Below are 72,089 nucleotides of genomic sequence, written 5' to 3'. Positions count from 1 at the left end.
TTTGTGATATCTGACAACGCCACCAATATTGTGCGGGCATTACATCTGGGCAAATTCCAGCACGTCCCATGTTTTGCTCACACAATAAACTTGGTGGTGCAGAATTTTCTGAAAAGCGACAGGGGCGTGCAGGAGACGCTTTGGGTGGCCCGAAAAATTTCTGGCCACTTTCGCCATTCAGCGACTAAGTGGGCGAAGACTGGCGCACCAGCAAACACTCTTGAACCTGCCCCGCCATCACCTGAAGCAAGAGGTTGTGACGCGATGGAGCTCAACCCTCTATATGCTTCAGAGGATGGAGGAGCAGCAAAAGGCCATTCAAGCCTATACATCCACCTATGACATAGGCAAAGGAGGGGGTATGCACCTGACTCAAGCGCAGTGGAGAATGATTTCCGTGTTGTGCAAGGTTCTCCAGCCCTTCGAACTTGCCACACGTGAAGTCAGTTCAGACACTGCCAGCTGGAGTCAGGTCATTTCCCTCATCAGGCTTTTGCAGAAGCAGCTGGAGAAAGTGAAGGAGGAGCTAAGATGGAGCGATTCCGCTCGGCATGTGGGACTTGTGGATGAAGCCCTTCATTCGCTTTGCCAGGATTCCAGGGTGGTCAATCTGTTGAAATCAGACCACTATATTTTGGCCACCATGCTCGATTCTAGGTTTAAAGCCAATGTGGTGTCTCTCTTTCTGGCCGACACAAGCCTGCAGAGGTGCAAAGACCTGCTGGTGAAAACACTGTCAGCTGAAGTGGAACGTGACACGTCAACAGCTCCTTCTTCATTTTCTCCCGCAACTGGGGCTGCCAGGTAAAAACTTAGGTATCCTAAGCAACCCGCTGGCGGTGATGCATGGCAGGCAGGACCAAGTTTGGACATCTGGTCCGGACTGAAGGACCTGGCATCAATTTCTGACATGTCTACTGTCACTGCATATGATACTGTCACCATTGACAGAATGGTGGAGGATTACATCGGTGACAGCATCCAAGTAGGCATGTCAGACAGTCTGTACCTGTACTGGCAGGAAAAAGAAGCAATTTGGAGGCCCCTGTACAAACTGGCTCTATTTTACCTGAGTTGCCCCCCTCCAGTGTGTACTCCGAAAGAGTGTTTAGTGCAGCCGGGAACCTTGTCAGCGAAAGGCGTAGGAGGTTGCTTCCACAAAATGTGGAGAAGATGATGTTCATAAAAATGAATTATCAACTCTTCCAGGGAGACCAGCCTCCAGAACGTACAGAGGGACCTGTGGTTGCGGATTCCAGCGGGGACGAATTAATGCTCTGTGAGGATGAGGATGTACACAACACTGAAGAGGGTGAGGAATCGGTGGATGAGGAGGATGAGGACAACATCTTGCCTCTGTAGAGCCAGTTTGTGCAGGGACAGATTAATTGCCAGCTTCTTTTGTGGGGGCCCAAACGAACCAATCATTTCAGCCACAGTCGTGTGGCAGACCCTGGCGCTGAAATGATTGGTTTGTTAAAGTGTGCATGTCCTGTTTATACAACATAAGGGTGGGTGGGAGGCCCAAGGACAATTCCATCTTGTACCTCTTTTTTTTCTTTGCAGTATGTACTGTTTTGGTGCCTAGTTTTTCAAACTGCCATCCTGTCTGCCACTGCAGTGTCACTCCTAGATGGGCCACGTGTTTGTGCTGCCCACTCGTGTCGCTTAGCATAGTCATCCAGCTACCTCGGTGCAACCTTTTGGACATACAAACACTATTGTGAGGTGTGAGGTGCTCAGAATAGACTGGAAATGAGTGGAAATTAAGGTTATTGAGGTTAATAATAGCATAGGAGCAGAAAAACCCACAAATTCTGTGATTTTAGCTGTTTTTATGCTTTTTTTTTCAAACAAATACAGATCCAAAACACAAAACCCAGAACCCAAAACACGGAAGGGTGGTTTTGGCAAAACCAATCCAGATCCAAAACACGAAGAAAGATCCAGATCCAAAAACAAAACACAAAACACGAAAAGTGGCCGGTGCACACCCCTACTTTAAACCATGTTTGCACCCATTTTCAAGTACCCCAAATTTGACAGGACTACTTATTTTATTAAAAAAAAATACTGCTTAATGCTATTCTTCTTCACTTGTGCAAAGACGCTAATTAGAAGAAACTGACACACCTTAAGTACCCCAAATAGCTTTATTAGGGCTATTCGGTGGCATGTACATTGATCCCCATTGCATCTTTTAGGGGGTGTCAGGCTGATTTCCCCAGTTCTGACAGTACTTTTCGCCTGGTTTGCATTCGCTGGGTTGCCTTTTTGGATGTTTTGGAATTGAATACGGCGAATAGCGTGGGCGTGCACGATAAGTATCCATAGCTAAAATAGGCGAAAAGTTCGGCATGCGAAAAAGTATCGCGGGTGCGAAACTAATTGAATATGGCCCAATGTGGGACTCAATGTTTCAGGCGCTCTATAATGAAAAATAGATTTTATTTTTCATTAACGTTTACATTACACCCTTTCACTTAGCTATTCTGTCTATCATTTGGCATTCACTGTGGTTTCTGTCCTCAGCCGATCGGCTTACCTGGTTGCCAAGAGAGCCGTCGGTGTGATGTAAGGGACTGGCTGACTGCATCCACTTCCGGCTTCATGCACACACTCCTGGGCTTCTCCACCTACTTAAGGTAAGACTCTACTCTTTGTTTTTTGTATCTCACCTTGACAAGGGGGCATTTGAGTCCCGAAACGTCGGCTGCTTTATGCATTGAATACAGTCTGCTTGTTTTTGACAAACCTCAGAGTGCAGCTGGTTATTTATTGCTATATATATATATATATATATATATATATATATAATCAAAAAGATCTGAGGGCGCTAGAAAGGTACAGATATATAAATGTAGACCCAGTTTCTTAACTGTATTAGTTAAGAAATTAGTCAATTAGTTCCTTGTTGTGGTGACCACGTCTTTAATTGATCCTGGTTCCTGGAGCCAATGAGAGTGGAGTCTTCTTGTGTTAGTTCCAGGAATACTCCATCAATGGATTAAATGAAACTTCCTGGAATTAGACCCTCTCACCAAAGAAATCACCCGAAAAATGGCCGAAAAATATATATTATACAATATTGTGCAAAACTTTTAATCAGGTGTGGAAAAAATGCTGCAAAGTAAGAATGCTTTAAAAAATAGAATAGTTTATTTTCATCAAATAACAAAATGCAAGTGAATGAACAGAAGATAAATCATCAATATTTGGTGTGACTACCTTTTGCCTTCAAAACAGCATCAAGTCTTCTAGCCAGTCTAAATCCCAACACTACCTTCCCGATACGGGACTTAAGATAGGCATAGAAATACCGACGACCATTCTAATTCAGATGCCGGAACACCGACCCCCGCCATCCCAATCGTTGTGTGCCGGGTGAGTATAGCACTTAGCCTGGGTATGGGGGGGTTAGGTTTAGGGACCTCCTGGGAGACTTAGGTTAGGGTTAAGCTAGGGGAAGGGGGGGTTAGGGTCAGGCACCACCGGGGGGAGGTTAGGGTTAGGCACCCCCCCGGGAGGGTTAGGTTTAGGGTGCGGGGAGGGGGTTAGGTTTAGCCACCCCTGGGGGGAGGTTAGGGTTAGGCACTAGGGGGAATTGTTAGGAAATGCACCCCTAAGGGAGGATTAGGGTTAGGGAGGGGAAAGGGGAAGGTTAGGATACTTACCACTGGCCGTCTGGATCTCCTACTGTCAGCCTTCCACTGTCAGGATTTGAACCAGCGGTTGTTGAGCCATCGGTATTTCAATCCCATTTCCTTCTAGGTACACTTGCACAAAGTCAGGGATTTCGTAGGGTTATAGCCATGTGTATGATTAACCAATCATACCAAACAGGTCATAATGATTGATCATTTTCATATGTAGGTTGAAACACAGAAACAGAAACAGCTGTGTAGGAGGCTCAAAACTGGATGAGGAACAGGCAAACTCTGCTACAAAGGTGAGGTTGTTGAAGACAGTTTCATGTCACAGGTCATACACTATGGCAAGACTGAGCACAGCAACAAGACAAGGTAGTTATACTGCATCAGCAAGGTCTCTCACATGCAAAGATTTCAAAGCAGACTGGGGTTTCAAGATGTGGTTTTCAAGCTCTTTTGAAGAAGCATAAAGAAACGGACAACGTTGAGGACTGTACACACAGTGGTCGGCCAAGGAAACTTAGTGCATCAGGTGAAAGGGCCAAATGTAATGTTTAGCAGAAAACTCTCACATTGGTCAAGTTTTATCTTCAAAATGGGAAAACATCTGGATGAGAGTTTAAATCATGAGGGTTTTTGGAGTCTAAAAACATGCAAGTTTGCATGTTCTTGGACTCTGTTACATTGGCGGTTTAAAAAGTGTGAGAGTTTACTGCTAAACTCACATTTTTTTAAACTCTCACCCTATTACATTTGGCCCATCATGCTTCCATTTGAAATCAGAAGATGTCCAGCAGTGCCATCAGCTCAGAGCTGGCAGAAACCAGTAAGACCCAGTTACACCCATGTACTGTTCTGAGTAGTCTGGCCAGGAGTAGTCTTCATGGAAGAATTGTGGTAAAAAAAAATGGAATTGGGGTGCAGAAAAATGGCAGCAGGTCCTCTGGACCAATGAGTCAAAATTTTAAATATTTGGCTGTAACAGAAGGCAGTTTGTTCACCAAAGTGCTGGAGATCGGTACAATAATGAGTGTCTGCAGGCAACAGTGAAGCATGGTGGAGGTTCCTTGCAAGTTTGGTGTGGCATTTCAGCAAATGGCGTTGGGAATTTGGTCAGGATTAATCAATGTTAAGGAATACAGGCAGGTACTTATCCATCATGCAATACCATCGGGGAGGCATCTGATTGGCTCCAAATGTATTCTGCAGCAGGACAACAACCCTAAACATACAGCCAATGTCATTAAAAACTATCTTTGGCATAGAGAAGAACTAGGAGTTCTAGAAGTGATGATATGACCCCCACAGACTCTTGATCTCAACATCATTGGGCAGAATTCAATTGTTTACGTGGTCCGGATCTCCCGTCTAAAGTGACAGGAGATCGCGGGCCACTATTCAATTGGTGCCGTATTTCGTGCTGATCGTTCCCAAAGTGGTCGGGTTTAGCCACGTAAAGCAGCTACCCCCGACTTAAGTGCTGGGCACGATCGCGAAAAGTGATGTTTGGGTGCTCAAACGGGTCACTTTTCGCACATTTCAGGTCGCAACCGGCTGGGGCTGCAAGCTGAAATGGAGCGCTGGCAACTGATTGAGCCCGACAGGAGCAACAAATGAATAACTCTGTCGGGCGTGAAGGGGGATAGAAACAATTGAATTCCGCCCATTGAGTCTGTCTGGGATTACATGAAGAGACAGAAGGATTTGAGCAAGCCTACATCCGCAGATCTGTGGTTAGTTCTCCAAGATGTTTGGAAAAACCTCCCTGCCGAGATCCTTCAAAAACTGTGTGCAAGTGTACCTAGAAGAATTGATGCTGTTTTGAAGTCAAAGGGTGGTCACACCAAATATTGATTTGATTTAGGATCATGGGTGCCCAGGGCTTATTAATGCACATGAGGAGTGAAGGCTAGCCCGTCTGATCTAATCCCACAGAAGAGCTAAGATGGTTTCCACACTGGAACGATGTCGACCTGATTTGCCGTTTGGTAATGGCAAATTGACTACATCACTCAGTATGTACAGGTGATCACGCTCTCCCACGGTCGCTAGGTTAGATGTGTTGCACATCAAACCTAGCGATATCGTTAGCTACCTGATCGTTCCATCTTTCATCAATTCGCTCCAGTGTGTACGGTCAATCCCCGCTCAAGGGCATTCCTTCCGATGTTGGAACAAATACCCGTCGCTCTAGTGTGTACCCAGCTCTACTGTAGCACAAATTGCTAAAATAAATATTTAATGCTGGCTATGGTAAAAGAACACATGGTGCATCGCAGCTTACTGCCATATGGGGCGGAGTAGTTGCAGACTGGTCAGAGTGCCCATGCTGACCCCTGTCCACCGCCGTAAGTGCCTACAATGGGCACAACAGCGATGTTCTTCCATTGCACCTTGTGTGGTTAGCAAAACAGGTAAATCCTGCACTATGTAAGGCTTTTCATGCTTTTGAAATTCTATCTTTTAATCTCTCAAATGTTTTCCCTGTACAAAATGCTAGATGTAAAGGAATAATAACATGTATACATAAGCTTTTCATCCCCCTCATCACAGCATATTTAACTTTTACATTATTTGCTTCATTTTAAATGGTTCAGTGGCGTCTCTGTCAGTATCCTATAATAGAACTAGCACTAGAATAGTCTGTGCATGTCAACACGCTGCAGTTTAAAATTGCAATAATAATAGAAAATAACAAAGTATAGTGACTGCTTCATTCCTTTATGTTATATGAAAGTGCCTTAAATGTATGCTTAATACTTTTTATTTTTGTTTTATTTTATTTTTTTCAGTTGCATTGTACAAGTTTATATACACATTTAAAAGTTATAATGCAAAATAATACTAAGTAATAAAAACACCTTACATTCAAAATAAGACTATACAAGACTAAAGCTCAATGACACTTTTACTGGAAATTAGGGGTGTGCACCGGCCACTTTTCGTGTTTTGTGTTTTGGTTTTGGATCTGGATCTTTCTTCGTGTTTTGGATCTGGATTGGTTTTGCCAAAACCACCCTTCCGTGTTTTGGGTTCTGGGTTTTGTGTTTTGGATCTGTATTTTTTTTAAAAAAAGCATAAAAACAGCTAAAATCACAGAATTTGTAGGTTTTTCTGCTCCTATGCTATTATTAACCTCATAACCTTAATTTCCACTCATTTCCAGTCTATTCTGAATACCTCACACCTCACAATAGTGTTTTTATGTCCAAAAGGTTGCACCGAGGTAGCTGGATGACTATGCTAAGCGACACGAGTGGGCGGCACAAACACGTGACCCATCTAGGCGTGAAACTGCAGTGGCAGACAGGATGGCATTGAAAAACTAGGCCCCAAACTGTACATAATGCAAAGAAAAAAAAGAGGTGCAAGATGGAATTGTCCTTGGGCCCTCCCACCCACCCTTATGTTGTATAAACAGGACATGCACACTTTAACAAACCAATCATTTCAGCGCCAGGGTCTGCCACACAACTGTGGCTGAAATGATTGGTTCGTTTGGGCCCCCACAAAACAAGCTGGCAATTAATCTGTCCCTGCACAAACTGGCTCTACGGAGGCAAGAAGTCGTCCTCATCCTCCTCATCCACAGATTCCTCACCCTCTTCAGTGTTATGTACATCCTCATCCTCACAGAGTATTAATTCGTCCCTGCTGGAACCACAGGTCCCTCTGTACGTTCTGGAGGCTGGTCTCCCTGGAAGAGTTGATCATTCATTTTATGAACATCATCTTCTCCACATTTTGTGGAAGCAACCTCCTACGCCTTTCGCTAACAAGGTTCCCGGCTGCACTAAACACTCTTTCGGAGTACACACTGGAGGGGGGGCAACTCAGGTAAAATAGAGCCAGTTTGTACAGGGACCTCCAAATTGCTTCTTTTTCCTGCCAGTACAGGTACGGACTGTCTGACATGCCTACTTGGATGCTGTCACCGATGTAATCCTTTAACAGACAGACGCACGCTTGTCGCTGCTGCTTTGAGGATTCAAGTGCGGCTACAGCCCACACAATTCACAAAGACAGAAAAAAAAAAAGAATATTTTTATTGTTTGTGGAGCACACTTTGAGGGTTACACCACCCTCTAACAGACAGACGCACGCTTGTCGCTGCTGCTTTGAGGATGCAAGTGCGGCTACAGCCCACACAATTCACAAAGACAGAAAAAAGAAGAAGAATATTTTTATTCTTTGTGTAGCACACTTTGAGGGTGTCACCACCCTTTAACAGACAGACGCACGCTTGTCGCTGCTGCTTTAAGGATGCAGGTGCGGCTACAGCCCACACATTTCACAAAGACCGAAAAAAAAAGAACAATATTTTAATTGTTTGTGTAGCACACTTTGAGGGTGTCACCACCCTTTAACAGACAGACGCACGCTTGTCGCTGCTGCTTTGAGGATGCAGGTGGAATCTAGACGGGATTTGGAACCGAGGACACACTACCTCCATCAATTGTCTAAATCCCACTGCACTAATGTCGGATACCGGACGCACGTCTAACACCAACATAGCAGTCAAGCCCTCAGTTATACGTTTTGCTTCAGGATGACTGCTGTCGTACTTCATCCTCATCGCTAGGGACTGTTGGAGGGTCAATTGTTTAGTAAAAGTAGTGATGTTCCTACTTCCTCTCTGGGATGATGAACAACTCCCAGCAGCAGCAACAGCACTAGTAGGAAGTGGTTCTTGATCTTTCCCTATTTTATTTTTATCAGAGAAAGTTTGGTCCTCCATTTATGTTATATTGATATATATACGTGCGGCTAAAGCGCACACAAACACAGAAAATATTTTTTTATTTTTGCTGGAGAGTAGTGCACTTTGTGGGTTACACCACCCTTTAAGAAATGAGCCAGCCGGCTCTTTACTTATGGGACACAGGCGCACGCTTGGCGCTGCTCCTTTGTTGATGCACGTGCAGCCACAGTGCACACAAGTCACAAACACAGAAAATATATATTTTTTTTGGTTTGGAGTGTACTTTGGGGGTTACAGAACCCTTTAACGGTCAAGCCAGCCGGCCCTTTACTTATGACACAGGCGCACGCTTGGCACTACTTTGTTGATGCACGTGCGGCTACTGCGCACACAATTCACAAACACAGAAAATAATTTTTTTTTTGGTTTGGACTGGAGTGTACTTTCGGGGGTTACAGCACCCTTTAACGGTCAAGCCAGCCGGCCCTTTACTTATGACACAGGCGCACACTTGGCACTACTTTGTTGATGCACGTGCGGCTACTGCGCACACAATTCACAAACACAGAAAATAATTTTTTTTCGGTTTGGACTGGAGTGTACTTTGGGGGTTACAGCACCCTTTAACAGTCAAGCCAGCCGGCCCTTTACTTATGACACAGGCGCACGCTTGGCACTACTTTGTTGATGCACGTGCGGCTACTGCGCACACAATTCACAAACACAGAAAATAATTTTTTTTTTGGTTTGGACTGGAGTGTACTTTCGGGGGTTACAGCACCCTTAACGGTCAAGCCAGCCGGCCCTTTACTTATGACACAGGCGCACGCTTGGCACTACTTTGTTGATGCACGTGCGGCTACTGCGCACACAATTCACAAACACAGAAAATAATTTTTTTTTTGGTTTGGACTGGAGTGTACTTTCGGGGGTTACAGCACCCTTAACGGTCAAGCCAGCCGGCCCTTTACTTATGACACAGGCGCACGCTTGGCACTACTTTGTTGATGCACGTGCGGCTACTGCGCACACAATTCACAAACACAGAAAATAAATTTTTTTTTGGTTTGGACTGGAGTGTACTTTCGGGGGTTACAGCACCCTTAACGGTCAAGCCAGCTGGCCCTTTACTTATGACACAGGCGCACGCTTGGCACTACTTTGTTGATGCACGTGCGGCTACTGCGCACACAATTCACAAACACAGAAAATAATTTTTTTTTTGGTTTGGACTGGAGTGTACTTTCGGGGGTTACAGCACCCTTTAACGGTCAAGCCAGCCGGCCCTTTACTTATGACACAGGCGCACGCTTGGCACTACTTTGTTGATGCACGTGCGGCTACTGCGCACACAATTCACAAACACAGAAAATAATTTTTTTTTTGGTTTGGACTGGAGTGTACTTTCGGGGGTTACAGCACCCTTTAACGGTCAAGCCAGCCGGCCCTTTACTTATGACACAGGCGCACGCTTGGCACTACTTTGTTGATGCACGTGCGGCTACTGCGCACACAATTCACAAACACAGAAAATAAATTTTTTTTTGGTTTGGACTGGAGTGTACTTTGGGGGTTACAGCACCCTTTAACGGTCAAGCCAGCTGGCCCTTTACTTATGACACAGGCGCACGCTTGGCACTACTTTGTTGATGCACATGCGGCTACTGCGCACACAATTCACAAACACAGAAAATAATTTTTTTTTTGGTTTGGACTGGAGTGTACTTTGGGGGTTACAGCACCCTTAATGGTCAAGCCAGCCGGCCCTTTACTTATGACACAGGCGCACGCTTGGCACTACTTTGTTGATGCACGTGCGGCTACTGCGCACACAATTCACAAACACAGAAAATAATTTTTTTTTTGGTTTGGACTGGAGTGTACTTTCGGGGGTTACAGCACCCTTAACGGTCAAGCCAGCCGGCCCTTTACTTATGACACAGGCGCACGCTTGGCACTACTTTGTTGATGCACGTGCGGCTACTGCGCACACAATTCACAAACACAGAAAATAATTTTTTTTTTGGTTTGGACTGGAGTGTACTTTCGGGGGTTACAGCACCCTTAACGGTCAAAGCCAGCCGGCCCTTTACTTATGACACAGGCGCACGCTTGGCACTACTTTGTTGATGCACGTGCGGCTACTGCGCACACAATTCACAAACACAGAAAATAATTTTTTTTTTGGTTTGGACTGGAGTGTACTTTCGGGGGTTACAGCACCCTTAACGGTCAAGCCAGCCGGCCCTTTACTTATGACACAGGCGCACGCTTGGCACTACTTTGTTGATGCACGTGCGGCTACTGCGCACACAATTCACAAACACAGAAAATAATTTTTTTTTGGTTTGGACTGGAGTGTACTTTCGGGGGTTACAGCACCCTTTAACGGTCAAGCCAGCCGGCCCTTTACTTATGACACAGGCGCACGCTTGGCACTACTTTGTTGATGCACGTGCGGCTACTGCGCACACAATTCACAAACACAGAAAATATATTATTTTTTTAGCACTTGGGGGGAGCACCCCTGATGGACAGAGCACCCCCTGGACAACACTACAGCACCTCTTTAGGACTGGGACACTGCACAGGACTTTGGAGTGGACACAGCCCCTATGGAGAACTGACTGCACAACACAGTCCAGCCAGCCCCTATGGACTTTGAAGTAGTGGACACAGCCCCTATTAACAACAGCAGCACAGCACAACACAGCCAGCCCCTATGGACTTTGAAGTAGTGGACAACAGCAGCACTACACTACACTACACTACACAGCCCTAACTCCCACCCTCCCTCTTCACTGTCCACAGCCGAGTGAGAAAATGGCGCCGACGTGGGTACCTTATATAGGATCCAAAACCCGCGAGACTCGGAAGGCGGGAAGATGACGTTTTGCATCGATTTCAGAATCCGAGTCAGGCGGGAAAAGTCGAGCCTGACTCGGATCGGACTCGGATCGGGGGGGCTCGGGGGGGTTCGGATTTCAGAAATCCGAACCCGCTCTCCCCTACTGGAAATATTAATAAAGTCAGCTATGAAAACAAAGTATATATATATATATATATATATACTATATATATATATATATATATATATGAATATAAATATATATATATAGAAGAAATAACGTATTTTTTTAATCAATGTCATTACTTAATGTTTCTTACTGTTAAACAAAAGCACAAACTGGTTTACGCATAAAGATATATTGAAGCAATCATCAGAATATATTCAAAACATGCAGTACAAAACACAACCATGTCTTTGGGGCTGTTGCATGATCTTAGGTACAGGACCAGCTATTATGAAAGGGTTGTTGTCTTGCCTTAGGCAGTTATCGGGAGGTTGGTAGGATGATGAGTGGGTGGTCTTCTCCTCAGCAGAATCAGTTTTGCTGGATAGTTGATGACTAGAGCAAATGTGTTGACATTTTCGTCATTAATAATTTTTCTTTTTTGATGTTACCAGGCAGAAGATGATATCTATAAAAAATGTGTAACTAATTTTGTGGACATAAGTCATGTTGTGAGTCTCCATTATTTTCTTGTCTTAATTTTATCTGAGTTTGCCGGCAGCAATTGCCATTTAACTGCAGACTGATCTTTTTTTCAGTGTCTGAGAATGCTTGGTTACTGCTAAACACGTCATTGGATCACTTGCTGAATTCATTTATCAATTTTCTAAGAAAGGGGGTGAGTGACAATTGTAAATTAGTTGTTTTGAAGGGGCTTTTGAATGTTCCTAGTCTGCCATTTGGTCATCTGTCAGGGAATAAAAAAATAAACCAAATTTCCCTTGCTACAAAAAAACCCCAGTGATTTTTAGAGAACCAGTCTACTGACACTGCCTATTTCCTAGTTTTTAGGTTACAAAAAGAAAATACACTTATTACACCCTCCTCATTGGTCTGTCTATCCCAAGAGAAAACCTTGTATATTTCCTGCACGACTCAAACATGTTCTATAGTCAACTTTATCCTGCCCCAAAGCAAATTTATATTAGTACTAGCTGATGTGCCTGGTTTCAACCGGGTAGACTTTAGATATTTACTATTTCAATATCCTTCATCCCATTTTAACTTGACTAATATGCTTAGTTAATTTTAAAGGAGAGTGGTAGCATCCATTTAAATACATTGAGTTTTTTAAACTTTTTTTTAATATGAATTAATTGAAGGTGGGTTATTATAAGATGTATGTAAAGTAACCCTTTTTTTCTCTACTTAAGGATTTCTTTGTAAACCACATTGGTGGTTCTCTCTTCAGGTGCTAGGATCACCAGGCTGCTGATGAGCTTACTTTGGAGCAGGCCGCCTAGACCTGCCCATGTGAGAAGCAGACCTCCCTCAAGTCAGTCCCTGCCACGTTCAGCGACTGCCCCTGGGACATGTTGATGGTCATTGTAAAGCAGACCTTGAGGGGGAACTGGTGACTCTTGAACTCAAAGTGTTAATCTGATGGTATGGGTAGTATGCATTATATGAACATCCACTTCCCCCAGGCACAGCCGGTGAACACTGTGGCTTAGATGATGTTCCTGTGAAGGGCTTTTACTTGCAGCCTAGTGCCATTGCAGAGTTTGGGTTTGGATTGAGGTTCAGCAGCAACATCACCGGAACCTCCACTTTGAGGAGAAGCTTGTGGGTTGGGAGGACAGAAGGGTTGAGAGTTTTGAGGGACTTCATGGGGTTGTGGACCCTGTCATACATTTCACTACCGTGTCCACAGACCTGTACTCCATTTCTGCTTCTTCGAACAACTGATGTAAAGTGTCATTAATGACAGTAACCGTGTCATTCTTGGGGGTCAGAATGGCATGCTCACACAGCCAGTTCATGTGGACTTTTTTTGGGGATATTGGCAATATCGGTATATCCTGGCTGTGAGGTTTGCTAGGGTCTTCAGTACTGTGCCTAGGCCTGCGAGGATGGTCCCCTTCCCCTCTTACTCAGGATATTCTCCATACCCTATGGACATTGCTCCTCAAGTGGACCCTCATGTTCTTCCTGAGAGAGAGTTTCCAGATGAGGGAGCACAGATACAACTTTTTGATGCACACCTTAATTTAGTAAGCTCAAGTTCCTCTTGGTACTACTGGCAGAGTCTGCCGAAAGTCTCCAGCTAGCAGTGTGGTGACACACCCATATTACTCCATCATTGACCCTGAGGTCTTTGAGGGCTCTGCTCAGTGCCTCCAAACCTTTTTGTGCACCATGGTACTCTTGTGCCAGACAATTAGTTTACAGTCCCGCAGCACTTGGATAATGTTGCTTTGTCATCCAATCACCTCGGTCGAGAGGAAAGATTTTATCCTTTTTCAGGTCCTTAGGAATCGAATTTCAAAAAAATCCCTGCTTAGTGGGTGCTAAGGCAATAGAAGGAATATACTCCCAAAATTTTATGTTTTTAGTTCCAGGGGTTTGGGGTGGGTGTTGATGAGTCAGTCAGTCAGGACATTACACAGAGGGAGGAAACATTTTACCTCTTTTCACCCCATAAGGATTTGAATTTCAGAAATTCTCTGCTTAGTGGGTGCCAACGTCATGGAAGGCATATACTCTCCGAATTTCATGTTTCTAGGTCCAGGGCTTTGGGCTGGGAATGATGATTAAGTGAGTCAGGGCCTTTATTTTTATATATTAATATTATACTTTTCTAAAAGTGATTTTAGCCAGAACTAGCTTGCAGATTTTAGCCTTGGAGACAAGTACACTGCACTAGCCCATGAATCCTTAAGGAAATTTTAGGTATCTACATAATAATTGGCTTTGGCATGTCATAACATAATAATTGGCTTTGGCATGTCCTATGACTATCATGTGCAGTGGGAGCAGGGATGCTGTAGGCGCACCCCTGCTAATGGCACCTCCTGCTAATGGTCACCGCCCCTGTACAGGGAGAATGGCCGCCATGGGCATTTTCCTGGTGACGCTATAGACTCTGGCACATTCTAGTGCCCATAATCTATCAGTGCAGCGCTGGCCACGCTGCACTCAGTGCCCTACATTGGACTGAGAGGAGGGGGCCCGTGACAGAGACTGCACACGGGCCTCCTCCTCTCTAGAAACGCCCCTGAAAGGCACCCACTGCGGGGGACAGAGAGAATGGAATCAGGATTGCTGGAAGTGTTGCTGGGATAAGTGTAGGAGCGGGGGAGGGGAGTCGAGCATTCTCTGTATTTACTATACTGGCAGAATACATAATTATATTTATCTAAGCATAAAATGGATGTTATTCTTGGTTGAAAGTGCCTATGTATCCAGTATTGTCTTAGTGGGCTCTATTTATGAGAGATAGAGAAGGTATACTATTTGTGGGAAGTATTTTCTAAGTGCAGCTGTTAAAGGAGATACTGTAGTCACTCTCCTAATAATATAGTACAAAAAGATAAAACAGCAGCGCTTGATAACAATTACAAATAGATGCTCTCTACACAGTAACTTAAATTAAGGTGCATTTAATATGCTAAAATTAATGAACACAAATAAAAATAGAAACATCCTATAAAAAATCAAATACAAATAAGCATAGATATAGCATATATCATAAAGGGTCTCTTTGTGGATCACGGTTGAAAAGTTCCTTAGCAATGTTATTTAATTCCACAGTCTTGTGACATGAATAATATTTGAAGGGTTAATAAGAGAGCGGGAGAGCTCAGTCCTGAATAATGCATTTTTACTGTACAGGAATAATCCGGGGTTGATTCGGCAGTGACTTGCCGCTTGCACGAATAATCCCCTCCGTTTCACGGACCGATGCTGGTCTATTTGAAGCATACTTGCCAACTCTCCCTCATTGTCAGGGAGGCTCCCTGAAATAGCAGCAATCTCCCTGTCTCCCTGAAGAGTCTACCAATCTCCCTCATTTCACCTTACCCCCATTATGACACTGTTATATAAAAGAAAAAACAGAGATATATACATTCAAATGGGATCATTAGTATAATTTCCCTTCATTGGTTATAAGGCACAATGATCTCTACGGTTACATGTATTTTCTGAGAAGTATCAGTATATTTTCATCAACAAGAAGATCTTACTAACTGCTTTGGGGCTCATATACATGTGGTTGTAAATCAATTTTATGACACGCCTCTCAGATGTAGCAGTACACGCCCACTTTACCGCCGCGCTCATAGGTGCTGCTTTCACAATCTCCCTGAAATGCTTTTACAAAAGTAGGCAAGTATGACTTGAAGTATAAGCTTGTTTCTGGTATAAGGACTGCGTATGAACTCCACTGATAAAAGTCACGGCTCTTTGAGACTTTATTTACAAAGCAGCGTCTTTTGTTAGCCGCTGCTTCTCGGCGGGTTGCAGGTGGAAATTTAAAACGGCACCTGCAGTCAGTGGAAAGCCTGGCGTGCTATACACCGAATGCAGGTGCTTTTTTAAAATTTTCACCTGTAACCATCCAGGAAGCACTTTGGAAATAATGCCCAGTAAGCCATGATCTGGTAATCCTTAGATTGCAATACCAGAACAGTTACATTAAGAAAAAAAGGATTTATTCTTAGGAAAAAAAACTTTTAATGTACTACTAATTTAATTATTTGTCTTTATTTTATTTTGAAATGTACTTGTTTATTATATAGGCATCACCAGCACCAGGCCACATCTTCCACTTGAACTCCGAGGGGTAAATTTACTAAGATGGGAGTTCTATTAAGTAGTGATGTTGCCCATAGCAACCAATCAGATTCCAGGTATTATCTACTAGAAGGTGCTAGATAAATGAGAAGTAGAATCTGATTGGTTGCTATGGGCAACATCACTTCTTAAATAGAAATCCCATCTTAGTAAATTTACCCCCTAGTTTTCATATATTCCTCTGCTGGGTTAAAATAATGTGAAGTCTTCATGTCAACAAGAAACAGAAGCTTGATTACAGCATTGCAAGTGTAAGTAACTGCACAACATTGGCAAGCTATAGTGGCATCTGTATAATTAACAAGTACAGTACATAATAAATCATTTTAAAGTATTTTAATTTGAACCCAAAAAAAAATCACATAAAATATAAGTAACACCCCATCAGAAAGAAACTTGTGGCCTCCTGATCAGGTGACATAGCCAGTCAAGGATCACTAAAGGACATGGTCAAGCAGTGAGACTAAGGGAAAGGAGGAGCTGAGGACTGAGGACCTGATTCAGACCCAGTCGCTAGGCTGTGTTCACACGCAGCCTGCCAATGTTTGCGATCTGCGCATACATACAAGACGCAGTGTGCGAATACATACCAGTCAATGCAATTGGGAAGCATTCTCAACCAGTACACAGATCCTCCGCAATCATGAGTGACAGGATGACTGTTTGTGGGTGGTCAGGGGGTGGTCGATGGTAACGGGGGTGTGATGGTGCTAAAGCAGACGTGTCTGTGCGTTGAAACGCCATTTCAGGGGCTTGCATAATTAAGACTAGCGTCAGCATACACGTCACATGGCTGAATTACACACAGCAGCACTCGCAGTGCTTGCGGTAGGGTATGGACAGCCACAAGTGCTGCATATGGGTCCGATGTTACTCAATGTTACTGATTGTTTAATACACTTCCTGGAGATGACGAATGTTACTAAGGGAAAGTGGTCATCTTGTGTCAGGCTGGTGGGCATCTAATTTCATACCGCGATCGCACGGCAAAACATAGTAGGCATGCTAATGTCTTGCTAGCGATCGTGGAATTTGCATACTTTGGCTGCGGACGGCTGCATGCAAACGTAGCCTTGCGACTGGGTCTGAATCAAGCCCTGAGACTGAAGTGGAGGAAGCCTCAGACTCTTAGGAGGATGGACCACAGAAAACCGTAAAGTGAGAGAAGAGGGATAAGACCCATAGACAGCATGTTTGCCTGCATACTGAGAGGGGCTGTGGAACTACAAAGTCCAGCCAGAAGTGCTGTGAAGCATTTGGGACACAGGGAGATTAATCAAAGCTTGATGAGAGATAAAATGGAGGCAGGGTCGGGCTGGCCCACAGGGATACAGGGGAAATCCCCGGTGGGTCCCATTGTCTGAGTGCCCTACTCCCTTCTCTAGGGGTCAGTAACTTGGTGGAGCAGGATCATTGATTAATTTGGGTGCTTGTTTTGTTTGTATGGAAACTACACCAGAACCTCCTGCAAATCAATGTGGCTCTGGTGGCTGGCCACATCCCTTAAGCACGAGCCCCTACCACTGCATTCCCTGGTGGGCTCTTCTTGCCCCAGTCCGACACTGAGTAGAGGGAGATAAAGTACCAACAAATCAGCTCTTAACTGTCATTTTTCATACACAGCCTGTAACATGACAGTTAAAAGCTGATTGGTTTGTACTTTGGGGTCTATTCACTAAGCCTTGGAGAGAGAAAAAGTGGACAGATAAAGTACCAACCAATTAGCTCCTAACTGTCACTCTACAGGCTATGTTTAAAAAATGACAGTCAGGAGCTGATTGGTTGGTACTTTATCTCTGTCCACTTTATCTCTCTCCAAGCTTTGATAAATCTCCCCAAGTGAGTTAAACCTTTCACTGAGAACTAATCTCCACTCCCAGCTACTGACTTATAAGAATTGTGCAGGAGGATGATATAGGGCATTTACATAATGCGATGGAGTGGAAATGTAAGGGGTGTAAATAAAATTACATTATTCGTGAATGAGAGATAGTCTGGCGCCCATTTTACTGAGACACCTGTTTGCACTGCAACTCCACATATGGGATATTTGAGGCTCACTTATATTATTTTATATTTATTGTAATTTTACATTAATTATATGAAAGCATTAAGAAGGCTTGACATGTCAGAGACTTAAAACAGATGTGTTTTTAGTGGCTAAGAAGGCAGCTTAAGTTATTATGTAGATGTACTGTAGTACTGGCTGTCAAGATGGCTTATAAATTCACATGCCATCCTCATAGGCCCAGAATCCATTTGTACCTTAAGGGGCAAAGAGATTAAAGCCTATTTGCAAGCGAAAGCTTGTCTTAAAAATAAATACTATCTGTTGGGTTTTTTCACGTTATTTTTCTTTTTAAACAATTTTTTTATTGAAGCGTCAAGTGTCACATTTACAGACATCGCAATGAACAATAATACAAACGTTCACAAAAAAAGGAAAGCAATGATCATAATAGTTGTAGAATAGTGCAAATGGTGTATAACATTATCCAAACAGCAAAGAGAGGAACCAATAGGTTCTATCCACATATGGAACAATTGCTCGTGTTATGTTTTTTTTCTTTAATTTTAGTGAAATTGGGATTTTAAGTTTTTTTAATTTCCGAAGACGCTGGATGCCTACATGGGGAAAAGGACTGGTCCAGGGATTGTAGGTGAGTATGTGTTATACTTTCACGGTGTGTGTGTCTTGTCTTTATTTTAACATTTCTTTACAGGTGAGCTAGAGGTACCAGCGGGCCCTTAATGCCCCGTATGCTGGTACTTGTGGTTCTCAAAGTACCAGAATGCGGGGGAGACTTGCTGGGACCTGTAGTTCTACTGTTAGACAATGTTGTATCTTCATAAATAAAAGATGGTTAAGAGCGCTCTGGTTAAGGTGCAGATGCAATATGTCCAATTTGTCCCATATAAGTGCAAAAAGATGATTCAATAGTCTTATGTTTCAATAGTCACTTTTTTGCAGTTCAATTGTTGCATATGTTCCAATCACGATTCTTCTGCAAAGTTTTAAAAAACCTGGTCTCTCCACTTGGTTCTCACACCATTACCCCTCAGTGTCAATAGGCCATAAAAGACAAAAGTGGGGAAAACATATAGTATAAAACCATTAACATTTATTTCAAACAAAGTATAATTAAAAAATGGTCGCGTACCATCAGGGACCTTTTCATGAAAAGCACAATTTTAAGCATATGGGGTGTTTTATGCTCCCCCTATTAAGCAAAACCTCTCCAGAGATTAAGGATCTGAATGGCAGCAACCCAGGATACAACACCAATGCGTTTCATCCAGTATATGGTCTTTTTCAAGGTGTGCTGGCTGGTGAAACTAACCAGGTTTTTATAGTGAAAGTGACTCCTCCCCTCAATAAGGGACTTAATTGGTTAAATGATTTCTGACTTATTTTCTACCATGATCTATGTAATTCTGTGTCCCGGTATTTATACCTCTCAAAACAATGTCTCCCTGTCTGTGTATTTTAATAGGAACGGGGATTGTCGTTCCGTGATGCATTCCACCTTGTGCGTGTCACTCTTTGCGTTCCATTCTCCGTGACTTGGACTGTCGTCACGTGACATGCACGAGCAATGCATTACTATTATGCGGAGTTAATTGTTAAGTGTATGTTGACCATAATAGACCATGTAGATGTCTACATTCATGGTGTGTATTTTAACTTTACGTCAAGGAAAGTACCCATTCCTGTATCATTGTATGACATATTTATGACATCACAATGATATACCCCTTGGGAGCACTGATCTATACTAATGTGGCGTCTGTATCCATACAAATCATGGGATAACAAAATATAATACATTTCCCTGAGATGATGCTATACAGCAATTTGATGTTACTTATATACATAAATAAAAATATATAAATGTATAAAAATATATACATAAACTGAAAACTCATAAATTACATCATAAATGACATCTATCATCTACCTGCTTATTAAAAATGTCTTCATTGGTGCAGTTCCTGCGGATTCTTTCGGATTGTCCCTTCGGGATATTTTTGAGCCACCTGTAAGAATTGCTATCCATTGGTTTTTCATAGTTCCTGGAACTTAATTTATCTTCTGTTTTGTAAATAATAAGATCTAAAAAAAATTGACTTCATTGAGATTAATGTTAAAAGATAAATAAATGTTAAAATTGTTGTCATTAAGATATTCACAAAATAGTTTAAGATCATTCTCATTCCCTCCCCAGATAAAAAAATATCATCTATAAATCTTAACCAAACAAGTATTTTCTCTCTGTAGGGGTTGTTATTCCATATTCTAAGGTCCTCCCACCATCCCATAAACAAATTGGCGTATGCTGGTGCCACTCAACTCCCCATCGCTGTACCTTTTTTTTTTTGGAGGTAATACTGTCCAGTGAACCAAAAATAATTGTTGTGAAGAATGAAATCTAATGATTCTTTAATCAATTTGAGTTTGTCCATATCTTCCTGTTCATGATTTTTCTTTATAAAATATCCCACAGCACTAATTCCCAGTTGATGAGCTATGATCGTATACAAAGATGATACGTCTGTTGTTATTAAGAAATGTTGTGGAGTTACCTTTATGTTTTTCACATGTTTAATGGTATGTATGGTATCTTGAATTTGAATGACTTCTGGTTGTAAAAGAAAGTCTATATAATGTGCAAGGTTAGAGGTGATAGAATCAGTGCCGGCTATTATGGGGCAACCTGGGGGGTTGTTGACATCTTTATGGATTGTTGGGAAAATTTATATGACAGGAAGTACTGGGTGTTCCTTAATAAGATATTTTCTCTCCTGAGATGTTATGCTCCCTTTATTTTCATGTTTATTAATGAGACTGATGACATTCTTCTCTATTCTTTCTGTGGGATTTCCTTTCAAGAGGGTGTATGTAGTCCTATCTCCAAGTTGTCTCAGAATCTCCTGATTGTATTTGTCAGTATCCATGATAACAATCCCACCACCCTTATCTGCTGGTTTAATGGTTATGTTGTGGTTTTTCTCCAGTTTTATCAAAGCTTCATGTTCACTTCTGGTGAGGTTGTATTGTCCAATCTGTTTACATTCTAATTTTTCTATTTCAGGACACACTATTCTGTTAAAACTTTCTAAAAAACATCCTCGGTTAAAAGTTGGGTTAAAAGTAGATTTGGATTTAAAAGTACTGTTAATTACCTCATTGTTGACTATTTTCTTATTTAAAAAGTATTTTTTTAAGGACAGATTTCTGACAAACTTTTGTACATATACATAGATGTCAAATTTATTTAATCTATTAGCTGGAGCAAATTTAAGCCCCTTATTTAGAAGGTTGGTTTCATCTTTTTGTAAAATATGTGAACTCAGGTTGTAAATTTTAGTAGATTCATTAGATTCCCCTTCTATAATCTGTTTGGTTTTGTTGTTTGTTTTGGACAGTGTTTGCAGTCCTTTTTTTGTTATATCTTCAATTTTTACCCACATTATACACAATCGACCCGGCACCTACCGCCCAGGTGTGACAGGGATAGCCCTGGCTATCAGCCCAGGCCTGGGGTGCCCTGGAGAGGGGGACCCCTTTATTGGGGGGTCCCTAAATCCCCAGGGATCTCCGGCCTGGGCTGACTAGCGGTTAGGGGTAATGCTTTGGCTGGGGGACCCGGTTGAAGGATTCCCCTAGCTGTGGCACTAGAAAAGAGTCAAGTGATGGTTATGGCAAATACAGGGAACCCCTACTCCTTTTGACCCCTGTATTTCCAAAATCAGGACTGGCTCACTTAGCTCAGTGCTGGTTGTGATAAATACAGGGGATGCCCATGTCTTTTGTCCCCTGTATTTTCACAACCAGGACTGGCTATATAAAGTCCGGGGCTGGTTGTGCTTTTAGGGGGGGACCCCACATAATTTTTATTTTTTTAATTAATACTTAACAAGCTTTTTGCAATAAGATATATGCATGCATCTCACTGATGTATGCATGCATCTGTGTCAAATAAAAAACTGCTCATGCTAAAATCGAAAGCATGAAGCAGTTTTATTCATTTGGGGATTTGAAGTTCGGTTTTGAGTTAGTGTTACATTTGATTTGCAAATCGAATGTTCGGAACTGAAGGGATCCTATATTCGAGTATGGAAAACATCTATGTTTTGCCTGTATTCGATTTTTAATGAAATTTCATTTTCAGTTCAATTTTCTATTTGATTTTGGATTTAGTAAATCTCCTATATCAAAATCGAATGGAAATAAAAAAAAATCGAATGGAAAATCGAACAGAATCCAAAATCGAACTTTAGTAAATATACCCCCAGGTCACTATTGCCAGGACAGCTGAATATTACTCAGCCATCCTGGGGATATTATATTAAAGTATGAAAATTTCTTTGGACCTACAAATTGTTATGCAGCCAGTAAAAATGTTGTAATTATAAAGATCTGTACAAAAAAAAACCACAAGTGCACATTGAGTCTTTTATGTCATACATAATTATAATGTAATCCAAGTCATTACTCACTAAGGGCTCTATTTATTAACATTATTTTTATTAAAATAAAGTGAAAAAGGGTGTTTTCACACCCTTTTCACATTATTTTAGTTTCACCTGTAGCTATTACAGGGCAATTGGAGTAGAATTAGTAAAATTCTACTCCAACCCCTAGTATCACTTATTTTTAGTAAAGCAGATCGCATTTCCCAAAATTGTAATGAGAAATGTGATCCAACCAGAGTTACTAAAAATAAATTGTAACAAAATAAGTCTGGAGGTGGCATTATCCAGGGTCTCCCCCAGTTACCGGGCTCCCACTCTGCTCTAACGGGGAGAGCAGAGGCGGGAGCCGGTACCAGTAATCAGCTATGTGGTCTAAACAGACTGCAAGCTGATTGCTGTAAAAAAAAGAGAAAAAAAATTGAAACATTTTCTTTTTACTTACCTGAATCCAGGGACCGGTGATCGGGCCTCCAGTGATGGCTCCTCTCCGGTCAGCTGGTCTCCCATAGTGCACTGCGGCCCGGTCATCAGGTGATCGGGTCCCAGTGCAGTATGGGAGATCACCTGATCGGGAAGCCCGGAGAAGATCACCGGAGGCCAGGTGGATGCAGGTAAGTGTAATGAAGGGAGGAAGGGTCACGGGGGGGAGGGGGGGTTGCGGGGGGCCATGATCATGGGGGCGGGGCTTAGCATCGGTGGGGGGTAGCAGCGACGGTGGGTCGGCGCATGCGCGGGCTATTAGTCGCGGTATTTTTTCTGAAAATACCGCGACTAGAGTGCGGATGGGATCCGCAGGGACAGAGCTTTATCACAAGCTCTGTCCCTGCAAGGGATTTATAGTAAATCCCTGTGATATTGCCTGAATTCGCAATGCGAATTCACTCGGTAATATCACACTACAATCCGCATTCAATATGCGGATTGTAGTAAATAGAGTCCTAAGGATCTATTGCAGACAGGAAGCATTCCTTACCTGTTGTCCATGTAATAGTCAGATCTTCTACTGGACTGGTCAGGTAGAAGAAATAGCAGGGAAGGAGGAAGATGTTTGGATAGTAGACAAAATAAATATGCACTAATGTTTATTTACTAATATTGGTTAAAAGGTGTAAATATGCACTAGATCTATAACAACTAAACAGACTTTACTATACAATTTTCTGTCAGATATCTGTCCAATCTGGCTGGTTGGAATGAAAACCTGGTAATTTATGGGAGCAAATGACAATTGTCCATTTGCTCACAAACACTGGAAAATAGCCAAAAATGGTTATTAAAACACACAAATTTAACCAATTTGATCTATTTTTTTCCTTTTTTAAAACCATATGATTGACTGTCATTTGCACCCACACATTACCAGGTTTTCATTCCAACCAGCCAGATTGGACAGATATCTGACAGAAAATTGTATATTGGATGCCCAGCTTAACTTGCACTACACAAGTTGTTAATGCTGGGCATACATTGCCAGATAAAATGCCTGCAGACTGACAGAAATTTTATCTGGCAGCCTGCCAGTCCGCAGATATAGCGGGCATACACTGTGAGATGTCTCACAGTGTATTGGCCTCGACATCTGCACTCCGCCCTGGGGGAGAAGACATTTCCCCGTCCCTTCCATACACTGCCCGATGCAGCCGACATTTTAACTTGCAGATATCTCATCGGACGGGCATGCTGGACAATACGGCATGCCCGACCGATTGATATTTAACCCTCGGTCGGCCACACAAATACTACAATTATCAGGGCGATCAGCGGATATTGGTCGGATCAGCCCGATAACTGTAGAGTGTATGCCCAGCATAAGCTGTTATTGCAGATTGGTAATTTTGAGCAATGCTAGTAAAACCTCTATCTGTTAGGTGGATTTATATAATGGTGAGTGTCTGCCACAGAACAAGATTTGTTTCAGGTAGTTATTTATAAAGGATGAGAGTACAGCCTATCCTATGTCAACCCAAGGGTGCCCCATAGTTCTGGCAGATAATAGCTAGTAGCGGAATTCTGCTCCTTTGGTCTTGAGAGAAAACACTGCATTACAATGAGATCACAGCCAAATTGCCGGGGCATCACTTTTCAAGCCTTTTTGAGCATTATCTTGCTTAAAATAAATAATACATTGTATTACATTTACACATAGGTACACTTCTGCCATTAAGGGATAAACACTATTATTGGCATTGTTCTGCTATTCATAACAAGAGGCCCAATCTATACTATACAAACACACCGCACACCATTACTCTGCCACCACCAGCTGCATTGTCTCCTACTAATAGATGCAGGGTCTCTCATCAGTGATAAACAGCAGAAACCAGTATTCGCCAGCTCATGCAGTGTTTTTTCCCCAGTCCTTTAGTGTCCAAATTTTGTTTCTTAGCCCATTGTACCTATACTGAGCACTACAGTATTATTATTATTCTTTCATTCAGTTTGTCTAGAAGTTTTACTGAAGATACTTAAAGCTGCATTGCCACCCCAGCTATTGCTCCTCCCTCCGGAGTCCAAGGGATTGCTCCAAGTAGCTGTTTATCTTCTTCTTACTTGTCATCTTTTGTCACCCATCTCAGTGACCCTTTTAGAATGCTGAATGGAAACAACCCACAATGTATCTTGACATGCTGTAATTCTCATTTTATTTATAAATCTATATTTTACTAATCCAGAGGCTTCTCTGTCGCCCTCCTTGGAATCTGGATTTCATTGTCCAAGTATCCTACATAAGGGCAAATTAATAAATTGACGGGCTGTACAGCAGAATTTGGGGGGCCCTCACCTGCAGACAACTTAGGTGCTCCACACCCTAAAACTATGGTAGTGCTGCCAATAATCTTAGACCTATATTAAAGTATTGGTGCCAAACAGAAAATAATACCTACTAGTTACATTTTACATAACTTTCCAGATGTGTCTCCTTCCACTGAGTCACTCTTCTATACTGTGACACCATCAGATTTTAGGACATTAAGGGGCCTATTCATTATGTTAATGATAAGTCTATTTTGCTGCGAGCGTGGGAACAATTCAACATAGCTCTGATGTGGAGAACAATGATCCGAAGATAAGCTGTCCCCACGAATGTCTTCACAGGTAGTAGTAGTGAAAATTTGCAGTTCTGAGTCTAACTCGGCAGTGCTAAGGCATGTGCATGAACTGGGGTTCACGTAGGAGCACAAAGCCTTGGCGCCTGGCAGAAGGAGCCAGGCAGTGGTGGAGGAATCTGAATGGATCCCTCTTTGCAACTCAGGACTCCTTTCCATAGAGAAAAAGTGGGGTCTGGGAATCAGCACCATCTGAAGATGGCGAATGTTCCTGCAGTCAAGCTCTGAAATTTTGGTATTTTCAGAGCTTGATGAATTTAGGTCCCCATACTAGTGTATGGAACAGCAGGACACATTGTGAGAGAAAGGTAAGCAGGAGATATCTGTGATACTAGTGTATGGGGACAGCAGGACACATTGTGAGAGAAAGGTAAGCAGGAGATATCTGTGATACTAGTGTAAGGGGACAGCAGGACACATTGTGAGAGAAAGGTAAGCATGAGATATCTGTGATACTAGTGTAAGGGGACAGCAGGACACATTGTGAGAGAAAGGTAAGCAGAAGACATCTGTGATACTAGTGTATGGGGACAGCAGGACACATTGTGAGAGAAAGGTAAGCAGGAGATATCTGTGATACTAGTGTATGGGGACAGAAGGACATATTGTAAGAGAAAGGTAAGCAGGAGATATCTGTGATACTAGTGTAAGGGGACAGCAGGATACATTGTGAGAGAAAGGTAAGCAGGAGATATCTGTGATACTAGTGTAAGGGGACAGCAGGACACATTGTGAGAGAAGGTAAGCAGGAGATATCTGTGATACTAGTGTAAGGGGACAGCAGGGCAGATTGTGAGATAAGGTAAGCAGGAGATATCTGTGATACTGGTGTATGGGGACAGCAGGACACATTGTGAGAGAAGGTAAGCAGGATATATCTGTGATACTAGTGTAAGGGGACAGCAGGACACATTGTGCGAGAAGGTAAGCAGGAGATATCTGTGATACTAGTGTATGGGCACAGCAGGACACATTGTGAGAGAAAGCTAAGCAGGAGATATCTGTGATACTAGTGTAAGGGGACAGCAGGACACATTGTGAGATAAGGTAAGCAGGAGATATCTGTGATACTAGTGTATGGGGACAGCAGGACACATTGTTAGAGGAAGGTAAGCAGGAGATATCTGTGATACTAGTGTAAGGGGACAGCAGGACACATTGTGCGAGAAGGTAAGCAGGAGATATCTGTGATACTAGTGTATGGGCACAGCAGGACACATTGTGAGAGAAAGCTAAGCAGGAGATATCTGTGATACTAGTGTAAGGGGACAGAAGGGCACATTGTGAGATAAGGTAAGCAGGAGATATCTGTGATACTAGTATATGGGCACAGCAGGACACATTGTGAGAGGAAGGTAAGCCAGGAGATATCTGTGATACTAGTGTAAGGGGACAGCAGGACACATTGCGCGAGAAGGTAAGCAGGAGATATCTGTGATACTAGTGTATGGGCACAGCAGGACACATTGTGAGAGAAAGCTAAGCAGGAGATATTTGTGATACTAGTGTAAGGGGACAGCAGGGCACATTGTGAGATAAGGTAAGCAGGAGATATCTGTGATACTAGTGTATGGGAAGAGCAGGACACATTGTGAGAGAAGGTAAGCAGGAGATATCTGTGATACTAGTGTATGGGGACAGCGGGCCATTCTGTGAGAGGAAGGTAAGCAAGAGATATCTGTGATACTAGTGTATGGGGACAGCAGGACACATTGTGAGAGAAAGATAAGCAGGAGATATCTGTGATACTAGTGTATGGGGACAGCAGGACACATTGTGAGAGAAAGATAAGCAGGAGATATCTGTGATATCTCCTGCATTACCTTTATAATGAATAGGCCCAATACTTAATATATAATGTATATGAACATTTTTAATTTTCATCTGCTTTTGTATAAATTAAGTTATGATGATTAGACCCCACAATCCTCAAACTACAGTAAATTTGCTAGAATGTGCTTGTTGTTCAAGGAAAATTTGGTGGCATAAACACTGTCCATTGTCTAGTACTGTAATGAATCTTCTCTATGTGCCCTGTAAGGATGTGTTCTCTTATTCCTGACCTTAACCAAGCAATTAACTTTAAATCTTTGCAATTACTTGCAATTGACTTCCAACTCTTGGCATAGCCTTGCATCTCTTAAGCTGGGTACACACAACGATATTTTGAACGATTTTCCAGATTCTGATGGATCGGAACAACAAATAGTTAAAATTGTGCAGTGTGTACCCACTCTGTCGGGAGGTGCGTGCTCCCGTGGGGTCGCCCTACATGCAGCCCAACCTAACGATGCGGCTGATGACCCAATGTAGCGGGATGCGGCAGGGGCCGACATGTCAGGCAACGGACCGTGTAATGTGTACCAGCCGCCCAATATGTTAGCCCACCGGCAGGGGGGTCCTCAGTCACATCGCTGGGTACAGACGTCGTTTAGTGTGTACCCAGCTTTAGTTTTTCCCTTCAATGCTGCAGTACATGTAGATCACTGTAGGTCCTCAGCTAAGTGCCTCAAGATTAATGTTATGTGACATCTGTATTACAAAAATTTGGAGAACTCAAAGGGTCTTCTGCGTCTTCATTCATAGATTCCGTACCATGATTTTATGTACTACCATTTCAAATGCACAGCAAGACATACTTCTATAAACAATGCCGCATTTGCTATATTTCCAACGATGGATAAAATAACTAAAGAAACAGCCAAATGCAAATGATAGAATAAATCCCACAATGACAGTCATTATGGATGTGGCGCTATTTACTTTAGGGAATTGGCATGATTTACCACCGGACGCATGTCCAGTGGTTAGAATCCCGACACCAGCAACCCGGCAGCAGTGGAAATCCCGATCGTCCTCAGATAAGTATTAGCTAACCTAATTCTACCCCCTAACCCTAACCCTCCCTTAGGGGTGCCTAACCCTAACCTCCCTCCCCCAGTGCCTAACCCTAATCCCCCCTCTAAGTGCCTAAACCTAACCCCCCCTTCCCCACTGCCTACACCTAAGTCCCCGGGGTGTGCCTAACCCTCACCTCTCCCTGGGGATGCCTAATCCTACCCCCCCTTCCCCTAGCCTAAACCTAACCTCCGGGGGGGGTGCCTAACCCTCCCTCCCCCCCTGTGGCTATACGTGCTTGGCGCCCGGCGTCCCTTCGATCTGAATACCGGGCGTCAGGCTCCCAGCATATGTCTAATGACGACGTCTGTATTTAGACCCTTGCCGGGATATGACAGTCGGGAAGCCGGCTGTCGGGATTAGGTCCGCCGGCTTCCCAACTGCATACCTTACTTTAGAGGGGCATCTTATATACAGTACATATTTGCAAACATTGGGATGTCTATAGAAGATGGTCCTCTAATCTCAAAAATAAAGAAGATACAACAGAAAAAGATGTTGCTGTGTTTTCGGAACCAAAAATAACGTTCACTTTATTTACATGTCTAAATTACAGCTTAACAAATGACAGTAACATTTGCTCCAAAAATGCTTATAATTCTTTAATACTCCCCCATGAATATGGTTGATTGGTGTCATTGGTATTTGAAGGCCTAAACATTGTTTCTCATAAGGCAGCTGTGCACTTTCATTGCCTAATACTCATGAAGATAACACATGAAAAGTATAAAAAGAAGACTTATTTTGAGGATTACACACTTCCAAAAACACAATCAATTAACTTTTTAGATAAAGAGGATAATGTGAATTTCAAGATTACATGGTTACATATACCAACTCATAGACGAGCACATTCATAACTAGGGCTTTCAGATGGTTTATCTAAATGGCAAGTGCAGACATCTTTCATATCAAGCGGTGGGGTATTGCTGGGACTTCCCACCCCAGAATCGTGACTTGGTACTGCTTGTGCTTCTTCTGGTGCCTCAATATATTTTTGTTCTCTAAAATGAGGGGCAGGTTCCTGTTTATGCTTTAAACGTTTGAAACGCTTAAGTCTGACTGGATCCCTGCCACTGGTCTTTGTGCAAGGAAGCAAAATGCTTAGATCCTTTCGGAACTTGGAGCTCATCCCAAAGTAGATCAGGGGATTATAGAAACTGGCAGATTTTGCAAAAAGGCTTGCTAAAATACTGGTGAGATTGGGAACATAGTATCCGAATGCAGACCAGATCGATATTACAGCGTATGGAGACCAGGCAATTATGAAGGCTGTGCAAATGACGATTGATACCTAGAAATAGAAATGAGAAAATAAAATAAACTATTTATCAATACAGGCTGGTAAAAAAAAAACATAATATTACTCAAGGAAATATTTCACCTTGACATTAATATTTTGAAATGGAAACAGGACTTCTATGAGACATCTGTCAAGTGTTCACTGGGTCTTACAAGTTTTGTGGACCATTGATCAAGAATGAAGTGTTACATTAGATTATTACCGGGATGTTGTTTAGATTTCCAGCCCACAGCAGTCCAACTTCCCACAGGGGATAAAACTCAGACCTCTTAGATCTCCACAGGCCTGGAGATTGGCTACCTATTTTTTTACATCAGCGAGATCAGTGATCAATGATATTTCTGTGCCTCAGTTCTCACTCATAAGATTAACCGAACATGGAGTTAACTTTAGTACCTTCTGATGAGAGTAGCTGAGTGGAATGGTGAGTTCCTTGATTAATTTGAGTTTGATGCAACACTTCACCTCCTCCTGCAACAATTGCATTCTGTTTTGTTAATTGAGGAATCCTACTAAACCTTTATATGTGAAATTTCAATTGCAGTGCCAAAGAGTGAAGGTTACACATGTAAGAATCCATTTTTGGTTTAACAGGTGGTCACAGGGCATATTTACCACCACAAAATTGCTTGAGTATTATACTACTTCAGTTCAAATGTGTCATTTGCAACACTTTTAGGTCCACTCAGGCACATATGGGGCCTAAATTCAGAGTTGTACGCTAGGCAGTAGCAGCAGCTATGGTTATGCTAATGCAGCAGATGCGTCTTGTGTAAATAGCCACCTCCTGCCGGCTTCTGTGATCCAATGTTACTTCCGAGGATTCAACATTGGCTACCATTGGCCATCTGCACAAGCCAAAGCTTACTCAGAATGGTGCCGTAACTAATCTGCCAGGGCCAGGAAATCTGTGTAGAAGACGCAGACCCTGGCCACGCCACGCCTAATAAATGAGACCAACACCTCCCCCCCTACCCGTTTTCTGGGACGCAGGCTATGTTGCCATTATATAAATAATGATGTGGTTAATAACCATAGATATTAGTTGATCAGCTATGTTGAAATATTGAATGGGTATGTAACAGCTATCCTCATTTGTTGACGGCAAAACTGCAGTAATGATGCTAGACTGTTGTATGGGCACTAGGGATGTGTGCTGGACCATTTTTGCTGGACTTGGATCTGATTCGTCGTCCGACTTTGGATTTGCCACACCGCCGGGACTGGTTTTGGATTTTAATTTTTTTTTTAAATTCACAAAAAAAGCTGAAATCACATAATTTGGGCTTTTTTTGTTCCTAGAGCAGTGGTTCCCAAACTGGGTGCCCCCTCCCTGTTTTCTGGAATGCAGGCTGTCTCTGTCCTTGCCTCTGGAGCACATGCGCACTGCGGATCCCGGTGCATGCTTAGTCAACCCACCTTCGGAGTTGTACGGAAACCATTGGGTTTGCATACAACTCTGAGTCAAGCCCATTATCGGGAATACAGTAGCACACTGATATTCATATACATACATACATACAAGCTTGTGCAGGAAGCAGTTTCTTATAGCAGAATGTGGGTGTGCAAAATCCTCAAGAAAGGTGTATTTGCAAAAAACTGTGCTGTACATCTAAGCAACTACAAAGACATATTTAAGACTAGTATAACGGATCCAGCATATGCCTGGTCACCTCGGTCCGCCCACACTGCTCCCTCCCTGCTATATATATTTACCCTCTCCCGGTGCAGAGCGGCCCTCAGTCCAGATCTGTCCCATCGCTAACTACAATGGGAGTCATTGAAGGGATAGCACGCACCCCAGCTTACACTGCACATGCATGCTGAAGACGTGACAAACTTTACTAAATTAATATAAAGGCAATCTGTTTTTGACTTTGATGTAGAATATACAGACAGTGTGCATATCTTTATTAATGAGATCAATAAGGTTGCAACAGCCGAATACAAATTGTAACAAATACAGTTTATCTAAATAAGAATTTTCTATGCTCTTTGGCTAATCCCTCTCCCCTTGTATGACAAAATAGTTTCTCCCGTAAGTTATTGATGAGACTTTATAACATATTGTTATATTTATGTTTGGTTATTTCGGCTTATTTTTCTGAATTTAATTTTAACTTTAATTCTGTAAACCCTAACATTAATTCTGTAAACCCTAACTTTAATTCTGTAAACCCTAACATTAATTCTGTAAACCCTAACTTTAATTTTTTCATTCTCGTTTTGGAATTCCTCATGGTGAACAATGTTTCTTTTTCTTGTAGTGTTGTTGTACATTTATTCTTTATTTTTTTTAGTATATCATGGGACCTGATCATCATTGTCATATTAAGCACACAGAGCAGCTAAGATTATTGTCACAGCTCAAGGTATAAAGGAGAATGCCACACAGTCTAAAGGAGAAAGCCACACAGTCTATAAATTACATACCCTGGTTACATCGCGTTCCATCTTTCTTTGTCTATCTGTTAAGTTTCCCTCAGTACTTAAAGCACGACTTGATTTTACAGTGTTGATTATGGAAATGTAGCAAAATACCATGACTATTACAGGCAGGAAAAAACAGCAAATAAAAATGGACACAATGTACGACTTATAAATTGTAGAGAAACTGGCTTTGGTCCAGTCAATTTCACAAGTTCCATACATACGATCTGAGAAAAGCAGAACATTTATTGTTAGTAATTAAAAGAAATTATGGTGCAGATTACAGTATGTAAAAACGTTAAGTTCCAATATATACCTGCAGAGTTTAGTCTGATATGAAATTGTCCAATATGTACTTACTGAAACTTTTGTCATTTCCAATTTTATAAACAAGTCATTCTCATCATTTTATATTACTTTTTAATTACAAATACAATAACAATACATATTTATATCTAATTATTCTGCTATGAAAATAATATTTATAAACTTCAGTGAGGAATAATGTACCCTGAATTGTAATGAACCTCTAGTGTAGGGTAAGATATAATAGTCTATGTGTTGTTTGTAGGATCTCCGCAGACATTGTTGTATCCAGGGGGGTGAAGGGGCTCCCTTTGCTGAAAATCTGTAAATATTGCACCTATAAAGATATAAGTGTGCTCTGCAGCTGCTGGGTCAAACTATCTCCCCCCTCTTGCAGTGCAGTGTAAGGAGCCCATTCTCCCATCCTACCAGGAAGCACAGGACAGCCTGTAATACTGAGGAGTGTCCTGATCAGCCAGGAACCCCTCAGCAGCCTCTGCTGTGCTCCAATTGAACCCCATAGCACACAGTCAGTCAACCAATCAGAGTACAGGCCTGCCCCCACCTACACTGGAAGCCCTTGAAGAAGCTGGACTGGAGTTGCAGAATACAGCAAAACAAGAAGAGATAAGTGTAATGCTGGGTACACACTGACAGATACATGTCTCCCAACTTTAAATAACCAAGGTTTGCATAGAACAGAGGGCATATAAACCTCTAGACAGGGATTGATGGTGTTAATAAAGTGAAAGGAGTGGTAATTTAGGACTGACAGTTGTTAAATCACAGGGATAGGTTGTTTGTTGTTAATGGGGGAGTGGTTACTGGGCTTATGGGTAATGTCTGTAGGTTAGTCAGCCTCTTTGATTCTGATCTCCCACCCTCCCTTCCCTATTGTGTCTTGTGTCGGCTTTATTTCATGGCAGGGAAAATACTGGCAATCTGTAAAGCGTCCTAATTGCTGCAGTAGGAGCAGTGCACGCCCCTTCAATGCACGGGTTAGGCTGATTTCACCCTACTGGGGTCAGCGGCCCCACTCATCCGGGTGGGCCGAAATGGTGCATCTGCATGGGTGTTGGATACCGTCTCACTTGCTACAAAGGGAGAGTTGTTCCTTGCAAGCAGCTCACTTACATTGAGGGATAGTTGGCCCTGGTAAGTTGCGGACATCTTTTGTCTTTTGCCCAAGTCAAGCTGGCGCCGGTGGTTTGCCGTTATTTCCTCTGCCACCATACTCATTATTGTAAATAAATAAAGCTGACCTATTATTTTTGAATGGCATTAACTTGGTCTGTGTCTTTATTTTTTGAGAAAACGTGGTTTGAAAGAACTTATGGTTACATCCATCATCTGACAATAGAGAGTTTATGAGCTTTGTAAGGAGGGACAGGTCGCGCACGTCCGAAAGGGGGATGGGGCTTAGCGCAAAAGGGGTGGATCATCGGGGAAACGGGGTGGAGCCTCGTTGCACCCCCTGTTTACATCACTGTGGGGGCATGCCCCAATCTCTCCCTACACTAGAGAACAGATGCTGTGCGCATGCGCACTGCATCTTTTCTCCTTCTGCTTACCTGCAGAAGGAAAATGGTGAAGGAGAATGGGTGTATGCTACCCCAAACTTTCCCCCACTGCGGGACACTGTGGCCCGTGAGTGGGACAGTGGGACAATCCCAGAAAAACAGGACTATCCCACTGAATGTGGGATTGTTGGAAGGTATGCTATGTCATTAAGCTGATGTGAGCGACCACCATACTTTTTGTTTGCAGTTTTGAGAGGCATGAAGGGAGCCAGCATTGGGAGGATGTGCTAGTCCGTATAGTGCCATGTGGAGGTTTCTGGTGTACCTCCTAGGTGAGTCAGCTGTCGGCTTATACATGTGCTGTTATTATGCAGTACATTAATTTGTAATTACATGACCCAGAGTGGGTGCTACTATTAGGTAGCAATAATTATTTTGGGGTGAGCGTTTGGGTGTGGGGTCCCCGGAGTTGCTCTGGCTGGTCCTTTTTTGGGGCATCACCACTTAATTCACATAGATACTTTTTCATCACCTTCCTATTTGTTTGTTTATTATTTATGTCATTTTAATTCTTCATTTTATTAACACTTATTCTTTATCTTTACACATCTATACTTTACACTTCACTATCACCTTTTTTCCCCCTTTCATGTGATGCCCTGGGGATGGTCCTTGGCTGGAAGTTTTTGGGGAACCCTACGCTTCGGACGTGAACCCCTTAATGTTAGGGACGCCAGTATAGAGGAGCCTTGACGCTGGCCTGGCGCTTATTCATATATTTGCAAATGTATGTAACTAATACTTCTGAATTTCTATTATTATGTAGGATTCAATTATTTTTGTTGATATTGCTGCAGTGTGCTGGTGGGAATCTCCCTTTTTTCCTGTTGTTCAGTGTAAACCCCGCCCTTTACAAGCACCTGTGCAATGTCATTAAGCTGAAATGAGCGACCACCATACTTTTTGTTTGCAGGTATGCAGATATATCGCCCATTCCATTAAACGGGAGATATATCTGTAGTGCATTGGCTGGTGTGTACACACAATATGTCTGCAGCACAGCCGATGCCGATGTATCTTGTAGACATATTGGCACATCTGGTTGTGTGTACAGGTGACCTGCTGACTGCCAGTACACTTGCTGCAGGGAACACTGGTGACTCACATCTCAACAGGGCGGCTAGATATACTTCTATCAAAAGTTGGCTATGACACTGTCCCCAAGCTTGCATGGGCCTTCAGCAAGCGTCCCAGCTGCCCCAGCCTCAACTGGGGCATGGAGTGAGGTTAATGATCTGCATAATATGTTGCCTTTATATAAATAATTATGTGGTCAATAACCATAGATATTAATTGATCAGGTATGTTGAAATATTGAATGGGTATGTAACAGCTATCCACATTTGTTGATGGCAAAACTACAGTAACGATGCTAGACTGTTGTATGGGCACTAGGGATGTGCGCTGGACCATTTTTGCTGGATTTAGATTTGGCTCTGATTCGTCATCCAGATTTGGATTTGCCAAACCACTGTGACTGGTTTTGGATTTGGATTTGGATTTTTTACAAAAATGTACAAAAAAAGCTAAAATCACATAATTTGGGCTTTTTTGTTCCTAGAGTATTATTAACCTCAATAACATTAATTTCCAGCCATTTACAGTCAGTTTAGACCACCTCACAGCTCACAGTATTGTTTTCACAATTCTTGGCCAAAGGCTGCAATGAGTTGGGTGGTTACTAAGCGACAGAGCAGTGGCACAGATACCGCAGTTTAAAGCACATTTATGAAACATTGCCACACAGCAATGGCAGGAATGAAAGGTAGTACAAGATAGAATTGTCCTTGGACCCTCCCACATACCCAGTGGGGTACGGCCAGCAGAGTCGCAGTACTTGTATACACAGTGGGCTACGGCCCAAGGAGTCACAGTGCTTGAATACACAGAGGGATACAGCCCAAGGGGTAATGGCGCTTGTATACTGCATTCACAAATGGCTATGGCCCAAGGAGTCATGGTGCTTGTATACACAGAGGGCTATGGCCCAAGGAGTCACAGTGCTTGTATACACAGAGGGCTAAGGTCCAAGGAGTCATAGTGCTTGTATACACAGAGGGCTAAGGCCCAAGGAGTCACAGTGCTTGTATACACAGAGGGCTATGGCCCAAGGAGTCACAGTGCTTGTATATACAGAGGGCTAAGGCCCAAGGAGTCACAGTGCTTGTATACACAGAGGGCTAAGGTCAGAGGAGTCACAGTGTTTGTATACACACAGGGCTATGGCCCAAGGAGTCATGGTGCTTATATACAGTATACACAAAGGGCTACAACCCAAGGAAACATGGCGCTTGTATACATAGAGGCCTAAGGCTCAAGGAGTTATGGTGCTTGTATACACAGAGGGCTAAGGTCCAAGGAGTTACGGTGCTTGCATACACAGAGGGCTAAGGCCCAAGGAGTCACAGTGCTTGTTGAGTACACAGAGGGCTAAGGCCCAAGGAGTTACGGTGCTTGTATACACAGAGGGCTAAGGTCCAAGGAGTTACAGTGCTTGCATACACAGAGGGCTACAGCCCAAGGAGTCTCAGTGCTTGTATACAGTACACAGTGGGATACAGCACAAAAAAAAAATGTTTAAACTTTTATTATTTTTTTTTACTTTAAAAAATATATATTATTTTACTTTTTTTACACTGGAGCAGATGGGCATGAGTACAGCGCAGCATACATCAGCATGCCTTGTATACACAGCCACTTGTGAGTCTGGACACAACCACTCAGCAGAGTAGCGCAGCATATATCAGCGTGCCGTGCAGTGTGCCCCCCTACACACAGTCACTTAACAGCACAGCTACTTGTGAGTCCGGAGTCAGACACAGGCTACAGCCACTTTAAACAGCAGAGTAGCGCAGCATACAGTATACAGTGTGCCCCCTATACACAGTACAACATAGCACAGCCACTTATTGTGTGTCTGGACACAGGCTACAGCCACTTTAATTAGCAGAGTAGTGCAGGATACATCAGCATGCAGTGTGCCCCCTACAGTCACTTAACAGCACAGCCACTAGTCTGGAGTCTGGACACAGCCACCTTACTCGAAACGCAGCGTGCGTTTCGAGTAACAAATGGCAGCTAGTCTCGGTCGCGGTGCCTTATATAGAACCAAGTCTCGCAAGAATCCAACGGCGGTAGGATGATGTACGGCCATGAAGTTGGATCCGAGTCAGACAGGAACACCCGAGCCGCGGCTCGGGTGGACTCGGATCCCCTATGTTCGGAGCCATTCGGATTCCACAGAATCCGAACCACTCATCCCTAATGGGCACATTAAGACATCTTTAGTGTATATTTACATGTTAACTATTTAGTCACTGCCACACAATAATGTTATGTGCATTTTAGTAAGCTATTGGAATTCCTGCACATGCATACTGTATATTTATTGGCAGTTGGAATATCCTGAATAAGTTTCCTATATCCACTTAAGTGTGGAGAAAGTCTGTCATAATATGAAATGATACATAAGCACACTTATGACTTCAATAGGAATCATGCACTTATAATTTATGAACTGCTACATGAATTCTGTTATGGAAATATTCTAATGAATTGAATTTAAAATATAAACAATATATGGGGTTGGTGAGACCCACTGCATCTATTCCGCCTGACACCCCCATATGTGTCCTCCTTACACGCAGCGAAGATGTGCTTTGTCGTGGAAGGGGCATGCCCTCATTCTCATCATGCTAGGGGCTTGCCCAGCGCTCTGAGAGCTGGTGGGCAGCCCCCATCCTGTACGGGTACAGTATTTATTATGCACACATGCGTGCGTCATCTATCATCACTGCTTGGTGACACCATACAAGGGGTGTGACACCAAAATAGCAGAGCAGCTCTGGTATTTTGTTGTCTCCCCCTCGGATGGTGTCACCCGTTGCGGCCCGCATCCCCCTAGCTGTGTGTTAGTAATGGATGTTTGTGTATATAACTACATGTTTGGGTTATAAAAAAATTTTTATGCTGTGAATACAATTCACAGTATTTAATTAATGGAAAGTTCTACATTACACTTGTTTCTCTTAATGGTTTTATGGGGGTTTTTCATTTCTCTGAGTTGAGCAGTAAACATTATTATATTGAATCTCTATAAGTAACTTACCTCTGTAGCTTCCCCAGCCTAGGAGAGGAGCCATTGACCAAAACAATGCTGCAATCCATATGAGTACCAGCGATATAGTGATGCTGCCATTGCTAATGCAATTAACTGTAAGGACAAGATCAGAAACACATAAATATGTGCAGGCATGGAAACTATCATTCTGAATGGTTGGAGTTTTACAGACAAGGTTTTTGTTATTTCTGTAATGTGAAGCACTATGTAAAAAATATGCCAAATTCTATTTAACAAATGACCCCTGTTTTTCCCAATATGCCCTAGGCATTCTCCTCATTACATTGCTCAGCAGTGAGAGAGACTCATATACAGTGACAGAAGGAGGTAGCACTTGGTGTGTATGACATGTCCCATTACCACTTTTTTATCTATTCATTCTGGTTTCCAAAATAACTGTATAATAGGTTTTCAGGTAAAAGATCCCATAAATAAAGATATATGGAAATCATATATTTTGTACAGTCTGTTGTTCTCTCATTTACTTTAATATAAGTGGAAAGGTCCTTATTTGTTGAGGTAAAATGCATATGTACTGTACTGTAATGCATTGTTGAGATAAAATGCATATGTACTGTAAAATGCATTGTTGATGTAAATACATATGTACTGTACTGCAATGCATTGTTGAGGTAAAATGCATACGTACTGTAATGATATGCATTGTTGTTGTAAAATGCATATGTACTGTAATGCAATGCATTGTTGAGGTACAATGCATATGTACTGTAATGCTATGCATTGTTGTTGTAAAATGCATATGTATTGTAATGATATGCATTGTTGAGGTAAAATGGATACGTACTGTAATGCTATGCATTGTTGTTGTAAAATGCATAGGCATAAAGAAAAAATGCATTTGAAAATGTTTGGAAATGCAGTGGTGTAGCAGTTGAGGTAACTGGGTTCTTAGCCACAAGGGGGTATGATTACTAAAGTACGGGTTTTTAGAAGTGAAGGTATTGCCCATAGCTACCAATCAGATTCTACTTAACATTTATATAGCACTTTCTAGAAGATAATAGCTAGAATCTGATTGGTTGCCATGGGCAACATCTCCACTTCTAAAACACTGCACTTTAGTAAATATACCCCAATACTTAACAGAGTATTGTATAATTATATTGTTAGCATGGATGCTGTATTGGCTAGCATTACTGCCACACAGCACTGAGTTCAATTCCCAGCCATGGCCTATCTGTGTGGAGTTTGTATATTCTCCTATGTTTGCATGGGTTTCCTTCGGATGATCTGGTTTCCTCCCACATTCCAAATTGGTTTCTAACAAAGATTAACACTAGTGTGTATGTCCATGTGATAGGGAACCTAAATTGTAAGCTCTGCTGGGGCAGGGACTGATGTGAATTACTGAAATATTCTCTGTAAAAGTGCTGAGGAAAATGTGTATGTGTTATATAAAAAACTGTTAAAAAATAATTAAATTATTCAGTCATATTTCAAGAATACATACAAATACCGGCAGAATAGATAGTTCTGTCTACACCCACACTCACCTGTAGCTGTCCTTTACCGTATATATAAAGTGGCAGAACAGGGTATAGTGCGACACAGAGAACAATCCCAGACACCGAATGCTTTACTCAGTAATATTTATACAATACAAAAATGGTGCGATATATTATCCATGAAACGGAGCATACACTGGCTCTGAAAAGTATTTACCCCTTTGATATTTTTCACATTTTATATTCTTACATCAAAAAGTCAGAATAGACTTATTAAGGAATTCTTACCATTGAGCAACAGAAAAACAATCCATAATGTCACATAATAATGAGAAAACAGTAAAGTTTTTCGTAATTATATACAAATAAAAAATAGATGACAACTGATGATATATGAAGTCACCACTGTTGTTTTTTTATATGTTGGAAACACCTGCAGCTGTAATCACAACTGTGACCCTTATACAGACGCGAAAGAAAATCGGGAGTACAATGCTCATAGGAAGCGCACATGGAAAAAATACATATATTCTGCATCTGCGTGTGCAACATATGCCACTGGTTTGCTACCAGTCATCATCAGCAACAGGAGTATATTTGTATACGTCCAGGTCTGTATAACGCGTATATCTGTGAAATTGCCCTCATTGAATTTTGCCTAAATGGGAAAACCCTTTCACTAAACAGTTACAACTCGGCTGTAAGTGTAGATGCATCGCCAGCACTTGCGTGGGCCCAGTTTTGTAGCAAGTGCAGTATGAATGTATGCAATGGTGAGTCTATTTGTATAATACCATGTACTTCCAGTCTTCTTCATTTTATTTCTCAAGCTCCATCAAGTTGGATGAATTGGTAGTACTACCCCAAATACTTTTTGCTTTATGCTTTCATCACTGTCCATCTCTAATATAAATCTTGTGCTCAGTTCTAGGCCTATTGCAGACTGCAGTTGGCCTTCCGTCAACATTTGTCTATTTCTGCATCTATTTTGACCTTTTTTTGTTTTTAGTAGTTTTCAATTTCCTGAAGCAGCGATGCCTCCCCACAGTGTTATGCTACAGTACCTACATCATGCTGTACAGTAGGGACAGTGTTCTTGGGTCTTGGGATGATCAGCAGTGTCGGGCATGGTTGCTCTAGGTGATGTTCCATGTCAGTATCCATGAACAATGATTTATATTTGCCACTCTCCCATAAAGTACAGATGTGTGCCAGGCTATTGTTTACCCTGTCATGGACAATCATTTCTATCAGGATATCTCCCACCCAGTATCACCATCACAGTTGTACAACCTTATTCTTTAAATTGTAAACTCTCGTGAGCAGGGCCCTCTTTACTTTTATCCTTCTCCTCTAAGTGTCCATGTCTCCAGCACAACTGTGTCCTGCATCTCCTCCCTGGCCTCTAAGCCCCCATTCTCCCTTGTCTCCTATCCTTCTTCAGCGGGTCTGGTCCTGCTTGCTGTGCCCTTGCTCCTGGGCAGAAGTTAAACTCATACTAAATTGAAGAGGTGAGCGGATGAAGGTGTTATGTTATATTTAGATGAAACTAAGATATTTACAGTCAAAGGGCTCGATTCAATTAAACACGAAGTGAATAGCGCCAGGAATGAGCTCCCGGAGCTATTCAATTCTGTGAGAAGTTAGGTCGGGGAAGGCTCGTTCTCGCGCCTTAACAGGGTGTTTAGGCGCGAGACGGGCATTCTCCGACTAAACTTCCCGGTGCGATGCTGTTTTCCCATCGCTAAAGGCAGAAAACAGCATTGCGCCTGGAATTTAGTTGGATTTCTGCTCAAATCCTTGGGAGGGATGCGAGAAGAAATCCTTAGTCGAGCTTAGCAGCACAAATGAATTGAATAGCTCCGGGAGCTGATTCCCAGCGCTATTCACTTCACGTTGAATAGAATCATGCCCATTGATACATTTAACATTTGACATGAATTGGGCATAGCACTTATCCATTGAATATATCAGTAAATAGACTACCAACATTTAAAATAACATTTACTATGATCCCTAGATCTCTAGGTCATTAACTTGTTACATAAAATAACACCATTTGTCTCTTCAATTAATTCCTGTCCTAAAATCTCATTTCACCTGCTTGTCTCTTTAAGTTGTATTGAGCTGCTCTGCCCTGACTTGTACTGTACCTTGTTGCTGTTTGCTTGGCTACTCCTGTTATGGTGTAAATGTAATGTCTTGCAGTTTGCTCTTAGTATGCTGCTGAGGCACCTTATCAATAAAAGATAATAGTAAATTGCCTATGAGCGATTTAATGCCATCTTATGATTATAACGTACACTTCCTGTATATGTTGAAAACTCCATGCATGTTCTACTTTGTGCATGCACTAAAAATAAAAAAATTGGTTAATTTTCTAACAAACACAAATGAAAAACACAATCTGAAATCAAACTTAATGCATGTACATGTCGGCCAATTGTAATGAGTTTACAGAATATTGAAAATAAAATTCCAACCCACTTGGAAGCATTGACACAAGAATTATTGATGTCTGTAGCCAAAACAATCATGGCATCTAATAATTAGTTTTTGGCCTATAAATAGGATGTTGTAAACATAAGGAATATATAGTTCAAAGATTCTAGGCATGATAAAAGTATCAATTTATCAATAAGTACTGTATCTGTCAATGTTATGTTTTCAAAGTTCTTTATAACCATGACCCATAATCTGCATATTATGAAAAGAAAACAGGTGGATAGTAAGATTTCAAAGATGATGAGACACAAACCTTTCCTCATAGATCACATCAGCAAACTGGTTTAATGATGCAAGAAATAAGATATTTCAATAATTGTGTACCAAATTCATTACAGATGTTACTACCAGTTCCCCTGATTTGACTCTTACCTCTTTGAGGATGACATCCTTTAATATAGCGAGTTACACTGATAAGAGTGAGGGTATTTATACTGGCCAAACCAAACAGGAGAGTGAGGAATCCATCAACCTGAAATTGAAAGACATACAAATTTAGTGCATAAAAACTGTTATCCCGTTATATATTGTTTTCTTGACGTATCCCCAAGTTCTGACAATACCGATCTAATAACCACTGCCCAGCACTAGCTCTGCTGATGAACTTACCATAGTGACTGATTACTATTATTTCTACTCCTTAAACTACTGCTAATAGAAACAGTTAACCCCAGTGTTCATATAGGAGTTGCATGAGCTGGACTGTTATCTCTCGCCTGTCACATTAAAGCATTGCCTTTGCTGTAAAGCATAATCTCTTCATTAAATCACCATTATCTTTGTACCAAAATTAGCTCATTGCTTCAGACTTGTTATCACATTTAACGACTTTGATGTGAGAAGCGCAAGAAAAGAATGGGGATATCTAAAATGAGGATCAAACAAGCATTAAAAAAACAGCACTTTGTAAAATTTACTTTGATTTACCTTCAGGAGCAAAACAAACATACAATAAAAAAGCTAGCATGCCAGTGGCAAACACAGGATTTCTAGAGGGGGGTTTCCAAATGCTTGATTTTAGAGTGAGTGTAGCCAGTCCATGAAAAGGGCATAATTAGCACTTATCCAGCTTTAATTTGCATCATACAAAGTGTATCATAATTCCATCATATACAGGACCAACAATTACAGTAAGCCATTAAATGCGGCAGTAGGGCCATCCTGCCTGAGCTGAATGTTTTTATTTCAGATGTGGGCAGGGCCGGTGTAAGGTTTCAGGGCGCCCTAGGCAAAGGTTCACAATGCCGCCCCTGTTTTCCCCCAAACCCTCCGCCCAGCTCACAGACACATAAACAGCGCCCTAATAATATTCACATGATCCGAATTAAAGGGATGATTGCCCCTGTAGTACCCCCAGTTTTAATGCCCTTGTAGTGCCCCCAGTAGTAATGCTCCCTGCAGTTCCCCCAGTAGTAATGCTCCCTGCGGTGCCCCCAGTAGTAATGCCCTTGTAGTGCCCCCAGTAGTTATGCTCCCTGCAGTGCCCCCAGTCACTCCCATAGTGCAATGCGGGACCCGGAAGCCAGAGCTTAGAAGTGAGCTCCGTCCTCCGGCTGCCGCTGGTGCCGGGGGGGAGAGAAGGAGCCGGGCACCTGCTGGTAACACAATCTCAGCGGGCGCCCGGCAAATGGAGGGTGCAGGGCCCCATAGCAACCGCACCCCCTGCACCCTATGTAGTTAGGCGGACTCAGAAGCACCCTGTAGTGGCCGGCGCCCCTAGGTAGTTGCCTAAGCTTGCCTAGTGGTAACACCAACCCTGGATGTGGGCACCATTCCAGAGCATTGGAGCAAGTCCGGGAGTCTGGGGGAGCAACAGAAGAACCTAGCCCTGCCCTGGACATATATGTACATATTGGTCTCCTTATGCACTGGATAGTGTATTATTATGCAGTAATAATAATTAGCCTTATTGATTAGCAGTGCACCGCTAACAGTGCATGTTTTCCATATCTCCTAGTTGGTGCACAAGTGTATTTATAACTGGCTGACACATGTTAAAAGATCCACAGGTGGTGCTAATTATTTCATTTGTGATACTGAGAAGAAGTAAAATCTATTTTATTACTATTTTTATTGTGGTTATAGTGTGTCCTGGGGAGGGGGGTTTTCAGGCAACCGGAACCCCCCTTGCATTTGCCTATACATGCAAATAGAATTGTGCTATAAAACTGGCTGAAAATTGTGCCTAACAATTGTATGCACTATGAAAATGATAATAATAATAATAATAATAATAATAATAATAATAATAATAATAATAATATTATACCCTTTCCTTCCACCACTTGTCTTTCATTGAGAAACAGGTTAAGGCCAATACACAAAATATATGTTTATTTCTATACATCTATTAGTTACAATGCATTTTACGTAGCTGATTATTATAGGAAAAACAAATGTAGTCAGTATAGTGTGCATTTTTTAATGCAATCCACAACTTGGAAATCTTCGATGGCATGTTTGATTATACCCGGCATTGTGCTGGCATTTGTCTTAGCTGTTTGATTTTTTATGCCACTTAAAGTATTTTAAGCCAGGGAATATGTAATAGGTTAAGAGTTTATGGCATCAATGTGTCTTCTTCAAGTTCACTGCTAAATTTAAAGCGGCAATTACTAATATGGCAAAACCAGTATTAATGGTTCCCTAAACTCGGCACTTATTATAAACAAGACAGCCTTTAATTGTGTTATAAACTAAAGCTGGGTACACACTAGGTCAACAGGTCGACCGTTCAACCAACCCGCCAACATATCTAACGATTGGTAAGTGGTAAGTACCAATTGTCTGCCCAATGTGCTGGGCTTGACAGCTCAACTGGATGGGCATTAAATTTGCCCACCCAGTTGAGCTGTCATTCGCCGCCGGGTCTCTGCAGCATATGCACGGGTGATTGGCGGGTTGCCCGTACACACCAGCAGATGTCGTTAAAGACATATTCGCTGTACACACCCGGCGATGCACTATAGATATATCATACGTTTAATAAAACGCTCGATATATCTATCAGTGTGTACACAGCTTAAAGTACCCTATGAAAGATAAGCACTTTATACAGTAAAATCAATTATAAAATGTTTGCAGCTTGATAAATAGAACATTCTGGGTATACACAGGGCAGGGGTTATTTATAGAGGGGTATATACACTTTGATGCACCTGTCCTGTGGTCTTTAAATTGAATTTTTTTTTTTATTGTTTTGGTTTATGGATAACTTGAATGACATAAATTGTAAACATTCTCCAATATAAATGTGAAGTAAATTATCTAATGCATAAATGTTACTGTACATGATTTTAATTGCGAAACAAAGATCCTTAACCAAATATGTTGGTATGAATAACGTATTGTGTGTTCTGCATGCAAGGTCACAGTAACCAGGTTTGTTTTATAATAAAATGTTCATTTAAAACATAAAACTGTCCGGCTGAGAACACCGGGACTAACCCTCCAGGTGAGCGAGGAACAAAGGGGGAGAACACTGGGACTAGTCTCAGCAGGGACATTTCTACTGCACACTAGGGGGCTCCTCACATTCTCACACTGCTCAGACCGCTCCCACGAGAGCAGGACATTCATACATCATTTTATTACATAGTTCATGCTATCCCAGTTTTCTTCATCATGTCAGTTATGTGCACATGTGGTTTTATCATTGCACTATCTCTCCTTACTGCAGAAACTCTGTTCCGTTTCCTTTGTAATTCCTCTGTATATCTGGCCCACCGCATGTTACACTTCCAAGAGTTGCTTATCCTGCCCATTGTAACCTATGTAGTACGCCCTAGGCAGCTGATTCACCTGGTACTCCCAAGGGCAGGATGAGTAACCCATTCATTGAAGTGGTGATGCAGGGTGTATCCTGTTAGCTCACAGTTCTATATATTCTTGCACGTCTTATGTAGTGCATCCAACATGGCTGGCTTGTCTGGTATTCTGTATGGAATGAAAAATGCATAGGTCTGATGAACTTGTAAGGATCTCGCCTAGTAATTTTCTCTCTCCCATTATGTCTCATCAATTCCAGGCATTGTCTATTCTGCTCTTTGTGGGGGCCTATGTAGTGCGCCTAAATAGCTGCCTCACCTGGATCCTCCATGGGTAGGATAAGTAATCCTGCAACTGATTACCCAAAATTTCCTTTATGCTTATATTATGTTCTTAATTCTATTCTGTTTTGAAAATGTAAACCTCTGATTCATGTTATTTCTATCTAAGAAGCACCTTGAGTCGTATTGAATAAAGAGATATTTGTTTTATCCCCAGTTATTACCTTCCCTCCACTGTCTTTGCCCTCTTCCCCCACCATCTCTGTACTGTATAGCCCTCTTCCCCACTGTCTCTGATGGGGGTTGGGCACCGAATGCCGGCAATCGGAATCCCAGCAGTCAGAATCCCGATTATGGAATCCCAACAGGGTTGTTGTCGGTCAGTATCCTAACCCTCCCCCTTCTCCCTACCCCTAACCCTCACCCCCAATGCTTAAACCTAACCTCACCCCTAGTGCCTAAGCCTATCCTCCTCACACCCTAAACCTAACCCTCCCCCCTTAGTGCCTAACTGTAACCCTCCCCCTAGTGCCTAACCCTCTCCTAGCCATCCCCTTAAACCCCAGTACTTACCATCGGGATGCCGGCGCCAGGATTTTTGTCAGGCATCAGGATTCTGGCGTCGGCATTCTAAGCGACGATTGGGATTTTGACTTGATTCCCCTCTGATGGTGCAGCCCTGGGGCCTACAAGAGCTTATCTTGCAGAAATAGGTTATCTCTTGTCACCAGAGATATCTGTTGAGATCTTAGATCTCAGATTTCTTGCGGTAAACATTAAACCTATATGAATATCTATATATATATATATATATATATATATATATATATATATATATATATATAGGTTCAGATTAAATACAGATTTAAAATAAGTTTTAACATTTAATGGGCCTAGATGCACCGCAGTCCCTTTGATATGACCTTTTTATAGAAATAATATGTATTGCACTTCAGTCCATTATCTTTGTAATCATTATTATTTATTTTTAAATAGTTTTCTTCATTTTCCTTGAATCTGCCATTAATGGTTAGTCACAATCACATTTTAAGGAAAGCAAAGAAATAAAATCATCATAACCTTTTCAGCACAGAAGTGTATGAATCATTGCTATGCCAAGGGGCATTTACATCATTCCTACGTATCAGTCATAAACTATCCCATGAGACCAACAAGACATCTTCCTTTTCTAGTCAGATCACATTTCAAATATAATAGCACTAAGCCTCAAGCGATGAGACTTTTGTCACTTTCATATAATGATTAATAAGATTTCTGGCTTAAGAGAGTCTTCTCCATTGTGTGCCACATAATGTTTATCTGGCTCATGTTAAAATAAAGTTAATAGATATCTAATGCTGGTTACACACTGGCCGTTATATTGGCCAGTGTGTACAGACGATATGTCTGTGAACAACGTCGTTCACAGATATATCACATTGGCTGTGCTGCACAGCCAATGTACAGATATGTCTGCAGACATCTGTCCATCGGCATGTGTGTATGGGCGATCAGCCGATTGACCGTACAGAGGGGTGCAGAGAGGGGTGGGGGAGCCACGACCAGGTACTACTTACCCGGCTCCAGCACAGCTCCCCATCCACAGCAGACCAGCACACTCTGCTGTGTGCTGGGCTGCACTAGGAGACTATCCAAGGCTGCTAAAGCAGCAGCTTGAGCAGTCTCCTATGTCAAAGGGGGGAGCGATCACCATGATCTCGCCCCCCTTTGGCTGTGCACTGGGCTGAGCGGCACACAGGGCCCCCCTTCCCAGCACGCTGCGCCACATCGCAGATCGGGTTTTATTCCCCCGAAGGGCCACACCTTCCGCCAATTTTTTTGTGCAAATCTGCGTGGCCATGTGCTCAGCCACAGGCAATCAGACATTCAGGCTGCTCAGCGCCGTCAGTAGGAACGCACACAGCGTGACATGACATCATCGCACCCGCTTACTCTAGTATGAAGAGGAGCTGAGGACGGAACAGCGATGGCCGCAGCAGCCAGAGAGCAGCGAGAAGATGCTGCCAGTTACAGACAGCTACTGCTCTGGAAGAGACAAGTGGCCCCGGCATATGATTTTGCAAGACTCCAAATCATAGGTGGGTTGACCTCTCTCTTACTAGTTATCCCACAATAACTAGTTAACCACAATACTAGTTACAATATCATGTGGTGATTTTATTTTATTATTCCCTCTGCATCAGCTGCTTAGGAGTGCCCAGATATAACTCTGGTTGAGACCTGAGTTGGGGGGGGGGGCTTCAAAATTTAGCTATGGGGCCCACACAGTTCTAGTCACACCTCTGGTCCTCTATATTTTAAAAAAGTGGAGTCGTTATAAGGTTTACAAAACCCTTTTTTTTTAAATTTAACAAAATTGGGGCCATTTGTGTTGCTACTTAGAGATGCAGTCCTACCATATAGACTAACAAGAGCATAATATGCATTCTCCTTCAGTCACTATGAGGAACACTGCTTACCATTAAAGATATGTAGAACACTAGTGTCTAAAAAAGCAGGCATATTTTTTAATTTTAATGTAATATATTTTGGCAAGGTGGCTCCAAAGTACAAAAAACGTCCTAAGCCCTTAGAATCCCTGAACAATCCCAATTATATTTAGTACTGACACATTACTGCATTTGTGCATTAAGGACATTTCTAAAATATTTCCCTTATGAAATCTAGAGTAAAAGGCCAATAAGTAATTGGAAACTTAGTTGTTTCTCTCTTTCTTTTTGTTTTTCAAACTATTTAAACTTCCTCTTACATTTGCTGAATGGCGCCTCCGTCATCCATGCAGCATTCACACATAATGCTTGTGAGCACTGCAGGCCTGTACTTCATAAAGTTAAATAATCCTAATTTGAAATGATAATTATTCTGCGTTCATCAAGCGGTGAATGAAGGTTAGATGTAATGGGGCCAATGCAGAGTTAAATACAAGCCGACCATAATTACACCCGCATTTTGTGCTCAGAGAACAATGTGGATATTCATCCAGAAGCAGAGTTGTACTCATCTCTATGACCGCACCTCTCCTATACATACACTTGGTTTGATACCCATCATTATTCTGAATGTGCATGTACACCAGCCCTCAGGGGCGCCGAGAGGAGGGGAGGAGCGGGTACTAGTTATCCAGGCCTGGGCTTGCTTGAGGGGCCCAGCGGGGACCCAGGTCCGGCATCGCTCCCCCCCATCTTACATCATAGCAGCCCAGCACACGCTGCTGTGTGCTGGGCTGCACTGGGAGACTGCTTGCAGCTGCTAAGAAGCAGCCACAGCAGTCTCCTATGACTGTGGGGGAAGCGATCAAGCTGATCGTGCCCCACACTGGTTATGTGCCGGGCTAAGGGGGCTCACACCGCCCCCTCACCAGCGTGCTTCACGGTGCTGCAAAACTATTTATATATTTTTTTTTTACCTAAGGGGGTGTGTCAACATCATAACTGTTCTTTTGACTACATCCCTTCTCATCAAGGCACAACTCTGCATACAGCAATTCCATCAACTTGCCCTTGCTAAACGTAGCCTACATGCAAACGTCCATACAACTCTGTATTGCCCATACATACATAGGCTGGGCTATGGAGCATGCGCAGTACAACATGCAAGTACAACACGCAAGATCCATCCACAAAACTGACCTGCGTTCAACTCTGTTCCTGCACCTGTGTTCTGGTGAGACACATGTAATGTACAGAAGAAAAAGAACCTGTGTAAGAACACCAAAGCAATTTTTTTCCCAGAATCATGCCCACAATGTCAGCATTAATTTCCAGGGCTTGAATCACCCTAAATCTAAAAAATCATGTTCTTTCTTTGCAAGGAGTTGTGGAGCTGTTTAAATAGACAAATAATCTGGATTTGGGATGGCAAATATATAGATTCCCTGCTCGCTGGTGCTTTGTAGAACCAGTGATTAAGGCAGATCCTCTGCAACAAGGCCCACCAAATGGACGGGAGGATCTCCTGCTGAGACTGGTACATATCAGTAGACCTGGAATAACAGAGCACTGGCAAGTAAAGACCTGGGGGGGGGGGTTCAAGTGAACATAAGTACATCGGTTTTGGCTCGGATCTTCCGGTCAAGTTCTATTTTCAGAACTAGGTAAAACATCATATTTACAGACAAATCCCAGGTGCACAACTCCAAATTATTAATAATATATATAAATGCAATAACATTTTGCAATCAATAGAGGTTTATAGCATAACCATGGCCAAGGTTATGGGCCCACCCAGCATATGCAGGTAGCACCTCCCATTGTATATAAAGTCAGGTTGTGCAGTCCAGAAATCTTTCCCATATAAAACATCATATTTCCCAGACATCTATATCGAGATATATGTGTGAAAGATTACGTTTTGCCTCATTTTGAGATCCAAATTTGGCGGAAAGATCTGAGACAAATCCGAATCACTCATCTCTAGTTTCAAGTCAACTAATTCCACCAAAAACTGGTATATTCAGGTAGAGTGAGTCCTAAAATCATTCTCATAATCTGGCTGTCTAGTAGAAAAAATAAGACAATCTTAAATTAAAATTAGTCTGTAACATAGAGAAGCAAACAACTACTGTAGCAGTAACATTACAATTACTGTCCACCTACTGTAATAAACAAATCCCTACTTTACTAATACATAAAATAATTTGCTTTTGTTATACTGAGATATCTCTACTTTGCATTGCAGCTGTCACTGAAAATATTACCAGTATTTTTCTACTAATCCCTTTTTAACAGAGTAGGAATGGATTGAAAACAGATTGTCAAAGTAGCTATTGTGTTTCAATTTAGTCTGCAGTCCTAATCCTTCCATTATCTGCTACTAAAGCCGCTACAGGAGGAACATCCAATTTTTTTTTTGTCAACTGAGTTTTTTTTCCTAGTCAGTGAAGATCACATTTTTTTTAGTTCTGTAACGAAAGACATTTGTGTCGCTGTTATGACCTAGTATCTCGAAGTTGGAGTTCATAAGGATTATTTATACATTTCTAGATCTCTTAAATTGATCATAAAGTATTCATGCAAAATTAGCTATATTTAGTGATATATATATAAGGAATCGGTATGAAATACCGCCGGCAGGGCCTGGCCGACAAAAGCAGAGTTTCCGGTAGCGGAAGCCCGACAGCGCTGGAAATCCCGATAGTCGCTAAGGTAAGTATAAACTAACCTAACCTAACCCCCTAACCCTCCTTAGGGGTGCCTAACCCTAACCCCCCCCAAGTGCCTAACCCTAACCCCCCCTTCCCCGCTGCCTAAACCTAAGTCCCCCGGGGGGTGCCTAACCCTAAGTCCCCCCTGGGGGTGCCTAACCCTAACCCTCCCTCCCCCTAGCCTAACCCTAACCCTCCCGGGGGGGTGCCTAACCCTAAGTTCCCCCCGGGTGGCCTAAACCTAACCCTCCCCCCCAGCGGCGCCCGGCATCCCGATCGAAGGTCTCCCGGGGTCGGGGACATGTCAGGCGTCTACATCTAGACGCCCGGCATTTCACCCTCGCCGGGCTATGACAGTTGGGAAGCTGGCTGTATGTATTAAGGCAGCCGGTTTCCCGATTGTATACCATATATAAGGCAATAGGAAAGACTACAGAACAGTTCTCTAACCCATTCATGACGATATGCAGCTTGCACCTAAATGATTGCAACCATTTTTGTGTCTTTGTACCGTGTTGGCATTGTCACATATACAGAATGCTATGCATGGATCCAGGGCCGGCGCAATCAGGGGCATTTCTAGAGAGGAGGGGGCTTGTGTGCAGTCTGATAGACTCTGGGCACTAGAGTGTGCCCAGAGTCTATAGCGCATGTGCAGGTCATCTGGAAAATGGCCGTAGCTGCCATTTTCCCCGTACTGCGCATGCGTATATCGACTGGAAAATGGCCTCGGCGGCCATTTTCCAGACATTTTTACAGCGCTGACACCGGCGCCGATGTGGGACGCCGGAGAGGTAAGTATAATATGGGTGCAAGGTGTGCGGTGTGGGCCCCCCTGGACCCACCGTTCACCCGGCACCCATTATAAATACACCCCTGGATGTGATGCGGTCAGTGGCATAAGCATTGCAGGGGGTGCCAGGTTGGAGTTATGCTTCCCCTGCTGCTTGCCTTTACCATCAGGTCCGCTGCACTGGCTATCCACTGCGCTGCACTGCCTCTCAAATAGTATGATAGGCAAGCTGAGGCAGCGCAACACTGTCATGGGCAGGCTTGGCAGGTATTGCGGCAGGAGCCAGCGCTGGGATCAAGTGCCAGATCCCAGCGTCAGAAGTGTTATGTAGAGATGTGTCTCCAATGGAACACATTATTGGCCGGCCCTCGGACAGTGTGTCTGCTTTCAGTGCCGGTAAAGCAGCAGAGGTGGACAAAGCCAGTTTAAATTTGGGACCGGCCAATCACGGCTGGCGGTGCTTCGGCGGAGGTGGGCAGGACAAGAAGACGTTGGGTGAAGAGCTTCGGCGGTTTCGTAAGAGGCCAGAAGACGGCGTGGCCATGAAAGAGGATAAGCGGCGCCGCTGGCCAGGATGGGCCAATAGCAGAAGATGAGGGCCAGAGAGTGCTGCAGGTGGTGGGAAGCAAAGAGCTAAACAAAGCTCCCCACTACAGCCTTTCCCAACTTACCGGTAGGCGGCCTTGGCCACAAGTAATTTACCTGCCCCCTAGACCACCAGGTGATGGGCATTTGGCCAGAGGCTGCAATCAGGTCTGAGGCCTGTGGGGCATGTTAGGCGGGCAGAGGGCCCTTGTCACGAGTATAAATGACTCTGAGCATTAGGCCCAAGTCACTCTCTGTGCCCAAAAGTAGACAGGCAATAGCCTGAGCCCCTGGTGATCGGCTGGGCATAGGCCCAGTCTACTCTTTAGTGACAGATAGTTAAGTAAGCCCCTACTGTGTGGCATAATGAGGTATAAGGGGCACTACTGTGTGGCATAATGTGAATATGTGGAACTACTATGTGGCATAATGTTTACAAGGGGTTCTACTGTGTGGCCTAACAAGTAAAAAGGGCTCTACTGTGTGGCGTAAAGAGAATAAGGGGTACTACTGTGTGGCGTAATGTGAATAAAAGAATATGTAACATTGTAAAGAGACATTTCAAGAGGACATAATTGTAGGAGGGCACAAATCTGCAGTTATCGGGGGGGGGCATGAGTTCCAAATGGCCATTATTGTGGCAATTTCGACAACACTACTTCGTAGGGAGGCCCATGCACTTGCACAAATGTTCAGGATGACAATGCCACCTGTCATGTATCCAGGGTAATGCTGGACTGGTATACAGAAAATTTGGTAACCCGGATGGACTGGCCAGCTCAGAGTCCAGATCTTAACCCCATTGATCTCCTCTGGACGAATTGGAGTGACGGGTGCATTCTAGGCTGACTCGACCTTTTTCAGTGTCACAGTTGGTCACTGTATCTAAGGCGGAATGGCAAAAATACTGCCTGCTGTTGTCCAGGAACTTGTGGACAGTTTGCCAAGAAGGGTGTCTACAGTAATCACTGCATGTGGTGGACCTGCAAAGCACTGATGTCAATAAAGTCTTGTTGATCTATTTGCAGTCAGTGTCCAATCACTTTTGTCTAAATAGTGTATTAGTAATGCTATGCATGGGAGGCCTGATGCACAGTGATGCCAGAATCCACATTGAAGGTGAGGTTATAACAACGCTTGAGTGTCATTTTGTGGTCTTGTTATAAAAAAAAAGCTGCCACAGCTTAAGGACCTTAGTGCTTTGTGTATTACATATCATGGAACAGCGAGCACAAGAGGAGAATTTAGTTGAATTACTGTAATGTAAAAGGCACAGAGAATACTGTGTGTTGCAGTGAATGGTGCATTATAGCTAAGGATTAAATACTATCTTGTGTAAGATATCTGATCTCTTATTAGCTTAACTCTGAAGAGTATAAGTTATTCTACATAATTGTAAAATAACATTCTGTGCTGTGGCATGCCATTCACTGCAATACCCTGTACTCCTACTCTATATTGCTCTGGTCTTGACACTAAACTTGTTCACTTGGCTTCATTGTGCAACAGGTAACTCAGCTGCAGTTTTGTTGTTCTTTGCTAAATGGAGTAATAATGTACATTCCTCCCTGATGAACAGACACAAATAGGGGTGGGCAGTAAGTGGCTCCTCAGTTGTTGTAGAACTATACATCCCAGCGTGCCCTGCCACAGTTTTGCTATTTGGCCATGCTAAAACTGTTGTAAGGCATGCTGGTATTGTAGTTCAACAAAAGCTGCAGGGCCGCTAATTGCCCACCGCTGCTTGACAATGAAGACTAAGTGAAATCACTATGCTTACATTTTGAGACTAAGGCCCTCATTCAGAGCCGTACGCTCTGAGCAGAGCGCACGCTCTGAATGAGGGCCGCCCTCCATAATTATGGAGCGTCCTCCTGGACGCTTGTATAGCTGTGGGTCACCACCCACAGCTTATACGAGCGTGCAGTTTGATGGCCGCGATGGTCTTGACCATCGCGACCATCGCCACTGGGAGCCGGAGCCTGCGGTTGAGTTTTTCAACCGCAAGGCCCGGAGTGATTTTGGCTCTATCAGAGCCAAAATCACTCCCACTGACATCACTAGTGATGTCAGTGGGCCGGCTTCTGACGGTAGGCGTTCCCTTGGGAACGCCCCCGTCAGGGAGGCACGCCCCCGGCACGCCCACCAAAGGGGGCGTGCTGTCAATCAACATCGACAGCACGCCCCCTTTGATCAGACACAACGAGCGAAGGAAAGTCCTTCGCTCGTCGCGTCTGGCGCATGCGCACGACGGAGCTCCCGCTGTCGTGCGCATGCGCAGTGCACAACATCGACCCACTTGCGAGCGGACAGCCGCTTGCGAGTGGGTCTGAATCAGGCCCTAAGTTTAGTAGTGTTTCACACTTTTGTGCTGTGACACAGCGTTACCGATCTTTTCTGCCAGTGCCAAAAATATATTTACCCTGTTTCTTAGGGTGCATACACACCAGGACGATATCGTCACGATTTTGCATATCAGCACGACAAATCATGTATATCGCCTAGTGTGTATGCACAATTGCGCGCTCCCGCTGGTCGCATGCGTTATCGTGTGATTGGCTGTGTTTCACAGTCAATCACACGATATCGCATGCGGCGCAATACATATTAATGAAGGACGGAACAAGTAATCATTCTGTCGTTCATTAAATTGTGCAGTGTGTACCGGCAATCATGCCATGTCCAGGGTGAAGGCAAATCGCCCTGAACATCGGCACGATTGCCGGTCGTTTAGGTGTGTACCCAGCCTTACTGGTGTTATTTGGCATTATTGTGGAAATGCTGCTGTAGAATATGAGGACTTGGGATTGATTTTGAGAATTTTACAGTTGGACAAATGCTGCGTAAAAATGTGTCAGAAAAGAAAAAGATGCATATTGTGCAGCTGGCAAGTTGGATGTGTCTCAAAAAGCATCCACCTCTGCAGTTGGAGCATATGCGCTAGATTTATGTCAGGACAAAACAGTAGTACAGTATACAGTATGTGTTTAGTGTATGCCATGGCATTGTAAGTAGTAAATGGTAACGTTAGAGTACACAATTCATAGAAATACTACTTTAACAAAGTATCACATACATAAGGCAGTCTGCATGTGTCTGGACATAAATGTAATAAATAAATATTAAAGGCACATTTACTGTGTAAAATACATCCATTGCCTTCCTTTTTAAAGATAAAATGGGAATTTGCCTACCTGCTACAGACCGAATGCAAATATGAATTGAATAATGTGAATATACAGCAGTAGCCACACTCCATTTATGTAGTACCAATGGGTGGGATGAAATCGCAGTCAGTCAATGAGAAGTGGCTGACGATCATCGTCATCATCAGTGTGGATTTTGCACAAGTGTATATTTAGCATTATCGTTGTAAGTGTGTATGGATTTTGCACAAGTGTATATTTAGCATTATCATAGTAAGTGTGTATTTGACAGGTGCATATGAATCTTTTGTTGTAGTCTGGCTAAAGGAGGGTACACACCTGACTGATATATCTGCAGACTGTGCAGAACATATGTTCTGCATACAGGGCCTGATTCAGCAAGGATCTCAGGACCTGATTCAGAGCCGGCCGCTATTTGCGCTCGCACGTTCAGAAAAAGGGGCGGCTATTTAAATTGAGCGCTCACTCTTTGCGGTCTGTTGACACCTCTATGTCTGAGCGAGCGAACGAAACATGTGCTCGCTATTTTGTAAAGACGCCCCCTGGCCGCTCGCATCCTACGTCATCTCCACTATTTATTAGATTAATCGAGTACATCGAAAGGCGTCTGAACTGCTCGCAGTGCTTGTGGTTAGATTTTCCTACCGCAAACATGCGAACAGTTCAGGCTAAGAGACAACCAAGTGACGTGGTCGATGACGCTGCTTTGTTAATTATGTACACCCTTAAAGCGCCCGTTTTGACCGTTTGGCACGCCTGCGTTCGGATCACCACTCCCCGTTTTCAAGCACCTTCCCCTGTTACCACCCACAAACGCCTCATCCTGTCACTCAAATTAGCAGGCACTCGCTATTTTGTGAGCGCTCGATTTCCAACCGCAATGACTGGTTGGCGCATGCGCATTACGACCCATACGCATGCGCAGTTGTGCGAACATCGCTTGGAACGAACGAGCGGCCGCTTACGAGCGGCTCTGAATCAGGCCCTCAGTTGCAAAGATGCACACAATCGGTCGATTAATTCGCATTGCGCTTACGTATGCATTGCAGTGTGCGCGAACTAGCAATTGCGATAGGAAATGTGTTTTGCAGAGGCTACGCAGACCCTGAGCACAGTGATTGACAGGAAGTGCTGTTTGTGGGATGTGACGGGGGGTGCTCGGGCAAACGCAGGCATGCCAGTGCGTTGGGACGGCATTGCAGGGGCGTGCATAAAGTATCCATTGCAATTCCATACGCAACCTGTGGCCTCATAGCGTGACCTGAAGTTAGCAATTCCTGAGTGAGGTCTGACCTGCCTTAACTGTGCGTATGGGTCCGATGTTACCGATTAGTTTGCTATGTTGCCCAAGTATACGGATGTGTGTAAGGGGAAGTGGGCGTCCTTATGGTAAGCTGTGATTGCAATGCGATTGCAAACATTTGCATTTCACCACTAATATTAGCAACTGCTGTGCGTGCATTCTAGCAGAATAGCAATCCATGCTCAATCAGGCCAAGAGACTGCCCGATTCATCATAACTGACGTCACAACTGTGCGGGCATTTACATGCACTCGACCAGCTGAGCTGTCAATCACTGCCGATCTGAGCAGCAATTGTATGGGTGGTCGGCTGGCCACTCATACACACAGCACAATGCACCAATATATCTGCAACATGTAAAGAGAAAAGTTAATAATACTAATAAAAAACAATGCGTATGCTGTCCACTGAACTGTGCACCTTTGGTGTGTGCCTAGTATGGCTACAAAACCCTAAAGAATGGAATATTTAAAAATAAATAAATAAAATGATATATCTGATTAGTTAATATAATTAATAGCAATGTGTATTATCCCATCCAGTGTAGATTATTGGACTCATGCATTGCATCTAAAAAATATACATTGCTTAATTGGAACTGAAAGTGCTTTTCCATACACATCAACTATATAATAGAATATAGTAAACAAATACATATTAGGATATGTATACTTTAGAGAGTTTTTGCAACACTGTACACTGTTTCTCTATTAGATCTCATTTTGCATCATGTCACTCAACACTTCACATCAAACTTGAGAGAATGTACAATGCTCAGAACAGTGACAAGATTGCTGGATGGTGGACAGCCTGCCAGCTGGTGTTTGGGAGCTGGCCAGTTGTTATACATAGCCGGTCACATAAGGTCTGTTGTTGTGACCTCACCTCTCTTGCCAAGAGGTGCCAAAGATGGAATGAAGAATCGTGGTTTCTAGTTCACATTCACAAGCTGACTGAATAATTACATTTACCGTAGTTTATCTTGCAAACTGAAAGGGAAACACACGTACACACATATTCCTACCTGACATGTCCATATTGATGTAATGAGGAAGCCATCATCCCTGAAAAGATTAAAGATCTCAATGATGCCTCTTGAGTAGCCAAATACTGACACACTGGCATCGGACACTGCCAAGTTAAAAGTAAGATAGTCAGTGGGCAGCAAGCTGGCCCTCTGTTTGTATAATATAAATATAACAATACTGTTGCCAAACCATGACATCCATCCTAAAAGAAAATAAAGATAAACACAATGAAGATATGAATATATGAAAAACGATGTAACAATTATTAAAATTAAATTTATTCTCTTAAAAATAATAATTTATTTTAAATACGCCCACCCCCTTCCCTCCACGCAGGCAAGCTTCTCTCACCCGCTCTTCGTACAAGCAGACAATTTAAGGCTGTATTACTCCAATAACAGGAGTGAAGTGCATTGAGGGGTATATTAGTTTAACGTGGGCACTTCAGGGTTAATAATCTTATGTGATGATTTAAAGTATGTGGAGGCTAATATTATGTGGGGACTGGTGTGTATGACTGGTATCTACCCCATCTGTGTCGCCCCTGGCTGTCTGCCCCTCCCCTTTAGAATGTAAGCTCTCGCGAGCAAGGCCCTCGTCCCTCACATGCTTCTCCTGCCCATACTTATACTAACATTTATGTTCCGTACACACGTTCGATCAGCCAGCGATACGATATCGCTGGCTGATCGTCCTGCACCCTCCCTGGTGTGCTGAATGATCGATATCAATCATCCAGCACACCACCAACTTACCAATGACTATAGCGGGTCCCTATAGTAACCTGCTCGATATCAAGCAGGTTGGTCTGTATGACTGGTGGATGGACGATATCGCTATCATCCATACGTGGCCGCGCATCGCTGGTTGTTGGTGAATAAGTAGGGACCAAAAAGTGAACGATTTGAACGATAACGATATGAACGATATTGTTCAAATCATTCATTTATATTGCTACGTGTATACGCACCTTTACTAGTAACTCCCCAATTGGCACCTAACACTTGGTTGCAGACGCCCTGCTGCTGGTGTTATGTAGCTAAGTTTATAACCATGTCCTTGTCCTACATTGTTTTGTATTGCTATTAACTGTTTTTCTTGTGTGCTCATTTACGTACTGTGTAAGGTGCTGCAGGAACCTTTGTGGCACCATATAAATAAAGGATAATAATAATAATAGGAGCAAAAGTTATATAAACACTAGTTTTATATGGGGTCTGGGGGCTAATGTTATATGGAATTCGTGTTTGGGGGCTAATGTTATATGGGAACTGGTGTGTGGGGACTAATGTTACAGTACATGGGGACTGGTGTGTGGGGTTAATGTTATATGGAACCTGGTGTTCAGGAGCTAATGTTATATGGGAACTGGTGTGTGGGGACTAATGTTATATGGGAACTGGTGTGTGTGGGGACTAATGTTAAATGGGAACTGGTGTGGGGGTTAATGTTATATGGGAACTGGTGTGTGTGGGTACTGAGGTTATATGGGAACTGGTGTGTTGTGACTAATGTTATATGATGACTGATGTGTTGGGACTAATGTTATATGGGGACTGGTGTGTTGAGGAATTAATGCTATGTGGATACTAGTGTATGGGGGCTAAAGTTATATGGGAACTGGAGTGTGGGGTCTGTTATATGGGAAACTGGTGTGTGGGGGCTAATGTTATAGGGAACTACTGTGTTGTGACTAATTTTATATGAGGACTGATGTGTGGGGGCTAATGTTATATGGAGACTGGTGTGTGGGGGATAATGTTGTATGGGGACTGGTATGTGGGGGATAATGTTATATGGGGACTGGTGTGTGGGGGACGCAGAAGAAGAAATTATGCAGATTCCCGATGGTGGGGGGGAGTGATGAGGCTAGGATCTCCGTCGGCTGACAGAGATTTCCTGGCCTCTTGTGTGCATCTGCGGCGGCCGGTTTGCGTGACCCCATGGCATACATGCCTACTCTCCCAGAAGTCAAAGAAGGCTCACGATTTTTCTTCCGCATTCTACCCACTTCCTAGTGAAGTGGGCAGAATGGGGAACATTTCTCACAGACCGGCAGGTCCGCGAGTAGGGGATGAAGGTATTGACGCGATTCTTTCATAATCATGTCATTTAGCCCCGTCCCCTACTCAAACACGCAGAGACCGTGGCATTTTACCATGAGTGGGAGGGGCTTAGTGAAGCAGATCTCCTGGCCCCACCCCCAAAACAGCCCACCTGCTTCTCCTTCCCGGCTTTCTCCCGAGAGGAGGCCTCAGAAGTCGGCAAGTATGCCCCATGCGTCACTCAGCCGGCCAATGATCATGCAGATGATCCAATATTGTGTTGTACAATGCAACTCAAATCAGTAATGCATGAAGGAGACATGCCGTCTCCTGCTACATTACCATATTAGTGCTATCACAGATGCTACCATGTTAGCAGCTTCATCCTCGGGCCAATTGTAATAGGTTGCGAATTTGTAAAAAATGCGAGTTTAGAGCTAAACTCACATTTTTTACTCACTCATAAATGTAATAGGGTGCGACTATAGTAAAACTTGCATTTTTTCGGCTTTACTATAACTCGCATCCAGATGTTTTCCCATTCTCTAGATAGAACTCGGGCAATGTAAAAGAGTGCGAGTGCTTCACTTGCACATATTACTGCCTGAGAAATCATAAAAACAACAGACCAGCTGATAGCGAGTGTATCCTGAGCAGGTCAGAGTAATAAGCATGCGCTTATCCATGAGATAAAAATACTTCTTCACACAAAAAAAAAAGACAGACACCCTCTCCCCAGACACATAACCAGTTCCGGGCTCTGTACAGCCTGTCCTGGTTCTAAAAATACAGGTGCCAAAATGTGTAGGGGGGCCATGTATTTTAAGAACCAGAACAGAGCTTTTCTGATCCGGTCCTGGTTGTGGAAATACAGGGGACAAAATGAGCAGTGGTTCCCTGTAATTTCCGTAACTGGACTCTCTCTAGCGGGGGGAGGCGGGGTAATGCCACAACCAGGGAAGCCTTTTCACCAGGTTTCCTGGCCAAAGCATTGCCCTGACTGCTAGTCAGTCCAGGCAGGGAATCCCTGGAGAGGTGAGGGCCCCTCAATAAAGGGGTCCCCCTCTCCAGGGCCCACAAAGGCCTAGGATGAAAGCCTGGGGCTATCCCCGGCACACCTGGCCGGTGGGTGTCAGGTTGATAGTATAATGTGGTGTAAAAATTAGATGTGATAATATTGTCTTTTGCTGTGGAACTACATGTCCCAACAAGCCTCCCCCGCATGCTGGTACTTGGAGAACCACAAGTACCAGCATGCGGGGCATTACGGGCCCACTGGTACCTGTAGTTTCACAGCAAGAAAAATACTTCAAAACCACAGAACACACACAACGTGACAGTAAAATTTTATTTAAACATACATACACACACACATCACTATCACACATACCTAGTATCCCTGAAGTCATCATGTCCCCTTGTCCAGTAGGAATCCATGGTATACAATCGGGAAGCCGGCTGCCTTAATACCGGCAGCCGGCTTCCCGACTGTCATATCCCGGCGAGGGTGAAATGCCGGGCTTCTAGATGTAGACGCCTGACATTTCCCCGATGCCGGGAGACCGGCGCCTGGCATCCCGATCGAAGGGATGCCGGGCGCCGCAAATCGAACAGCCGCGGGGAGGGAGGGTTAGGCTTAGGGCACCCAGGGGGAACTTAGGGTTAGGCACCCCCCTGGGAGGGATAGGCTAGGGGGAGGGAGGGTAAGGGTTAGGCACCCCCGGGGGGGACTTAGGGTTATGCACCCCCCCGGGGACTTAGGTTTAGGCAGCGGGGAAGGGGGGGTTAGGGTTTGGCACTTGGTGGGGAGGTTAGGGTTAGGCACCCCTAAGGAGGGTTAGGGGGTTAGGTTAGTTTATACTTACCTTAGCGACAATCAGGATTTCCATCGCTGTCCGGCTTCCGCTGCCGGGAACTAGGCTTTTGTCGGCCAGGCGCTGCCGGCGGTATTTCATACCAATTCCTTATATATACATCACTAAATATAGCTAATTTTGCATGAATACTTGATGATCAATTTAAGAGATCTAGAAATGTATAAATAATCCTTATGAACTCCAACTTTGAGATACTAGGTCAGAACAGCGACACAAATGTCTTTCGTTACAGAACTAAAAAAAATGTGATCTTCACTGACTAGGAAAAAAAACTCAGTTGACAAAAAAAAATGGTTGCAATCATTTAGGTGCAAGCTGCATACCGTCATGAATGGGTTAGAGAACTGTTCTGTAGTCTTTCCTATTGCCTTATATATGGTATACAATCGGGAAACCGGCTGCCTTAATACCGACAGCCGGCTTCCCGACTGTCATAGCCCGGCGAGGGTGAAATGCCGGGCGTCTAGATGTAGACGCCTGACATTTCCCCAACCCCGGGAGACCGGCGCCCGGCATCCCGATCTAAGGGATACCAGGCACCGGGAGCGGACAGCCGCGCGTGGGGGGTTAGGTTTAGGGCACCCTGGGGGGACTTAGGGTTAGGCACCCCCCCCGGGGGACTTAGGTTTAGGCAGCGGGGAAGGGGGGGTTAGGGTTAGGCACTTGGGGGGGGGTTAGGGGTAGGCACCCCTAAGGAGGGTTAGGGTTAGGGGGTTAGGTTAGTCAATACTTACCTATCGACGATCGAGATTTCCAGCGCTGTCGGGCTTCCGCTGCCGGGAACTCTGCTTTGGTCGGCCAGGCGCTGCCAGGAATCGGCCGGCGGTATTTCATACCGATTCCGAATCCATAGGGTATCTGTAATGAAAAAATCCATACTCACCTCTCCTATGCGTTGATCATGTCCTCTTCGGTCTATGTAGGCATCCAGGGGATTAAAAGAAACAAACAGAAAATCCCAAAACCATGCTGGACAGGAGGAAAGGTATGTGTTTATGCATACCCTTCCTCCACGTGAATGACTGGGGCCCACGTGTTCCCAGTCATTGCAGGAGCCGCCAGCCAATCAGCGGGTGCCTCTGTAGGAGCTGCCCGCTGATTGGCTGTGCGCGGTCAACCGGTCTCCTCCATAGACTTCAATGGCGTGAAATCTCCATTGAAGTCTAAGGTGGGAACCGCTACATTGTATACAATGATGTAACCGCAAGGTTCACCTCAAGTAACTACACTACACAGTACACTATCAACCCGGCACCCACCGGCCAGGGGTGCTGGGGATAGTCCCGGTCTATCAGCCTAGGCCTAGGGTGTCCTGGAGAGGGGGACTCCTTTAATGGCAGGGTCCCCACCTCCCCAAGGATCCCCGGTCTGGGGTGACTAGCGGTCAGGGATAATGCTTTGGACGGGGAACTCGGTGAAAGGGTTTCCCTGAATGTGGCATTTGCCCCCTCCCCCCCCCGTTAGAAAGAATCCAGTGCTGGTTATGGAAATTACAAGGGACCCCCTACTTGTTTTGTACACTGTATTTCCACAACCAGTAGAATTCCTGTGCTGGTACTTAAAATACAGGGGCCCCCTACGCATTTTGGCCCCTGTATTTTTGCTTCTGGGGAGGGGGTGCCTTCATGGATCTCACTGATCTGTGATGGCTTCTGTATAACTCGCACCTTTTAATGCTAGTGGCATTGATAGGTATGAGTTTACATAGGGAAATACTCGCACAGATTCTCATAGTGAAGAAGCCTCGAGCTCAAAAGTTCGCAGGCTATTACATTTGTGAGTCCCGGCACCAACTCACACCTTCAAAAAATGCGAGAAGGTGCAAGTTGGATTTTTACTAAAACTTAAACCCTATTACATTTGGTTCTAAAAGTCTGTATATAATAATTCCACTGTTTACATTGAGCAGCATTTAACATGTTCTGATGCTGGCAGCTGCTGGGATTAAATTGATATTTAGCAGCTGGAGAGGGTGTGTTTGTAGGGTCTGGATTACAGGCACATAGGGTCTGGATTACAGCCACATACATGCGCATCAACTTTACTACTAAATACCTTTATATTATGCACATGTGTGACATAGAAATTAGGCTCTAGGTGTGCAGTTTTCAATGCGCTGAGAGGATCATCCAGAAGTACCAATGCAAACAAAAACACCAGTGCAAATCCAGGTGCTTCATTATGCACATCAAGTGCGCTTCAAAAATGAGTTCTAGAGGAGGAAGAATTTTGTGGGCTGAGACATTACCCATCAGAATACAGCCTAGAGAGCTACTAGTAGTGGGAACCAGTGACTTCACCAGGTGTAAGGCCTCTCAGGGGATGGATGATCATGGTGTTCTTTTCTCAGTGTAGCACCACCCTCCTTTACTTGGTTCCACAGCTGCTCTTTCCCCAATAAACTAATTTATAGGTCTTAATTTACCTTTGGTAAGAATGGTATTGGATAAATTAAGAGGTAAAAACTCTTACGTCTTGCATCACTAAGACAAATATAATAAAGTATATTTATGGCATGACTGTCGTGTCAGTTGTATCTGGTGGTGGTGATTATAAAACAGAGCGCGATCTCTTTCTCTCTCAGCTGCTTGTGCAGAAATAACACAGGGCCTGATTCAGCAAGGAACACAGATGAGAATGCAAAAGTGATTACGCACGCAATCTCACTGCGATAGTATTCTAATCCATTGCGATTGCAATGCAATCTCAGCACCACATAACATACCTCCCAACATTTTATCTTACCAAGGAGGGACAGGTCGCGCGCCGGAGGCGAGCGCAGCCGAGAAGGGTCGTGGCTTATGGGAAAAGAGGGTGGAGTCTATTGAAAATGGGGCGGAGCTTAGCGGCTTCTCCCATTTTCGTCACTTTGGGGGCGTGCCCAGCACTCTCCAAGATGCTGGGCAGCCCCCATGCAGTCCGTACACAAGACAACAGATGCCGCACGCATGCGCATGGCATCTGTTCTCCTCCTGCACACCCGCTGCTCTCCTATGCAGAGCAGTGGTTTGTGCTCTCCCCAACTTCCCCCCCAATGCTAGACACTGCAGCCCGCGGGTGGGACAACCCCAGAAAAACAGGACTGTCCCGCTGTATGCGGGACAGTTGGGAGGTATGACGTAAGGATGCCCACTTTACCTTACACACATCCATAATGTTTAGCAGGACTGCGAAAACATCGGTACAATTGAGTACCATCGCAGCCTCACACACACTTGCACAAGCTCTGACCTTACTCAGAAATTGCTAACTTCATCGCACGCTATGAGACCTCAGGCTGCGTAGGGCATCGTAGTGGGTAATATATGCACGCCATTGCAACAGCGTTGAAACTCACTGACACGTCTGCGTTCGGCCAACCACCCCCCCGTTACCACCCACAAATGGCACTTCCTGTCAATTACTCTGCGATGGGTCTGCGTAGCCACTGCGATCACAGTCTCGATCACAATGGCTAGTTCGCACACTGCAATGCAGTACGCAACAATCGGCCGATTGTGTGAGTATCATCAACTGCGTTCCTTGCTGAATCAGGCTCTCTGTTACTTAATAATAACACAGATACAAATGTGTATCATCACAGCTTGCTTCACCACAGACTCCTATTCACTCCTACAGCTGTTGGGTTCTGCAAAAATCTTGATTGCAGGTTGACATAAGTGAAATGTACAATGAGACATTGGTAATTTTATTGACATAATTTATGCAGTCTAACATGACGGTGGTGAGAACATTTTCTACTCTGTTATTTCAACAGATCTGCTTGTGCTAATGACAGATCCACTTGTGCCTGATCACAGTTATGTGTGTAGTGTACACTAGCCAGGGGAAGGTTGAGGACTTGTGTAACTAATTTGTAAATGTTACCAAACTGTACATGATGATTATAATGTTTCCTGCAGTCAGTAGCAATTTAGCAATGGGTCTTTTTGCAGTAATTATATAATTGAAAATCGTATTTTTAAACTTAGGCATCTCAGTTAAAGAAAATGTTTTCAATAAATAAAATTAACATTTCTTTAAATCTAATCCCATAATTAACTAAAAAGAAATGTTTCTCTTTGTCATGGCATTACACAATTATATTTTTTAGTAAATAACCAGTGATCTTGTCAGGGTCATGTGACAAATTGTTTCTAACAAAAGTAATGTTTTCAGTAACACATTTGGTCTGCCTCATAGTTAATGATCAGTATACTGGTATAAGCTATGTATTAACTATCTTCATGAAAAATAGCAATAAAATAGTAGCTTCATTATATGACATTACATACCTAGGGTTAGTAGATATATGCCTATGACAGTCTCTCCTTGCTCTGAAAGTGGATTTTCTTTTTGCGGTAGAGTCATGTTGTTGTTCCTCCAAGGTGCTGGTCTTGGAAACTGTATGGACATTTTGTTTGTACTATTTTGCTTGATTGTGGCAAATATAATGAATTACCTAGCCAATTGCATAAGTGGAGTGATTTTTTCTATTGTCCAGCATTTGGTCACTAGCTTCTGTCTTGCATTCTGAGATTAACAAATTAAGAATGGAAATCTTCTCAACAGATCGAGAGCTATGTAAACTTTTGACCCCCTCCTTATTCTCTAATCTGTTCTATAAATACATCACACAACCTGCCATTATATTAAGTTGATGTATATACGGTAATCTTAGAAGACATCTTTTCCTAGACCCATCTCTTATATTTTGTCTAATGATGATACAATACAATATAAGAGATGGGTCTAGGAAAAGATGTCTTCTAAGATTACTGTATATACATCAAATTAATATGATGGCAGGTTGTGTCATTATGGTGTTCCTAGGGTTGTGCTCTTTAAGCTGCCTTTAATAACATCCACTGTGGACAGGATGCATGATGCATAGCACTCGCGATGCAGTCTGCCGGTCATCGCATGCATGCCTGCGTTGGTAATGCCGGTATGCATGACGATCCCTGCAAAGGACCGCTCTGTTGGTAAGAGGGGCCCTTTGCGATGGAGGTACTTCCGGGTCGATGACCCAGAGGCTCTCTGGCGTCCTTCTGCGCAGGCACAGAAGGATGCACGCACTGCGCAGGGTGCTGGGAGGGATCCGATTGGATCCCTCTTACAGCACTCTGCGGAGAGAAGCCCATAGGCTTCTATGGGTAACGCCATCAGGAAGATGACGTTACCCACCGCATCCAAGCCCCAGAGTGCATCGCATTCCGGGGCTTGGTGCATATGAGAAATGCGGTCAGACCTGCATTTTGGAGGTTTGATTTTTCCCCTTCCTGCATCCTGTCTACAGTGCCTTGCAAATAAGTTATTAACAGTCAGAGGCGTCACCGGGTTGTGGCCACAGATAAAGGGTGTGTGTCAACAGGTAAATGTGTGTCAACAGGTAAAGGGAGTGTGGCCACGAGGATGTACACTGGGGGCTGGAGGTACCTGGTGCTGGCTGGTTACTGTTATACTGTCAGTGTGCACTTTGAAGTTCATCTCTATATATCGCTGGGTTCCGGAGGCCAGGCAGTTCTGCATGGTTACTATAATGTCTACCACTAAAGGGTCACCAGGTTACTAACACCTTTGTTACTCCTAATGTACCCACCCTTAGCATTCCTCTAAGTGGTGTACGTCCCCATTGTCAGTGCCTCCACCCAAGTACTTGTGGTCTATGTGGGTCTACTTGGGAAAACCCAATGGTTAATGTAGTGTATTAACACAATATACAAATACAGTTTACTTTGGAATTACATTCACCACCTTCTTCCTTTCTCTCCGCAGAAGATTGCTGAACTGAAACTTCCCTAAGCTTCTATTTCCAGGTAGATATTACACAATAATAATGTTATAAGTTTCCCTTTTAAGAATAAATTGTAATATTTGTGTTTCTTCTATAAATAAAACATCTAATACTCTAAGCTTACTTGCTCTAGCAAGAAAATGACCTAAACCTATGGAATGTCCAGCTTAGTTCATGAGTTAAAATTTGTCTCTGTTAAATGTTCAGTAGTCCTTATAAAGCTCTACCGCGGACCTTCCACTATAAGCATTTAAATAGTCTCTTGGTAAGTCTTCAAACTATTAAAGGATGCTCTGTATTGACATCAAAGTCCAGGTCCTGTAATAACTATGCAGATGCCTTGGAGGATAATGAATCTCACAACATAAATAACCATCTCCTATAGGGTATTGTAAAACCAGAGCACCAGTATATACAGTAGGTAATGAGTTGTAATATTACACACTGTGGGTACAGCGCTACTGCTGTTACCCACCTGCTTGTCACTAGAAGCTCAGCTTGAACTTGCAGACCATTGATCTTGCACAGCAGGGAGCTTGTGATCGCCGTCTCTCTCTTCACTTGTGGCTACTTCCCCGGGGGACATAACTGTTACCAGGTAGCCCTACTGCTGCATGTACCCCTTCCTGTAAATATTATTTCTTCCAGTAAGAGTCAATGGTTGCTAGGCAACCCCTATACATATAGCTCTATCTGCTCCTCCCTGTTGTGTACTCATGTCCCAATTTATGCAGGGAACTATGTCTATAATAATAAAGATGGCTTTATAATATCCCCTGTATTGGAGCTGCTATCCTCTGTGTGGGTGCCAGCTATAACTACTCACTGTCACCTCCGCGCTGGTGATTAAACCAGCTTGCAGTCGCCTCAGCACTACACTGCCTTCTCTCAGCGCTACACTGCCTTCTCTCAGCTCTACACTGTCTTCTCTCAGCTCTACACTGTCTTCTCTCAGCTCTACGCTGTCTTCTCTCAGCTCTACACTGTCTTCTCTCAGCGCTACACTGCCTTCTCTCAGCCCAAACTGCCTTCTCTCAGCCCTACACTGCCTTCTCTCAGCCCTACACTGCCTTCTCTCAGCCCTACACTGCCTTCTCTCAGCGCTACACAGCCTTCTCTCAGCCCTACACTGCCTTCTCTCAGCCCTACACTGCCTTCTCTCAGCGCTACACAGCCTTCTCCCAGCCCTGCACTGCCTTCTCTCAGCCCTACACTGCCTTCTCTCAGCACTACACTGCCTTCTCTCAGCTGTAGCCGGCTCCTGCTCCATGACGCCGGCAGTCTCACTGTGACCATTGGCCTACAGTCTGAGCCAGCTGCCTCCTCTCACAGGGAACGCCCCGATCAATGCGGGTCCCTCTGCTTCTCCCTGCCGCCGGGACTAGCACCCGCGACGCCTCCTCTCCGGCATCTCCAGCAAGACGCGGTGAGTACCACCGTCCCTCCATCTTCATCAGCTCCTCCGGCTCTGCCCCCCTGCACCCGGCAGCTCATCACTGCTCACTGGCTGCCCGGGTCACAGGAGGGCAGGCACTGGAGGGAGGGACCTGCAGACTGACTCCCACTCTGCTGGCAGCTCCTTTTATATGTCTCTTTTCCTGACAGGAATCCAACCACTCCCAGCCATATCATTCCACCCACTTCTTCTACTGTGCATGTGCATCCCACACACTGTGCACATCCCCACCACAGGGAACAAAAAAGTACCACATAAATTTATATGCAAATATCTATGTGTATATATCATGAACTACAATACTCCATTATAAATACATGACACACGCATACATTTTACCTCAAGAACTGTGACTGCAGTACAAATATATTTACCTCATATATGTACTTATTAATATAGTATGTTATTTAACGCTTAACCAGGGTTACAATAGCAACAGTAATCAGCCAGTGCCGGCTGGCACTCTGCCCCCAGTGATATATAGAGATGAACTTCAAAGTGCACCTGACACTAAATAGCTGCGCCAGCTGCCTTACTACACACAGAGCCTACAGACAGTCATCGAAGGATGGGGGAAGGGAGCCGCCTATCAGTGTCACTGAACAGCGCTGCAGAAGTTTGTGTCCCCGCAGCGTTCTAAGAAATCCGGAACCGCAGTGCGGTTTGCCGGTACAGACGTAAAAAAATGGTACTGTACCTGCTAAAACGTTATAGTTGGAGGCTATGTTGTCAGTGGCGACTATGTGCACCCGAACAGAACAACAATTGAATTGCTCTTTCAGGCGCCATCTAGTGTCTGCCGGCATGCAGCACACTTGAATACCCCTAACAGAGGTGAGGAGCAGGGTTAGCCACATATATTATATATATATATATATATATATATATATATAGTATATCAGTATATATAGATTTGTTTTTGATTGAGTCCCTGATTAGTTAAAAAACCTGCAAACCACTAAAAATGTGGTTTTAATCAGAGCCGACCCTAGCCAATTTGGTGCCCTAGGCAAGATTTTGTCTGGTGCCCCCTAGCAGATAATTCCACCACAAATCTTATGCCGGGTACACACTAGACGATATGTTGTCGATCCTTCCTCCTATGTCATTGACGAGAACATAGTGTCTAGTGTGTACCTGCTATCTGATTGATGAGAACATATTGTCTAGTGTGTACCCGGCGTAAGTGTTTATACGTGGACGCCAAAAGATTTATCTATAGATATATCTAATCCAGGAGGTTTCCAAAAGGGAGAAGGCACACGCCAGTCTGCAGATAAATGATGCCAGAAAGTTTAATGTCCACGAGACTGCATGAAAAGCATTCACAGTTGTGTGATAGAAAAACAAAAACAGGCAGCCAGATATACAATACACACGCTGTCTCCCAGGCTCCTACATACACCCCCCCCCAGCCTTTCAGCTGCACTGAGCTGATGACATCACTTTCAGTCATCACCATGTACCGGAAGTCACTACATACGGAACAAACATCTAATTGCAAAAACCTCATCAGTACACAATCTATAACCAAACATGTGTGGCCCATGCACATAGTCAAGAGACAAGGCAGCACAAAGGTTCACAGCAAATCTACGGTGAAAAATCAACACTACTAGTACAGGTTGAGTCTCCCATATCCAAAATGCTTGGGACCAGGGATATTTTGAATAACGGAATATTCCGTATTTTGGAATACTTGCATATCATAATGAAATATCTTGGGAATGGGGCCCAAATGTACACACAGAATGCATTTATGTGTTATATACACCTTATACACACAGCCTGCAGGTAACTTTATACAATATATTCAATACTTTTGTGGTTCAAACAAAGTTTGTGTACAGAAATGAAATTCATTTACGTTTCATATACACCTTATACACACAGCCTGAAGGTTATTTTAAAGGTTTCATTATCTCAGTCATGCCAAAATAATTCCGTATTTCGGAATAATTGGATATGGGAGACTCAACCTGTATTTGAATGAGAAATATAGTTTTATGTAAGACAGGACATTTTCTGCAATAATTGGTATAAAGTTTACTCTATTGACGGATGGCAACTACACCTATTGTTATGTATTTTATACCTGCTATGATTTTTGTTTGAGTGAAGAAGAGGTGTATATAAGATAAATAACTTTGTGAACAGTTGGTACTGTTTATTCCAATCATAGTTCCTGAAACAAAAAAACTGCAAGGTTTGTTGTCTTCCCAGGGCCGGATTAACAATGGTGTGGGTGGAGCTGCAGCTCCAGGCCCACCATGAAAATAGGCCCATATGGTCCTGGAGGGGGCTGGGCACTCTACCTGTTTTACAACTGCGAAGACCTTATGGATGTATCAAACAACATTCTACCTTGAAAAAGTTTTTGACCTTGTATATTAGTTTACCCCAACCTGCGTGCCAGAATTCAAATAAGATTTTTACTTAAATGGATTTATTTGAATATACACTGTTGCACTTTAATAACTTTCAGTATTAGAATAATTGACAAATCAAGAGCAAATATTTGTTCTAGTTCTGTTTGTTTTGATTTTGTTGTAGAGAGATTTAAGTATAATATAAGATGTTGTATATGTTTGAAGGCAGAATAGCAGCTGCAGAGACAGCTGGTAAGGTATTTTGTTATCATTATTAATTT

The 72,089-nt window shown here is 43.3% G+C and overlaps 1 protein-coding gene across 1 annotated transcript; it reads right to left on the bottom strand.

Annotated features, from left to right (window-relative positions):
• Positions 1–29,032: 29,032 nt before the first annotated feature.
• LOC148521969 (visual pigment-like receptor peropsin) lies at positions 29,033–66,649 on the bottom strand. The gene is made up of 6 exons (XM_088474508.1): positions 66,482–66,649; positions 58,282–58,487; positions 42,569–42,668; positions 38,214–38,318; positions 32,223–32,446; positions 29,033–29,780 (listed from the first exon to the last, which is right to left on the bottom strand). Exons 1-6 carry the CDS (start codon positions 66,600–66,602, stop codon positions 29,325–29,327), a joined length of 1,212 nt encoding a protein of 403 aa, XP_088330634.1. The 5' UTR covers positions 66,603–66,649; the 3' UTR covers positions 29,033–29,324.
• Between the last annotated feature and the right edge of the window lie 5,440 nt (positions 66,650–72,089).

Source organism: Taudactylus pleione, unplaced genomic scaffold, assembly GCF_031769625.1.
Source record: "Taudactylus pleione unplaced genomic scaffold, aTauple2 ptg000154l, whole genome shotgun sequence".
Lineage (NCBI taxonomy): Eukaryota > Metazoa > Chordata > Amphibia > Anura > Myobatrachidae > Taudactylus > Taudactylus pleione.
Note: the sequence above shows the minus strand (reverse complement) of the source record. Positions and strands in the feature narration are given on the sequence as shown.

Excerpts from the sequence above, each read along its gene's own strand:
- LOC148521969 (XM_088474508.1), bottom strand. The coding sequence starts at position 66,602 with ATGTCCATACAGTTTCCAAGACCAGCACCTTGGAGGAACAACAACATG. Across the intron at positions 42,669-58,281 it reads CATCAATATGGACATGTCAG|GTTGATGGATTCCTCACTCT; the intron begins GTAGGAATATGT and ends TTTCAATTTCAG. Across the intron at positions 29,781-32,222 it reads TGGAACGCGATGTAACCAGG|GTATCAATCGTCATTTGCAC; the intron begins GTATGTAATTTA and ends TTCTATTTCTAG.